A 72,089-nucleotide genomic window follows, 5' to 3' on the forward strand; every position below is an offset into this window, starting at 1 on the left:
TCGGGATTAGGGAGATCACTGCTTCAATCCACGAAGGTGGAATTGGCAAACTTTCTATCAAAATAGAGTTGAACAACTTATCCCATATGGGAATAATCACTACCCTTATCACAGAGTATAACTCACTAGGAATCCCATCCAGTCCTGTGGCCTTTTCTCTTTTTAGTTTTCCACTATATCCAAAATTTCACTACTGTTGATTTTTTGACCCAAATATTGGGATTGATCTCTAGTCAGTTTGGGGAGTTGTTTTTCTTGAAGCAAGCATTCTAGTTCTTCATTTACCGATAAATCTTCTGTGTATAACCCCTGAAAAAAGGCAAATGCATCTGTAATATTATTACTTTCTTCCACTATCCAGTCCCTCCAGCTTATCACGATTTAGCGATTTGCAAAAAAAACGCGAAATCGGCCGATCTGTTGAAATGCCGCGATATTTGGGCAAAAGCCCGCAAAATTTGCCGTTTTTGCCGTCTCCGCCGTTTCCGCCCGTTTCCGCCTTAAAATCCAGCCCCATGCGCACCCATTTTCCATTCCCCAGGATTTCGTGGCGAGAGAAGGAGCGAGAGGAGGTCGAGGACGGCTGCCGAGAGAAGGAGAAGACCACGGCGGCCGAGAGAGGGAGAAGACCAGCAAGTAGCGGCAGCGACACACACACGAAGACTCTTCCTCTTCTCCAGAGACCAGGGAAGCGGACTCGGAGCAGGAGAACAGCCGGCCGGCGAACACAGACGGGAGGTACGTCCGTCCCTGCCAGGATCCCGTTAGCAGGGAACAAGAAGCTGTTCGGAAGTCATTTCGGACCCACAGAAATACTAAAATAAAAGATTAATGTCCCCCGAGGCCCGCCGCGTCCCCCGTGTGCGGCGGCCCTCGGCGGGCCTTCGGGGGACATTAATCTTTTATTTTTAGTATTTCTGTGGGTCCGAAATGACTTCCGAACAGCTTCTTGTTCCCTGCTAACGGGATCCTGGCACCAGTCACAACATTGCATTTAAGTCAATGTAATATTATATTACACCTTCTGACTGCAGTGAATTTGGAAGTAGAATTGTGGACATGAGATGGAAAGTAATTGAGATGGGAGAATACTTTACTCTACTTCTTAAATACACAGTAAATACAGTGGCCAGTCAGAATGTTAACTGGGACAAGGATCACTTCCTCTGCCTTGGGCTTAGCTAAAGCATCAGACTGGAGGTTACCAAAACACCCTTTCAGGGACTGAAAGCAAATACATTGTTCGAGTGCCACATATGAGACAAACATTAATAACATTCAAAACACAGCTCAAAGGAAAACTTTTTATCCTCTCTCATCAGTATGTTCAGCTCTTGAGCCATCCACTGCACAGACACCTTTTTGGACGGAATACCACTCTGTAAAATTACATTTGTCTGTAGTCACTCATATATTTTGCTTGGGAAATGGCCCTTACAACGGAGGCAGAGCCAGGCATGCAGTTTTTCCACAAGCGCAACCAAGCTTGCCTTAACCATGCATATGTCTGGTTAAAGTCAGTACACAGTCTAGATGCGTGATTGGGCAGGAAGGGGAAGAATCGATAACAAACGTGGACTGGTAAGTGGGGCTGGGCTGGGTTTTGGGGGTGGGGTAGTTGTTAGGGCTCTGGCATTGGGGTTGTTTATAGGGCAGAAGGATGGGTTTTTAGGGCTTGGGGCAGGGGGGGTCAGGGTAGTTTTGGGTTTGAAGGATAGGGTCGTTTTTAGGGCTTGCGGGGGGGTCAGGCTGCTTTTAGGGCAAGGGCCAGGAATTTAGGGTTCAGGGCAGGGGGGTCAGGTAGTTTTAGGTTTTAGGGATGGGTAGTTTTTAGGGCTCTGGGGGGGTCGGGTACTTTATAGGAGGTGGCTGGAGTATGATCTTCACCACACATCCCTTTATGAATCATGCCTTTAACACAAAATTGCGTGGTAAAGGCATGCGTGGTAAAGGAATGCGTTGGTTAGACACATTCATTGTTAGGATTGTAGAGGCATGTATGGTTTAGCCATGCATGCCTCTGTGATACAAACATTTTGCATCTATCATCCGCCAGAGTGCTTGCTGATAATAGTGCAGTATTTCCAGTATGAGTATGTTCTCAGTACCTGATACAAATTATTATCTTAAACTTATAAAGACAAAGCCAGACCTATTGACTTTGGCAGTTCTCGTTAAATGTCTGAGTCCTACAGCAGCCGTTATCTGGAGTCCCCCCCTCAGCCTCCTGTAATACCTGGCACAGGGTTCTCAGAATCAAGGGCCAATCTACAGGTCTCGCCGTCGGGGAGAGCCCCACTGTAATACTGGTAGAAAATAACACCTCCCAGACCTGGGCACATATCACCCAGAAAACTCTGCTCTTCAATGATAGTACAGAACAATCAATTTGAAGGTAGGATTATAGATTGGTAGAATTTTACAGTAGCTTCAGATAAGCCTTCCTACTTCTGTAGAGTTGCTTCAACCACTTTGATCTTCTTTGGCTTGCTACCTACTTTGTGCTACTGTAGCACCATATCATTTACAGGCCTTGGTCACTCCACATTTCCAGGATTGACTGAGCAAGTATTTGACTGCCAATGTATTTAAAATGTAAGCAAGATGAACTACAAGATACACTCAATTGAACTGCATGTACCATAGGGCACTGAGGGAGGACCAGTGCAACGGATCTAACAAGATAAATCACATCCTGGGAGACATAAATGAGGGATCCTTCCGAGTAGTTTGGAAGTAAGCTCTGAACGTACATGGCCAAGATTAACATGCCTTTTAACTAAAACAAATGGGCTGAATTGTAAATAAACAAAATGTACATAGCTCCATGTTGTCAAATAACACAAACAGTAAGATATCTGTGTTTGGTATTGCAAAAAACCCAAAATAAAATGCCGCTAAATTTCCGTTTTTGTGCCGCTAAATTTTCATTTTTGTGCCGCTAAATTTGCCAATCCATGCCGCTATATCCTGGGGGGTCTGACTATCTTACCTGTCTCCCCATCAATATTCTTCCTTATGAATTTTTTATTTCTTTCCAGCCTTGCCTTCCAAGCTAATAATTTCCAGCAACACTCCCCATGTATAATAGTTCTTGCTCTACTAACCTTCCCAATGTTGCATCATTTTCTCCTATATCTTACCTCTAAATTCCAATTGCAAATCCTCAAGTTTTTCTAACAACACCTTCCTTTCCTCCTCAAGTGATACCTTAGCTTTTAATGTATCCTCCACTTTCGCTATCTCCCCTTCCAACTTAGTAAATTGTGCTTTTTCTTCTCTTGCCCGATTCACTGATTAATTTGTGACAATTCCCCTAAGCCAAGCCTTATATGTGTCCCATACAAAATACAGAGGGGCAGATGTCAGATTCTGGGAAAAGTACTCCTCTGTGCTAAACTGGACCTTTTACATTATTTCTGTTGATAACAGAATCCTTCTGTTAACGGTCCAACTTCTAATACGACCGGAATTTCTTATCTCAGTTTTTAAGAGGATAGCCGTGTGATCTGAAAGATGTATAGGAAGGTGTTCTATCCCCACTACTTTCTCCACTTCTTTCCTGTCCATAAAAGATACTCTAGTCTAGAGTCGTGTCTATTCTTCTAACTATGGAAGATGTAATCCTGCTGTTTTCCTTTACTCTGCAAAAAAAATCACAAAGGTTAAACTTTTCATACATATTCATCAAATATACCCTTATGTTTGGGGATGTAATCTGGATCCATACTCAGGATCTGTCAAGTTTATTATTCAATAGTATAATAAAATCCCCGCCTAAAATAATAGGAGCCTCAAAATCTACCAGGTTAGAAAAGAGTTGACTCAATGGGGTAACATCATCAATATTTGGGCCGTATTAGCTTACTAGTGGATAGGGAGTGTGGTGGATTTTTATTTCAGCAATTATCCAACGTCCTACCTCATCAGTTCTGACCTAAACTAATCCAACCCTGATTTTGCTCTTAATAATGTGACTATACCTTTAGTACAATGCATTTGATCTGTGGTAACAAAGCTCTCTATTCATCTTTGTTTTAGGAAGAGATCCTTGCATTCTTGTCTTAAAAGGTGCATTTCCTGGAGCATGATTATTTGAGCATTGTGGTCTTTTAAATAATGTAGGATTACTTGCTGCCTCTTTTCTACCAGTAACCAATTTACATTCAAACATAGAATTGCTATAAAGATTCCTTTTTAATAATTTTTCCTAATCCCTTTTTTCTGAACTCCTCATTTAAAACATACTTCTAACTCCTGGTTGGTACTTTCCTTATATATTTTCCTTTTTTAATTGAGGACAAAATTTTTTATTTTTTTATTTTCACCCTATGCTCCCCACCACATGTGCATACTCCCATGGAAACCCTCCCAAAGATATGGTTAAGCATGTCCTCTGCCTTCTGAACTCATCTTTAGGAGTGCCAGTAACTTTTTTCCTCCTCTGTCTATCATGTATCTGTATTCCCCTGCTTTGCCTCCATTATAAATGTATCCACTTCTTCTGGATCTAAAGAATTGTACATCTTATTCCACCACATCACTTTTAAGATGGTGGGAAATCTCAGTTGAACAGAAGCTCCCAACTTCTTTAGTTCTTCCATTTAGCTTCCCAATTCCCACTACCTGTCTGCTGTTTCTTTAGAGATATCTGACCTGATCCTGAGGGTGGTCCGCTGCTCTTATGGTGCTTTCTCCGGCAGGGCTAACCCCCAAATATTTTCTTTCAAAGAGTAAGATCAGAAGTTCACCAGAATCTTTTGCAGCTTTTTACACCCTGGATGTATCTTAAAAGGGACTTTGTGTACTCGTTAGATTTCTACGTCCAGATTGGCCATTAAGGCCTCCTGTGGGAAGGAACCTCTTAATAAATTTAACACAAAGGATTTAATATTTGACCCTTTCAATCTTCTGCCACTCCCAAAATGCTGATGTTATTTCTTCTGGTGTTATTGTCTAGTTTTTCAGTAAGTGCCTTTTTTCTCTGTTTCAGACGTGCAACCTCCTGAGTGTTCCCTTTGACTTCTATGTGTAAGCCTTGCAATCCGCATTCCAGATCTTGTGTACGCTGGGTTAGACCTTCTATTTTTTCCTCCAAGCTGGAGCAAGTTACCTGAATTTCCATTCGGCTTGCCTCAGAGGTTGAAAAATGCTCTTTAGTTGCCTGGGTTCATCGGACAAGCATTTTCTGCACCATGTCTCACCCTTTAGTGGCGTTAGTGCCCAGACTCCCCCATCTCTGGTCGGGCAACACTACTGGACCCCTCCCCAGTGGCTCCTCCTGCCCCCAGATTTGGCTCTTCCATAGCCAGTCTCAAAAACCTGTTTTTTTTGGTACAGCAGGGTACATTAAGTGGAGGTCTCTCAAGTCCACACTCCTTAACTCGCACATTTGACTCCCCCTATCTTGTAAGCCGGGTTGTTTTGGGGTAACACTGCTGGCTTCCATACCTTCCTCCAAGCTTTTCTTTGAGTCAATTCTGCCATTAAATATGATCACAGTGACGGGGTAAGTTTTGTTTTTCCTTCAACAGGGAAAAGTTTGCCAACTTGGTAGATATTTATTTTGATTGGGGTTCTTTAGCCAGGAAGGTATTACCTCAGGTTTTTTTTGCTTGACTTGCAGCTTTACTGGTTTCTGCGAGCTCATTTTCTCAGTTCCACAACTTTCCTTCCTACCACCCAGGGGGGGCAGGGCAATTATGAGATCTCAATGTGCACTGATTACCCGCCCGCAACTACTCCTCTACCCTACTTATAGTATTCACTCTTGTTTGCCTCTGTCCTCCTTGAGTGATCCTCTGTAGGTTTTATGTCTCAGGCAACAACTTACCCCTGTCCTTCTCCTGGTTTACTGTCTGCTGGGTATCTGCATCCATCAGGACACCATGCGGAGGTGCGCCAGAGGTAAGCCCGTTTGCGCCCGTTCGCGCAACGGACGCGCTTAGGGCCGCTACCTCTGGCCCCTCTGGCTCCCACCGTATTACCTACTCCCGGCCTGAGCTACTTAGGCTCAGACCTTGTCAGAACAAGGCCAGTCTATCAACTACCAAGCGCATTTCCTGTGGATTGCTCAATGTTAGATCTCTTTGTAAGCACCACATGGAAATTGCCTTCCTCATTGAGTCTGAAAATCTCGATGTCCTCTTTCTCACAGAAACGTGGACTCGGGAGGACTGTGAGGTGGAACTGGGCCTAGCCTGCCCTTCAGGCTATAAAATTAGTCACACCCCTCGCCCGCTTAATCGAGGAGGGGGAATCGGGTTTATTTACAAAGATTCGCTTACTCTCTCCCAGCTAAAGATTCGTGAGGTATCAGGATTTGAACTGATGGGCTTCACAGTCAAACAGCAGGAGCTGAAACTGTGTTCCGGTGTCCTCTGCTATCGTCCTCCAGGACCAGCACCAACTATAGCACTCCTTATTGACCTGATTTATGAACTCTCTAGTTCCCACTCCAAGCTATTGATTCTTGGTGATTTCAACCTGTGGGCAGACGGCTCAAGGGATAATGCATTTTTTTCCCTCAGCCAAGCCTGCATGGACATCAAGATGGAACAGCTGGTAAATGTCACCACGCATCGGAAAGGTCATATCCTGGACTTAATATTCGCGGATCCATTATGGGTTTCAGTAGAGGATATTAAGCGCCAGTATTGGACAGACCACTTCTTGGTCATGTTTTCTCTCTGGCTGGAGGACCACACCTCACGGGAGGCCGGACTATCCCAAGCCAAACTAGAGAGACCTTGGTCCAGAATTCTTAAAACCTCCCCTCTGCCGAACATTTTAGGCAAAGACTTTAAGCTTGGTAATACAGCTGAGGAGAGCTACTCTCGCTTCTGCCAGTCCATCTCGAGTTCATTGGATAAGCTGGCACCCCTTCGGAAATCACGGGGTAGGGTGAACCGAGCCAGCCCTTGGTATACGAGCGAACTTCGCCAGCTTAAACTCGACTGCAAACGTGCAGAAAGGGCGTGGAGGAAACAATACTTAGATTCGGAGAAAATTGTGTTCCGGTCCGCCATACAAACATACAAGGCTCAGATCAAGGTGGCCAAAGCGTCCTATCTTGAATCCACCTTGAATCATGCCCCTAACAAGGCTCAGGCACTTTTTAAAATTGTCAGAGACCTCGCCCACCCCACGTGTGTGGCCAGTTCTGTCCCTTCATCGCAAGCTCTCTGTGACTCTATTGCCGAGGCCTTTGAGGAGAAAATCCGCAGAATCCTGGAGGGTCTGCAGGATCCAGTTGATTCTTCCACTGGTTTGGGAGCTCCGGAGGCGATGGCCAGTCGACCCCTGCAGGGGGTTTCTCACCTCTGTTTGGAAGCTCCGGCCTCACCTGCCAGTCGACCCCGACCAGAGGATCAGGCGCTCAACTTGGGAGCTCCGGCGATTGAGGCCAGTCGACCCCAGCTGAGTAGCTTTCCCCTCTCCCCTGTGGACCAGGTCCTCAGTCTGGAAGCTCCGGTAAGCGAGACCAGTCGACCCCAGCTGAGTAGCTCTCCTCCGCCCCCCCTGGTCCGGGCACTCAGTCTGGGAGCTCCGGCGACTGAGGCCAGTCGACCCCAGCTGAGTAGTTCTTCTCTGCCGTCCTTGGACCAGGCTTTCAGCTTGGGAGCTCTGGCATTGGAGGCCAGTCGACCCCATCTGAGTAGCTTCTCCTCGCCCCTTTCAGACCAGGCCCTCAGTCTGGGAGCTCCGGCAAGTGAGGCCAGTCGACCCCAGCTGAGTAGCCTTTCCTTGCCCTCCTTGGACCAGGCTTCCAGTTTGGGAGTTCCAGCGATTGAGGCCAGTCGACCCCAACTGAGTAGTTTTCCTCTGCCTTCCTTGGAGGAGTTTGGCAGCCTAGCCCTTACGATCTCATCTGGCTCGCCTCTTGACCCTCTTCCGCCAAAACTCTGGAGGTTGTTTCAGGAGGAACTTTTCCAGCCTCTACATTCCATCTGCTGTCAGTCGTTTGAAACAGGGATTGTACCGGGTTGTTGGAAGAAGGCAGTGGTATCCCCGCTTCTAAAAAAACCTACGCTTGACCCTGCCTGTCTTTCCAACTACCGGCCAATTTCCCTGCTTCCTTTTCCAGTTAAAATCATGGAAAAGTTGGTCACCCGCACTCTATCCGGCTTCTTAGAAGGGAACACCTGGCTGGATGAGACGCAATTTGGCTTCCGCCCAGCTCATGGGACGGAATCCGCGTTAGTGACCGTGTTAGACAATCTGCGGGCGCGAGTCGACAGTGGTCGGCGGCCTTTCTGGTGCTGCTTGACATGTCGGCATGTTCGACACGGTCAGCCATCCGACCTTGATAGCGAGGCTGGAAGAGTGTGGGGTCAAAGACAAGGCGAGGGACTGGTTAATTTCCTATCTGGATAATCATCAACAACGGGTGTCGCTCCCTCCCTTCAGTTCAGAGGAGCGGAGAGTGGGACAAGGAGTACCTCAGGGCTCAGCCATCAGCCCTATACTCTTTAATATCTACCTCCGCCCTCTAGTCCAGCTTATTAAATCGTTTGGGATCTCTGCATTTAATTATGCAGATGATACCCAGCTGGTCTTTTCACTGGAGGGACAGGATGCGGTCCCACTGGAGACTTTTCATCGGTGCATGCAGGCCACAGCGGACTGGCTCCGCTTGAACTCGTTACAGTTCAATGGTACTAAAACTGAGGTGCTGCACTGCTCCAGCAACCGAATCCCCAGGGACCTCCCAAATGACTTTTGGCCCCCGTCCTTTTCAGAGACAGTGTCAGCCACACACTCGGCGCGCAATCTGGGGGTCATCTTTGGGCCTAACTTGCAGCTGGATCTGCACGTAAACAAGACCACCTCAACGTGCATGATGCTCATCCGTATGCTGCGCAAGGTCCTACCTCTCCTCCCTGAGCAAGCCAGATCCGAAGTAGTGCGGAGTACCATCCTAAGTCGACTCGACTACTGCAACGCACTACTATTGGATGCCCCTGCAACACTACTGGGCAAGCTTCAAAGGGTACAAAATCTGGCGGCCAAACTCGCCCTCTCCCGCCCTTACTACAGCTCATCTACAGCAGCGCTTCAGGAACTCCACTGGCTGCCGGTCCATCTTCGCGTCCGCTACAAAGCAGCGTGTATTGTGTTTAGAGCTATTCATGGCTTGGGACCAATCCCGTTGCGGAGAATGTTTGCTTGGTACCTTCCACCCCGAGCTTTACGCTCCTCGTCATCCAAGCTGTTAGTAGTCCCGCGCTTCCAGAGAGTGAGGATGGGTGGCCGATCGTTCAGAGTAGCGGCGGCCAAACTCTGGAACTCCCTGCCATTATCCCTTAGGAGTCTTGAGGCTCTTTCAGCCTTTAGAAAGGCGTTGAAAACCTACCTCTTCCCGAGGATAGGCTAGCTGCTGAAGTTGCTGGATCAGGGTTCAAAGCGCCAGGATGCCCTTGGTGGTGACAGGCTGCGCTCTATAAGTATACCACAATATACACAATATACAATATGCAGGCTGCATTCAGCATGATTTTGCTCCTTACTGCTATCAGACACCTTCACCCCGCTAGCCGCCGTCTCCAGAAACTCAGCTCTCCTCTCCTGAGCACCCTCCCTGCGTATACGCCTTTGTGCTGACTCTGCCAGCTGTGTCACTGCCTCACCGTGGGAGGACGCGCTGGGCCGCCTGGAGCTCCCGAATCACTCCTGTTGCGAGAAGCCAGGTCGGCGTTCCTGGTGCCACCATCCGGCTAGGTGCTCCTCTGGAATGAGGACAGGCATGTACAAATGGCGGCATATTGAGGGCAATCCATGGGAAGAGGTAGTGCCAGCACTTCCTCTGGGTATTACTGGCAGCCATTTTGGGACTCAGACTCAGCTTAGTCCCCCCAAAAGTGAAAAGTAAAGAAAAGGGGACAGGGTAGGAATACCCATACACTCTAGGCCTGGTGCTGGCATCACTTAGGGACATTGCCTGGGCAAAATAGCATTTGTTTTTTACATTTGCGCAAAATCGCAGACAATCCGCAAACCTCTCAATTTTTTTTTTAAAAACAGGCATGGATGTTCAAGAATATTATTGCGCCATTTTGACACCCATTAGTGGTGCAGCATGATGCAGCCTTTGAAGTTAGGAACAGAATGTGAAGCATCCGTTTCCTAATTCCCACTGTAGACCAGTGTTAAATATTCTGCTCTACTGGAGTTAAAATGCCATGATGCCAAAATGTAAAACAAGTAGAAAAACACGGTTGTATCCCATGTCTGCTCTCCGCAACAGGTTCATTAGTGTCTGGGAGACTTACAGCTGTTTACGCTTTTCTGCTTAGTACATTAAGCTCCATCACCTCCAGCTCAGAGGTTGATGAAAAACAAGTGGGTGAACATACATGGTTCATCGAAGACAACAAATGAATACCTTGCATGAATGTAAACAATGCCCAGTGCTCTATCCTGTAATGTGCGGTCCTATGAGCACTGTAGGGTTTTCTCTTCTTTCTGAACAATGCACAACATGTACTTCTCTTCTGAAGTGCTGACAGAGGGAGCATGGTCCGTCTGCGTACAAAAACTTCAATGACGCATACATGGACAGTGTCTGAAAGAAAGACAGAATCACCTGTTGCTTTGTTGTGTTCAGACCCCTACAGTTTGTGAAAGGTAGGGTAGATACAGCCTTGTAGGTAAAGCTGAACTATGAAGCGATGTGTGAATCTGAGTTTCAGCTCAATGTTGTCTTTATAGGCAAATCATGTAATATCTCTGTGCCCAAAAATCACCTGAGACCTCGTTTTAGGCCCGCCCCTCCCTCTCCCACTCTGCAAACTCACATCCTGGTGCACTACTTGTTGGGGTATGAATTCCTCTTGGATGCTGAGGGTCCTTGGGGCCAAGAACCCCTACTGTTATCACACAGTGGGATTGCTGAGAACTCATCGAAGGCCCACCCCTTTTCTCCACCACTTTGGAGATGCGCCTGCAGTCCTGCTAAATACCACACTTCAGGTGTTAAACTAACGCATTTCAGTGTGGTGCTCTACATCACTGCTCTAAAATTCATTGTCACACATCATAGGCATAACACCTCACCTGTCAAGCTGTTAGCGCTGCCTACTATGCTAAACTAAAGTTGGAGTGGCTGGCAGCATGCCGTGGCATGCACACGCTGCTCAAACAGGCTTGGGGACTTTGCTGGCCGAGTTAGAGGCAGCTGGCTGCTACAATGGAATGTATGACGTTACAACGCATACATTTAGAACGCACGCCTTTACAACACATTTTTTACATCGCTACATCCGTTACAACACACTCCATTACATCGCATGACACTACATCGTATTTTTAGAAACTACCTTTACAACGCATTCCATTACATCGCATTATACCTTTACAACGCATACCATTACAACGCATACCATTACATTGCATTTAAGGTACATTTTGGATAGTATAGAGGTAAAAATTACTATTCTAACTCCAGAGGGTGCAACAGTAGGGTAAGTGTTGCTAGTGTAGGGTAAAAATTACTAATCTAACTCCAGGGGGTGCAACAGTAGGGTTAGTGTTGGATAGTGTTGGGGTAAAAATTACTATTCTAACTCCAGGGGGTGCAAAAGTAGGGTAAGTTTTGGATAGTGAAGGGGTACTATGTGTTGTAATGGCATGCGTTGTAATTCCTGTGTTGTAGTGACATGCGATGTAGTGCTATATGATGTAGTGTCATGTGTTGTAATGCCTGCGTTGTAGTGACATGCGTTGTAAAGGATGTTGCGATGTAATGATGCGTTGTAAGTGTAGTGTGCTGTAATGGTTGTGTTGTAAAGGATGTTTCCCGCTACAAAGTATCAATAAGGAAATTCCTGCCACGGCACAGCTCTGACTGACGTCACATCGAGGTAGTTCCTAATGGCTACTACAGAGACATCAGCCATTGAGTCAGGTTGGGTGATACAGTCTGTCAGAGACTTTAGACACTGCATGGGCATCACATCCTGCTAGTGCGGCCTCCGGCTGCTGTAGTTTGTGTGAGGCTGGCTAGGTGGTTGGCTGCAGCAAATGAGGACAGTGCTGCACCTCGCACTGATGTGTGGCTGCAGTAAATTTAAAATGATGACTGTCGATCTGCCACAAATTGCAGAGGGAGTTACATTGCAGCAGCCTGAACTCTGAGGAGGTGGGATGCCCGGCTGGCCTGCCACTGCGGTAAACATTAATAAACCCCGTGGCTCGCGGCCTCACAAGTGAGACAGTGCTCTGCAACCAGCCGGCCGAGTCTGTAATTACCTCTGCTTTCCAGTAGTAGAGCGCCATCAGCTGCCTGTGGTGCTGGGCATGAAGTTCTACCCTGGCCCTGGCTGTGTGTTATTTTGAATTTTCTGTTTTAATTTTAACTTTCAGCCCAACTTTGAAGAATACATTTTGGGTGAATGTTAAATTGATTAAGGTTTCAAATTCCATTTTAATTTCAATTGTTTTTAACTAGTGCAGCAATTTGTTTTTCATATGCGGTTCGATGCTGCCGGCGGGCTGTGACCAAGTCTCTGCAATTTGCTTTTCAGCATGGCAGCGCGTGATCAGCTGCCTGCAGCCAGTTGTGAAGTTCTTCCCTTGGCATCATCGCTGCTGGCTCGAGGCTGCCAGCAGGTTGTGACCAAGTGAATGCCTTAGAGCCTGAGGTGGCCTTGCTCAAAATGCCAGGGGGCGCATGCTGCTGTCTGCCACCATTCGTTTTACTTCACCTTGGACAGCCAACACCTCCAACTGTCCTTTACTTAGGCTAAGGCAGCTCATCTCTGTGCTGCAGCTACTGGCAGCTGCTGGCAGTGGCTGCAGGTCTGGGCAGGGTAGTGGTGTGTCGACAAATCTAGGGCCGCAGAATGCTTAGGCCTAATTTTGGATTGAGCAAGACTAGTTTTTGAAAAAGAAACACTGCAGCATCCCAGTTTCTGGTTATGTCTATGTGAGACTACTGCGCCTCAGCCTGAGGCTTAATGCCCAAATGGTGCCTTCAGTGTGCAAGTCAGCTGTCTGTGTGACTCTTAAGGAGGCAGTTGAAGAGACCCATGTAACTTGTTCATGCTAGGGCCTCAAATCCTTCCTGTTGGTCCCGATCCCACATAGATAGGGAGGCCCTGAAGTCCACATTCCTGCTCTGCATGCTGATTGATAGCCAGCAGCAGGTAGGTGGCCCAGTGTGGCCAAAGGCTGGCTAAGGCAATCTGTATTTTAATTGTTTTTCTGCTGGCCCACAAGGCAGCTGAGAAGGGTGTTTGTTGGGCCTCACATCCTGTTTGGGCCAGGTCACACATTTGACAGAGAGGCACTGTAGCCCATTGATGCTCTAAGCAGCATCATTAATCGTGAGGCAGGGGGCCAAGTTGGCAAAGGTGTTTTGCAGCAGCTTTTAAGATCTTCTTGGAGTTCCTTATTGCTCAAATGGGTGTAATTTCTGATATTTATATGTTTACATCGTCTTCATTGCTTGATTTTGCTGCCAGAAAGTTTCACTCATAGTCGTTGAAATGTCACTTATAATTGCACGAAATTATGAAAATGTCATCCATGTGAATCTGAACCTTTGGCAGCTATGCGCCTCCTGGCACACTATTAGTTGGGGGATGAAGTCCCTTAGCAGCTGAGGGTCGTTGGGGGCAAACTACCCCTCCTGTTACCTCCAGTAAGAACAACACAGCGAGACTGCTGAGAAGTCATCAGAACCCTACCCTCTTTCTTCACCACTCTGCTAAAGCACCGCCTGGCACACCACTGATTGGGGGATGAATTCCCCTTGGATGCTGAGGGTCTTTGGGGCCTAGAACCCCTCCTGTTACATTCAGTAAGTTCCACACAGTGGGATTGCTGAGAGGTCTTCGGAAGCCCCACCCTCATTGTCTACCATTCCGCAAACGCACCCCCTGGCACGCTACTGGTTGGTGGATGAAGTCCCCTTGGGTGCTAAGGGCCCTTGGGGATCAAGAACCCCTCCCGTTACCTCCAGTAAATCCAACACAGCTGGATTACTGAGAGTTGGCCAGAGGCCCCTCCCCTTCCTCCACCGCTCTGCAACAGCAACTACTAGTTAGAAAAACCAAAAATTTACTTAAAAAATTAAAGTTACAGGGATGTTATAGTTAGGAAATAGAATTTCAAAAACCTTAGGAATTCACTTAAAAAACAAAGGTTACAGGGACGTTATAAGTAGGCCCAGATTTCACTTGTACAAAACCCTAGAAATGCAGTAGTTATAGGGCCAGATGTACGAACCACCAATTTGCGACTAGCAATTTGCGACTCGCAAATTGCGATGTATAACAGTGTCTCAGACACTGTTAGAGATTCCTACTGGGGTCTCAAATTGCGAATTATGAATATTAATGAGGCCGTCATAATTTGCGACCCCATTAGGAATGGCTAGCACTCCCAGGGATGGTGACCTGCTGGGGTCAGCAGACCACCATCCCTGGGACCACTGCCTGCTCTTCAAAATATTTTATTACATACTCACAAAGGGGAAGGGACCACTTACTTGGAGTAGGCGGTAAACTGCAAGTGTTTCGCGGCCGCAAATGCGCTAGCAAAAGACTTGTACATGGCATGGTGACTCGCTATTAGGAAGGGACGCCCCTTCCTAATATCGGGAGTCAGAAATGCTATTTTGCGAGTCAGTGACTCACAAAATAGCATTTGTACATGCCAGTACCCTTTTTTTGCGGTCGCAAACAGGAGGATCTCCCGTATGCGACAGCAAAAAAGGGTCGTACGTCTGGCCCTAAGTTACCTAAGTTAACTATTACTTACACCCCGCAATATACTACTTATGACCTCACATATTACATCACTCATGACATGGTCAGTGACATCACTGATGACATTTAAAATGGCATCACTGATGACATCATCTAGTGTGTGTAAATGTTTTCTAAGAATTTATGAGTGTTAAACACGTATACTAAGCTTCTACACAAGTTTAATTAGTATACTAGGTGTACTACTAATGAGTAATACTAATACTACTTTTTTTCACATATAATACGTAAGTGGCTGTATGTATTCGTGTGTGAGTGGGTGTTTGAGAGACTATACAGGTGTGTGAGTGGTTGTATGGGTGTATAAGTTGGTGTGTGAGTAGCTGTGTCATGTCACTGACCATGTATTGAGTGATGTAATACATGAGGTCATAAGCAGCGCATTGCGGGGGCATAATTTATAGTTAACTCAGGTAGCTATAACTGCTGAATTTCTATGATTTTGTATGAGTGAAATCCGAGCCTAACCATAGCATCTTGTAACCTTTGGTTATTCCTTGTTTTTGTTAGATTAGTGGTCTGTAGCGATGAGGTAATTTTTTACGAAAGTCTTCTGTGAAATTCCTGTGAGAAGAAGATTATCTGTTGAATCCAGTAAGAAGTAAATTGTCTCTTGAATCTCAGCACGGAAAAAGTCAGTACGTCTCTAAGTTATTAACCCCTTCGATGCTCAGGACGGAACGGTTCCGTCATGAGGCACAGTGGAGCTGTGCTGATGACCGAACCGTTCCGTCATGAAACTATAATGATAATGATTTTTCAGCACAGGAGGGGAATATGTGTAGCAGCGATGAGGTTAAAGTGTATGCAGTATCAAGTACCTACTTTTGCAAAAAGACTATAAGGCATTTTGGAACATGGTTCTCCATTGCCCTTTCAGAGACTTTCAAAGAACAATTCAGAGACTATTTAGAAAGCAACACAGAAGGGCTTAAGAGATATTATACAACTGTTTATATTGTATGAGTTCCCTTACAACCATATAGCGAGAAGCTAGTCTACAGAGTTTAACAGGCAGTTGAAAGAGTGAATGGTGCAAGTGAATACACATTTCTGAAACAGGAAATGCATAGTTCTTAATCAATGTAGGTGTCGCAGAATACCCTATACAAGAAAAATCCCTAGATGGTAATTGGAGAAAATAAGTTACTGAGAAGGAAGTAGACCCTATCTTTCTCTCCCACTCACCTATTCTCCTCACTTTGTGCTTTGGCTGGATAATATTTGTTCCGACTGAGTATGGGTGGTGGGGATTTGGGAACCCGGATCTGCTCCTGTGGAATTCATCGGCACAGGTTAGTCTCTCCTGACATTGTCCCTAGGTATACAATGTGGGTTTTCCTTTAATAACTCACCAACAAATGTACACCAAATATAATTTTTAATGCTTTTTTGCCCTGGTGTGGTCCCTGGGGGAACCCAGCCCAAGGCCTAGGTGGTCCGGGTGTTCCTATCCTATTCCTATCCTACCCCCATTTTCTTTATGTTTACATTTTTCTTATGGGACTTCGCTGAAGTTGAGTCCCAAAATGGCTGCCAACTCTTCCTGGGTGAAGTGGTTGCAGCCAACCAGATCTCTGCACAAAACGTCTCTATTCGCTAAATATTCACAAAGTATTTGTGCATCTAGTAATACAAATTAGTTTTTCTTTAACTATCTCAAAAACTACTGAACAGATTCAAACAAAATCACAAAAAGGGCTCTTTCTGGACCACGAGCTACCTCTCTGCCAAATTTGGTATAATTCTGCCCAGCCGTTCAAGCTGTATTCGTGTTCAGAATCCCGTCGGGAATTAACATGAGAAACACACTTTTTTATACTCCTTTTTCTCAAACTTCATTAGATGTATTACCCCGAAACTTTCCATTCACAATAATACCCAGTGGCACACTTTTTTGGGAAGATTTCAGGAAGATTTGTCAATGAGCACCAAAGATATAGGCAAGTCAATAACTATTTTCCTATGGAAACTAGGTCCTAACTATAACTACCTACTGGCGGACTGCCAGTAGGATATATATATCAGTGTTTTAAGACCGAAATCTGTTAGCAAAACATTGATAATTTACCAATTCCTCTACAAATATGATAATGGATTTGCAAAGGGACACCTTCTGCTTTGTGAATGTAAAAATCATTTTGTTGAAGATTGGCTGTGGTCCATGGAACCACTGCCAACTCTTAAACCAAAAAATGGTAACTTTTCTTTTTTAAATGCAGTCCTGTTTCCTTTATAACAAAAAGAAAATGTGGCTGCATTTAAACAAAACCACCATTCCTCTGATGGCCATCAATCATAGTGAGTTGCAACTGGGTCCATTTGCATTCTGCTACCATTCCGAATTTTAAAAACCAACCTATTAGTACATTGGTCGTTTCTTACAAAATCTTTAATGATTGCAAAAAAACTAGTCGCAATTTGAGGCCAAAAAATCGTACACCTACAGCCTGATTCATCAAAGACCCGTTTTGCGAGTCTATAATAGCGATTCATAAGGAATCGCTATTACAGGCTCGCAAAACGGGATTCATGTAGGAATCGCAAAAAAAAATGCGATTCCAACATATTCCTTATTTGCGATTAGCATTCATTCCTATGGGCCAAAAGGCCCATAGGAATGAATGGGGAGTATTCCTTATTTACAATTAGCAATTAGCTAATCACAAATAAGATAGCGATTTAAAGGGTGCCAGGGGTGTCCAAAGGACACCCTGTAGCACCCCTTAAATGCAAATTTAAACAGGTGTTGCGCACACACATGTCCAAAGGACATGTGTGTGTGCAACATGCAACTTAGAAAAATGCTTTTAAAAGCATTTTTCTAAGTTTTCGCTATTTACCACGAGGTTTGACCTCGCAGTAAATAGCGGTCCGAAATAGCGATTTCGCAATTTGAAAATGGATGATGAATTGCATTTAAGGATTCTCAAATAGAGATTCCTTAAATGTAATTCCTCGCGAATTCGCTATTACCGATTTTTGCATTTGGGATGATGAATCCCAAATGCAAAAATTGCGCTCGCAAAGGGCCAGATTCTGATAATCTGGCTCTTTGCGAGCGCTATTCACCTTCATGAATCTGGCTGAAAATGATTATATAAACATATTATCACCTCCTAATATAAATCGTGATTCAGAATATTTGCGTGATACAAACTCAGGCAGGTGGTCTAGTATGTTCTGCTGTATATCCTTCAAAAATGAGAAAGTATAGGAAACTTTCTTTCTGTAGAAAATTCTGGTCTGCCTATAAACACAAGGAAAATATTAAAAGTCCGGGACCAGCTCTTGCATCTCTTTTTAGGTTATTTTTATTCATCTACGACTCAAGAAGGGGCCCTAGAATTTTGCCAATATTACCAGGTACAATTACATCCTATCTTTCACCTCTTGTCTTATACTTTTATATTCGACCTTACTCTTTTTCCTTCCAGCTTGATGTTTCTCTCGTCTTTTTTTTTCTTGTCATTTCTTGTCATTAAGTGGTGACAGTCTCGGCAATATGGATGTATACTTACGAAGACCCTTGTTGAATGCATGATGAAATGTTTCAAATAACTCCATTCGCTCAATCTTTGTCTTTCTCTTCACATAGTTATTCTCTGATTTTTATTTTTATTAACAACCAGACAACTCTGAAAACTAATATGGTGAAGCTCGCTTTCAAAATAACCCTTATAGGCAGATCAACCTGTGATTAGTATGTGTTTGAAAGACTATTTTCCTGTGTGTGAGGTTAATGGTGTCAATTTTATGGGACCTGGGTGTGCCAAAATAATTGATGCTACCTTAGCTTATAGGAGGCATGTGCGCGCCTCAGATGAGAAAAAGTATTTCTTTGCATGGGTGCTGTTTTACTGTACCTCACAAAAACAAAATGGATGATGAATTTCTGAAAAGCATAAATAAGTTATTTTTCAGTGGGTAAACATAATGGCCGTTGGCACTGTAGCAAGGCTTGGCACACTGGTTAGATTAAAGGCGTGGCAGCTCCCATTACAATATTCCGTGGGCCAAGCTCTCAATGTCAGCCTACCTTCCTCCTGTCTACCTAGTTTCCGCCTCTCTCCTCAGCCTGCATCTCTGTTCCTCCTGCCGCCTGCCTGAACAATGCCTTCAGTTGCCAATCACTGAAACTCTTCCTACTAAGTGGTGAATATATTTTTAGGACACACAATGCTCTTTTTTGCACTTCTGTCACTTCTTGTGTGCTCACGATGGTCCCTTGTCACCAAAACCACAATAAGTGACGAAACTAGCTTTATTGGGGGAACTGAGAAGGGGGCAAGTTGAAAGCAGAGTGACAGCAGGAGTGGTTGCCAAGCTGTTACAAACTATCAAGCACCAGATTAGGCACAGAGAAACTTAAGCTGCCCACACACACTGGTTGAACATTCCAAAGTTGTTCACGCGGGCAGGAGCCAGCACAACAACCATCAAAGGTACAACTGGAGGCCAAATGCCTTTTCATCCATATAGGTGGAGGCACTCGTGAACATGTATTTGACTTCAACCTATTCTTATTGCTCCGTGGCAGAAGAAAGGTGGCACGCCAGCACCATTTACAGCTCATGAATACGTATCTATGTCTACTAACATAGAACAAGCTCATCAAGGAGAAAGGAGTACTATGTATTAACGCATTGGGGTTCAAGAACACTGAAGGATGATGATTGAGGGTTGTAAACATGGCTGGATATGGGTAAAGGAGTTCTTAGGGTACATTGAAAGAAGGAGGGCTTTTATGTCTTATCGACTACATAAATAAGTCAAATATGCCTTGAAGGCTTTGGAATTCTGTGACTAATGACAGTATAGTAAATACCAACATCAGTGTGCTGCCACCCCCAGCCAAGTCAAGTGATACCCTCCAGAACATTTACATCATAGACCACTAGTACACTTCAGCGTGTATAATTGGCGAATTTGCGATATCTCCTTAAGGTTTTACCCACCACACGCTGTGTTTAAGTTATTGCGGGTGGGATTCAAAGGCACGCATTTTTGGGGACCAGCACTCATTTTTCCTCATCATATATTGACTAAGAGTAAGAAAGGGAAAAACGCACAAATGGGGAAGAAGGGAGAAGATGAAGACGAAAAACCATCCAAAAAGGAGAAAGCAGGGAACAGCAAGAGTGAAGAGGCAGACAGTGTCTGTCTGGTAGTGGATTCAAGAAGCCTGAGGTCAGGGCTTTAAGTAGGCCGGGCTCAGCCGGTACTCGCCGTTATTAAAAGCAGGTGCTGAGACGGGTCCCTATCGGGCTCTCAGTTTTTGCCCTCACCCTCAGGTGTAACTTCAAGGAGACTAGTCATAGTTCTTTCATAGTCTCATCAATTTAGGACTGAAGTATTTTCAATATGATACACAACAAAGCCATAGTTGTTGCTTATTTAGTTTATGCAACTAGCAATCATTGACAAAGCCAATAACCCTGGCTTGTTGTAGGTAGGCTTGTTGTAGGTATCATTTTACTTGTTGTATCATATCTCGATGCAATGACGGACACAGCAAAATACCAGTCGGGCGGCACACTATGCTAAGCACAGATTTTTAGCTTATGTGTTTTTAAGCCAACGCCCTTAATCGTATCAGCCACGCCCCTATGAGAGCCCCCAGTTTTTTCATCCCACTTAAAGCCCAGTCTGAGATTATTTCAACACTACGCAGTCTTGGTAATGAGCGCGCCTACGCCCAGCCGCGAGCTTTTGAGCAAAGCTTTGGACACCAGCACCCATTCTTTTACAAATTAAGCACTGACTGTCCACAACCTAACAGATCCACACCAAAATGTTAAAACTTTTGCATCTTAATTTATTAGGCCCAGTCCTTTCACATAAGGCCCATTCATTCTATTTGTCGACTTACCTTCTTTGGAAATGTTAATTAATGAATATTGCAATTTACATAGCATTTTAATACAGAATACCATCGTCTCCAAGCCCTTTGGAAGTAACCAGTGTAATGGATTCCATGTTTGTTACAGCATCTTGCCCTTCCTATTTCCCACCGATCCTGTTTCGCTACTATAAAAACATTCACTAGAATTGCTGGTGTTCGTAGGTACTATATACAATATTTGTACTTAAAATACTACCAACTCAAATAAATACACAATTGCTAATACTAACAGGTCTTTTAAACTTCTGCTCGCAGAGCAAGACGTTCTTTGTGTTCTTTGTACCTTTATCGCCCTACGTGGGAAAGGTATGCCTTGACCTTGTTCCAGTGGGAAAGGTATGCCTAGACGTGGTTCCCGTGCTCGCTAAGCCACCAGAGTCAAGCTAGCTTGGCTGATGAGGGGTGTTATACCTGAAACCGGTATCAAGATGCTTGTTTCTGGTCCAGGGAAGACCTGGCCAGGGAGTTCCGGCTGACTGTTTCCATGGGGAACAGGGTCAAGACTGATTTGCATATGGCTGGGTCTAAACTGTAATGGCTGGGCGAGCAAAAGAACACGAGGTATTTAACTTAGATCTGTGTCTGCGGGTGAATGTTTGATTAATTCAGAATTCAGTCCATCATCTTTTCTTTTTCCAGTTCTACTGTGTTCTACCTTCGAGCTTTAAAAGCCTTGGTGATCATTCACTTGGTTTTGCCCCCCCCCCCCCCCCCCCCGAGAGATGTTAGGGCTTGTTTTGCAGATTATTTTGCCACTTGACGGTAGGTTTTAATAAGCTGGTTGACTATAACCGTGTGTTCAGTTGTCTGTGCAGGTCTCATTCTGTCAAAGCCATCTACCTAATTGAGTGAGATGGAAGCAGCCAGGACAACTCGTTTCAATGCTGCAGACCCTATTGACTTAAAGATCGGGCGCCGACATCTTGTGAGACTCAGCCCTCAGTAAACATTATTTACAGCCCTCCATTTTAACTCGTCTGTGCTGGGGCTGGATAGACACTGTGCTCTGACCCGGAAAGTGGCCATTAATCATGTCCTGCATCTTGCATACCACATTTGGGTCTGACCGCATGATCTGGGGTCTGTTTACTGTTGGGAGGCTAGGGTGCAGGACAGGTGAGAATTCTTATGTATTTGACGAAGTAAATGGCGATATGCACCATTGTCATTGCAAAAATGCATTTATGGATTTTTTGTGTTATTTCCATAAATCTGCTGTCGGGTCCATCAAAACCAGAGCTGCACTCACCCAGGTAATCTGATAAGGCTGCCTTTTAAAGGGTAATGGAGTGCTATTGAAATAGCACTCATTTTTCTGCTTGTTAAGGATTTTTTTGCTTCGCATTTGATTTTAAATTAAAATGCCTCCATGAGATGCTTTAATGGCAATCACCTTTATGCTCAATTTATGGCTCAATAATTGCTTTTCACAAGTTATTGATTCTCGCACGGGCGGTGATACCCTAGACTGCACCTTCCCCCCATGATTTCCATGCAGTGTCACTGGCAATACTGAAAATTAGCATTTTAAAGGCTGGGCTGTTTTGCAGTGTTCGGGGAGATGAGTTGCAAACCCCGTGGCGCGAATGTTTTATTGGTACCAGCCCCAAACGTACAACAGAGAACCCTCTTCTTGAAGTAAACATTATCTTGAAATGCGATTAAATGAATGCATGGAAACATTTGAAGTGATAGAGATTGCGTCTAAAGATAAGTATAATATAGTAACATCGCATAATTTTAAATTTCATGGACCTAGATGCCTGCCTGTTTATATAATCAGTGCATTGGCAACGTCTCACGGAGCAGAACATATCTGTTGTGGGTAAATAAGTAGAGGGAAGATTGGTTGAAAAGCAAGGGTGATTTCGCTGAAGGGGGTTGTGGAGGGTAGGGGTAAGCTTTGCTTCCCAGACATGGGGGAATATGGTTGGGTCATTGATGTTTTTGACTGGTATGACCGGGGGTGGGGCAGCTAGTTTATAAATTCAGCTGATTTCTGCGAGAGAAAGAAGAGAGCGGGATGGTCATTTACTACTTTGACATCATTTTTAGGGTGGGTCTGGTTGTCACTGAGAGTTATTTTCCTGGTGCAGGACTTTTCCTACCAGGGCTGCTTTCAGAACCCAATTCTTTCAATTGGCTTTTGATTACAGAACATGGTGGCTTCCTCCTTGAGGTTGTTTCGCAAGTATGCATGTTTCCAGTATGGGGTTCGAGGAGCGAGGGTGGGGTGTTTGGTTCAGAACAGATCTGTTGTACCCTCATGAGTTGGTTTCCACAGGGTGAGGGTGCTACTAGTCAACCGCTTGCTTACTTCCATTTGTGGGCTGCCAGAGTGAGTGGTGAAGTCGGTCCCAGAACATGACCTTTTCCACTGTAGCCTTGGTTCCTAGTCACAAATCTAACAAATGTGGGTGAAACACAAGATGCCTTTTGCGGAATAGAGCTGCAAGACGAAAAAGTCATCTTATTCATATTTTTCTGTGCCCATTTTCTTTAATACAAGTAACTGATGGGGGTGCGAGACAATGATTGAAGCAATAGGCAGAGACAGTCACAAAAGTCAAACTGTGGATGAAGAACAGTTAATAATGGTTTCCTAATCCCATTTTACAGTATTATGACATGCCTACACTGGTGCAATGAGATAATTGACTTCGGTATAGGAGGAATACACCGGTCTAGCAATAGAACTGTTGAGGTTTCTTTCATAAATAAAAGCGACGTAATGAACATTTGCAGAAAATTCTAGGCTTTAACTTTTTTTTACTAATGGGCAACACAACGTCACCAAAAAGGATCATATATATTTCCAATATAAATCCTTATTGTAAGCAATTTGATTATTATTTAGGGTGGGTGACTATCTGCCTCAAGGAATAATTTCAACCCTCGTGAGGTGAAGCCTCAAAGTAATTAAATTAACATGAGCTATGGCACAGAACAGATAGATTTATTTTAGAGCAATGTGTAACTTATTTATGCACTACTGAAACAGCAATAAATTCAAAAATGCAAAACAACTAAAATTGCAAACCGAATTAGACAAAGAAAGTCATATTTAATAAACAAAATGACAAAAATCCATCAGGGGAACTGAAGATATGAGTTTTTAAAGGTTTAAGGGAAAATAGTGCCAAAAAGCACAAATCACCAAGGATAGTCTATGGTTGCGGTAGACCAGGACCTAGGTGCAACTTTAGGCTGACCGGATGGGGCGCGGTTTAGATACACCAACCAGATTTGTCACAGTCAAAGATTTTACCTTCTGACTCAAGGCCTGATCTAGAGTTTGGCAGTCTGGTTACTTTGTCACAAATGTGATAAATATCCCTTCCGCCTTATTACAAGTGCCATAGGATGTCATTTCTCTCGTAATTAATCAGGCCCTTCATTTTTTAAGTCCCAATCCAACACAGGAGTAAAGTTTTGATGCTCTTCATGTCTTCAGAGGAGCCACTTGGAGACTCATAGGGTGTGAGGTAGAGGCCATGAGTAGGGTCCAGTTCAGGACTAGTTGACGCTAGTCAGCTGGATACTTCCAGGAATAGACCTCTTGTAGCTTGTTGTCTCCCCTGTAGACATACAGGATGCCAGCCAACTGACCCTTGGAGTTAACTTCTTTGTCCTGGCTACAAGGGAGAGCAGGTCTAGTCCTTCAGGGCTCCTCGTAGGTCACAGACAGCAGATTTAGCCCTCTTCCGATCTTCTGCAGGTTCAGAAAGTGTTCTGAAATGGGTGCTTGGAGGGGCCCCTTATCTGTCTAGCACTAGCTAGTGGGTGGGAATGACTCCTGGCCAAGCCTAACCAATTGGGTAAAAGTTCCTTAGGGTAACCCTACCAACTTCTGCAGCAGTTCCAGTTTTCCTTACTACAAACAGGCCCAAATTGCCATATATGCCAGGGGATTTTCAAGATAGTCACAAAAAAACCTGAGCTCTCAGGGCTGGAGGGATGTGCGGGCAGTGTACTATGGTAAACCTACAGTCCTTCTACATCTAACACTAAAATCCCATTTGAGGCAGGCACTGTACCCGCAGCAAACATAGAGATGTCACTGTATGAACATGGTGGCATTACATTTATGCAGTCCCACTTTCAAATTCCATGCACCCTAGGTTGTAAGCTACAAGGCTTACATATGGGTGACTAGCTAATATTTAAGAAGGATGTTTTTACTAGTCAAAAACTGTGTATTTCGACAGGCTGGAGTGCTTGTTTACACTGAAACAGTGAGGCTACATCAGGTAGGCCTGAAGCCATGTTTTTACTGCCATTATAGTGGATGGCTCAATAGGTCCTGCAGTCCACTAGTAGCATTTAACTTCCAGGCCCTGGGTGCACTTTCTACACAATATGCTAGGACCTTATAGGCAAGTTAACCATGCCAATTCGGAAAAACTACTTGGTTAGCAGAGGTAAACTGCATAGAGTTCTAAAGCCAGCAAAGGTGAAAAATTGGGGTAACCACACAGAAAAGGCAGATTTCCTTTGCATACCATTCTTGGGATAATGACCACTATCAAAGGCTCAGAATAACATTTTATAAAGAAGTCATAGACACCAAATCAAACATTCATTATATACATAGGGACACTAAAAACCAGTCCCAGGCCCCACTAGCTAGAAACAGAGGGATGGGTATGGTCGCGGCGTATCACATGGACTCCACCGGTAGAGAATAAGCACTCAAATGAATACCCAGAGGAACTATGCCAGCACCTTTATACCTCAGGAAGAGGGACAATTAACAGAGAGACCTACCACATAAGGGAAAATCAGGTCAAATCTGGGCATGGGGGCACTACACAGAGTCTTCTTTTCCTTCTAGGTCATTTCAACAATGTAATTTTATAATACATTGGCCTGCTTCAGTCTGGGAGAAAACTTACACCTTCTCTTTTCACTTCATGTGGAGCATTGCCGGGAAATGGAGGGAAGCTTCTAGTGGGACCACATATCCTTCCTAGCGACCTATCTCTTCTTTGATGTGGTACCTCTGACTCAGATCTGGGATTGCATGCCATCAAGGGAACTTTCCTTATTGCATAGGTCCATTATAAGAGCCTCAATCATGGCTGGGTATTGCCCCCTTAATTTATACCCTCCTAGTTTACCCATGGCATTGCAAAAGCTATAAATAGATCTTCCTGTTATACAGGGCCCTGTCTGCTTTGCTTTAATGTATGCAGATATCCTAGAGTCTGAGGGGATACAGACTTTAAATAAAGTTATGAAAAGATGGTATAAAATCAATAAGCTATCTGCTAATGTTTTTTTTTATTCATTAGCATACATTCTTCTTACTATTATAATATTTGTTATTTTTTTTATTTTGTATTTTACTTGGATTTATATATCGCAAACTTGACCCGAATCGGGTATCAGAGTGCTTTACATAGCACCAGTTGCATTACATAAGTACACACAAATTTTTAGGTCTCGCCTACGCAGCGCACAAGCGCTGCATAGGGGACCTTTAGCCATCGCTCAGGACTTTTGCCTAAACGTTTGTATGTTTTCCATTTGTTTGTATTGCAACCCGAGCACGTTTGGTGTTTCCCTTGCGGGAGTGAGCAGTGGCGCAATCTGTTTTTAATTATCTTGATTGCGCTTTCAAAACATATGGCGACGCTGCTCGCTCCTGCAAGGGAAATACCAAATGTGCACCAGTGGCAAAACAACCCAATGCAAAACATGCAAGCTTTTAAGCAAAAGTAAACGCTGTGCGTGTCTGGCCCCTGTTACAATGCAGAGACAGCTTGTTGTTTCTAATGTTCTGCCTCTTTCTGCTATCCCATGTTCCCCCTTTGAGATCCTCCTCTCCTTCCGCATTCTGCCAGCACCCTCCTACCCAATAGTCGTCCACCACCACACCACCACGTCCACCATCTCCACCATGTCCATCACCACGTCCACTATCACCACCATGTCCACCACCACCACCACCATTTCCACCACCACCATGTCCACCACCAACACGTCCACCACCACCACGTCCACCACCACCACCACGTCCACTGCCACATCCACAACCACCACCATGTCCACCACCACCACGTCCACCACCACATTCACACCACCGCAACCAAGTCCATGACCACCACATCCCCCACCACCAAGTCCAACACGTCCACCACCACCACATCTACCACCACCACATCCACCACCACCACCATGTTCACCACCATGTCCACCACATCCACCACCACCACCACGTCCATCATCATGCCCACCACCACCACCACGTCCACCACCACCATGTCCACCACCACCACCATGTCTATCATCATGTCCACCACCACCACCACGTCCACCACCACCACCATGTCCACCACCACTACCACCTTCACCACCACCACATCCACCACCACCACCACCACCACCACCATGTCCACCACATCCACCACCACCATCACGTCCATCAGCACCACCACATCCTACACCACCACCAGGTCCACCACCACCATGTCCACCTCTATCACGTCCACCTCCACCACATCCACCACCACCGCCACCACGTCCAACACTACTACCACCACCATGTCCACCACCACCACCACATCCACCACCACGCCCATCACCACTACCACCACCATGTCCACCACCACATCCACCACCACCACCATGTCCACCACCAACACCACATCCACCACCACGTCCTACACCACCACCACGTCCACCATTACCACTACCATGTTCACCACCACCAAGTCCACCACCACCACATCCACCACCACCATGTCCACCACCACCACATCCACCACCACATCCACCACCATCATGTCCACCTCTACCACGTCCACCTCCACCATGTCCACCACCACCATCAACATCCACCTCCACTACCACCACCAGCATGTCCACCACCACATCCACCTCCACTACCACCATGTCCACCACCACATCCACCACCACCACCATGTCCACCACTACGTCCACCTCATCCACCACCACCACGTCCACCACCACTACCACCACATCCACCACCACCACCACCACCATGTCCACTACTACCATGTCTACCACCACGTCCACCACCACCACCACGACATCCACCACCAACATGCCCACCACCACATACACCACCGTGTCCACCACCACCATGTCCACCACCTCCACCACCACGCCCACCACCACCACCACATCCATCACCACCACCACCACCACATCCACCACCACGTCCACCACCAGCACCACCACCACATCCACCAAAACCACCACCACATCCACCACCACCACTACCCGTGACGGGTAATGTGTCACTGGAGGGCAGGGGTAGTAGGAGTGTCAACCCCGGCTGTACATGGGACATTTAAGGATGCATTGGGTGCGAGAAGACAGTAATAGGGGCTAGAAGTATTACACCAAACCCAAGATACATTTTGGGGAGGCGCAATGTCACAGGGGCTCCTGTAAAAGCACTCACAGCATCTCTACCTCACAGTGGCATTCCTGCACGAGCCACTAAGTCAAAACAAGCATTGGTATAGCCAATAGGTCGCGCCTTTTGGACCTTTCTACATGTTTAGCCATACAACACTTGATGTTGTTGCACCAAGGATATTGTGCTGGATAACTGAACACTTATAAGGTCACAAAGGCGGGACCCATTGGCTATGCCCATGCTTGTTTTGTTAGGCACGGGGAGATTAAGTGATTTGCCCAGAATCACAGGATGGTCAGCATCATTGCCTAGACGCGACCCCAGTTCCCCAGATTTGACGTTGACCGCCCTAGCCGCTAGCCCCACTCCTCCCCCCAATATTTACATACATAAAATATATAATATAGAATGAATCGGTGATTGCAGAAATAACTTCAACATTAATTATATAGAATACTTGATTATTAAGTTAAGCAAAACACAAATTTTAGGAAGTTCAAGTACATGTTCCAAAAATGAACTATATCAAACAACGATTTTGTGATTCTTGACCATTTTACAAATCATAAAATACAAAAAAATAAAGATACAGAAACCTATTTTTTTAAATACATTTCTCCCCAACACCTTGGAATATAAAGACAATCTGGTTGGCGAGTACGAGCAGAAGTTGATTATCAGCAATAGAGAAGGATCTTTACACACTGAATTGATCGGTGAGTGTGGCATAATTTGTGTGAAGGCCTATTCACATGATTTATTATGATGTAATTTTACTGTGAATAAAAGATCGATCATGACTCATTTAGTGTTTTCAGTGATGCATGTGTTACCCAGAGTAGCTGTTACCCTGGAAATACACACTGAAAAATGAATCCTAAGAATGAGAATGGTGTGGATAATTGTATTATTAATGGAATAGTAGTTCTCACAGGGATAAAACGTTATATCTGTGAGTATATAATTTCGAAAATGCATAAGAATATTAGATTCCAAGTAGTGACAAATATAATGACATTATTTCAAGATAGTTTTGAAAGATCTTTAAATTCCAAAATATCTTTAATTGATACCTGTTGGGGCATCCCGATTTTGCATGCAGAAGTAACAGAGGGTAGAAATTTGGAAGGAGAAGGGGTCACCACAGTTGGAGTCCTTCTTTGGGGAAATATAATCAAATCCCTTTCTGTGTCGCACACTGAATTCGGCTTCCCGTTTCTAGAGAGCCTTTGCAAGTATCTTCAGCTAAGAAATAAGCTGATAGGCAATCTGGCAGTGTATAGTTCTCTATTTGGCTATATAGATTTAGAGGATATTTACAAAATGGAAAATGTGTCTGCTACTTATCCCGATCTTCTTGTATACTTAGATGAAGCTGTACTTACTATTAGCTGAGATACAGGACAAATACAGTGGCGTCCGGCACAGGTAAGAGGGGGGCGGGGCAGGATGGAAAGTCGACAGACGACGGGTTAGCTAAAATAACTTTAGAAAAAATAAAACCCCTCACCTTGCTGCATCGCCGACTCTTTACACTGTAAATATTTGTTCAGGATTTTCATTAAAAAGTTGTTTTTTGTTTTGCTAATATCTTTGGCACAGTGTTATATATCTGCAGAAAATACTCCTAAAACAATTTATATAGTTTAAGTTTGATATGACAAGTTATGGATAGATCAGTTTGCTTGAGGCAGGCAGGTAGAAGTGGGCCAGTAAAAGAGGATAAACAATGGGGCAAAAAAACAGTGCTTACTATTTTCAACTCCCATTGGAACCTTTGCTCCCCGCGACAGTAAAATCACCGACTGCATTTTTTAAAAATATTTTATTTATTAGTTTTCTGTGAACAGTACAAAATTACAACAATGCCAACAAAGGCATAGCACAAAACATCAGTATTTGCAGCATGACTCAAATTACAATAGGACATCATAGACAAATTCATAAGCTCCACCGTTAGCAATGTTGAAGGCGGTATGGCAAGCACAACATGGCATGACATTGTATAGTCACTAATATCTAGGACAGAAACAAAATATGTGACCCCACCAATAATAACATGAGCCAGACAACACTTACAAGGCAGGACAGAGAAAAGCATGTATCAGTGGTTAATTTGGAAAAAACATTAATGCTGGGGCTCTCCTCTGGAGACAGCTTGCACCAGCCCATTTCTCCTGTTAGCGCCACCTAAAACAGAACCATGTACTAACCATGAAACCCAACAAGTGGGAGAGAATGTTGGATAACAGCAACTTCGGAGCTGGAGACCCAAGTTCGAGTCTCGGGGTCGGCTCAACATCCTGGGATTCTGGAAAAATCACTTAATCTCCTGTGCCTACAAAAAATGAATGTGTCCTAAACTGGTGCTCGTGCAAAGCGCTCCAATAACTTTGGGTTGAGTTTGCGCCATAAGTGCCGGTGTTGATGATTAAGTGCTGGTGCTGAGCACAAGAAACCACCGGCGCAAATTAGGCACTGGCATGTATGAAAAAAGAAATTCACACGTCATGGGCTGGAAACCGCAGGGTGTACTTGCATATAGACATGTAGGGGATGCCAAACATATCTGAGGTGTGACGAAATCAGTAGACCCTCTGCATACAATGACATTTGTGCATTACAATACACTAGATCATTGATCCAGTCTTTAAACTTTGACAACTAGTTCACAACTGATAATCAATGTGGAGGGAATAAGAAGCTATGATCCATCCAACTGCCAAAAGTTAAATCACAAAATCAAGGGAAGAATGGATCACTTGTCCTGTAAAATCAGGGTCTTAGTAGTGTTGCAACCATATAAAAACCCTCATAAAACGTACACAGGCCAGTGGTGGTATATCTTGATTCTCCGCCTTGGTGTATCGTTACAGCATCATCATAGAGTTCTTAGGTGGTACGTATGATGTCCTCCACCCGGAGGTAGACCAACTGATTTACCAGTAGTGTCCAGAGATTTAAAAAAGGTGAGGGTGTACAAGTGCTCCAGTGCAGTGAGGTTAAAATTCCCTACATCACTGTGTGACACGAAAAACATTTTATTTAGAAAAACAGTGATGTGAGAAAGTAAAAATATATAATGGTGCGTCTGTAGACCCAGTTACCAGTCTACCACATTATAGGGTCAACATGTTTCAGCCTTCTCGTAATATCTAAAGGCTTTCGTCAGGAACAGATCGATTTAGGTGCTTTATTACAGCTCCTAATTCTAGTGATTAACTTACCACTTGTATTTGTGAATTCAGATCTGTTGTATCTGGAACTACAAGAAAAGAAATAACTAATATCAGATTCTTGTATGTATACCCTATGTATTCAGTTTAGTTACTTATTGCGTGACACTATATATTCATGATTGCTGTTAAGATCGTTTGTGCGACTATTTAAATTATTGTCTTTCGCTGTCTCAAGTCAAAATAGGCATACATTAATGGTTCTAGCGTGGGTTTGCATGCCAGGTGTCCGGGCCACAGCGAGAAAATAAATATTCCCAACTTTCAAAAGATTTATCTGGGAGGGTGCTCATTAGTCAGGAATTAAATGGACTGATCTTCTGTTAGTCCAATTAGGCAATATAAGGGGGCACTATGGGGACATCCTAAATCCCTACTTAAAAGGTGGGCCCTCAAAGGGCCCATCAAAGTTTAAAAATGAAAAATTAATTGTTTTGCCACATGCTGTCCAGAAAATTATTCTGGAATTTTCAATCGCCAACAGCCACAGACCCCCAGTAACTATGATCCAAAATCTGCAAACCAGTATAGCGACCATGAACTACAGATATCTTATATCCTTGTTGGATACCTTCCAGGAGTTTGTTGTCTCTGTGCAGAATTCAGGAGCTATGAAACCATAGGGCACATGTTGGGTCTCCTGTTGTAGTTTGCGAACCTGGTACCGAGTAGACAAAATATGTGTAAGGGTTTACCCCCTACTTTTACATTGCCTTGCTCGGCCTCGCTCCCCTTCAAGCTCCTTTTTTTTTGTTTTTTTTGCTCCTTCCTTGTCTCGCCCTGGTGTTCCCTCGAGATACAAGTGTCAAATGAAGCCATTTTGTTCAACTCACGTTGGACGAGTAGGCCGAGCACAGCATTGTGGGATGATTTTCCTTCTTGCATGCTCACGTTATAGAAACACCACATGTAGAAGAAATCAGATGATAATCCTATGCCACAATTATATTTTTGTGAAATTATCATGCATACATGGATATTCTTCTTTTTTTTTAAAGAGTTGATCGTATGTTTTCTTAAATCTACTACTAATAGATTTTCAAATCCAAGATAGCTAAGCAACTCCTTGAATTATTAATTGCATGGCATTGGAACACTCAAAACTTACAATACAAAACAGAGCAATACTTGATTTCCAGTATCAGGAACATGCTAGCTCTTGTCTAAAACCACATACCTAGAAAGAAGAAGCTTGGTTTTGGTTCATATTCTCGTTGGCTACAGCAGCGTTCCCATTCCAGGTTACTCTTGCAAAGACTATTACTGGAACTTGCCTCCATCAGCTTTTACTCAGACTCAAGATGGCGCCCATCATGTAATTCTCATCAGTGCTCTAGTTGTTTGAATTCCCTCATGCCCTGCTGTGTTTGCACGTGCTCTGGAAGCTGCGCACTTCAACCATCGTGTTGAGACAAGGAGTAATGTTCCTCTTACGCTCCTGCTCTGAGGAGATTTTGTAGCCGAATATTTCTTGGTCTTTTGACTCTGCCTTCTCTGCGGAGCGATGTGCACACCAGGGATATTCCCCTGCCTTTTCGGGAGATTAGTGTCTCATCGAAATAAGAGTTCTCAAAAGAAATGTTTTGCTTCAACCCAAACCCACAGAAGAACAGTGTTTCGTTGAATCCAGACTTCACAGATGAGGTGAATCTCTCTGAAGCTCAGGAGAAAACTTTAAATTAAACACTGTAAGACTTAATTCCTTGATGTTAATAGTTGTTTAAGAAACTTGAACTCACAAGAGAGAGGAATATTGAAGACCATATTATGGAACTCTTTCCTAGGATAAATTGCTGAGTATTTAGCAGACTTTTCCTTGTGTAATTTATACAGTCTTGCAGGATTAGTTCGGATACAGAAGTTAAGAATTCAACATTATCTTACACACAGCCTTTAGAGAGCAGCTAGCCTTTCCAGTAATTCAGGTAGATTAGAATGAATGAGCGGTGTGACTGAATTTGAAGTCAAGGCAGAATTACAGACATTGTTATGTGATATGTTCTTGTATTCCACTGCAGGTCCTGTTGTTGTCACCACAGACTGAAAAAAGAAGTTAATCCCGATAAGTGTGAAAGTGCAGGCATATTACCTGAATGTGGAGGCGGTCTCTCTTTCTTCCCAATCCCCCTTCTGCCCAGTGGGTTAGAGTGCAGGTGGTTAATCTTGTCTGGACTTGCAACTACTGAGGGGATTTGGGAAATTAGCGTATGCTCCTGTGGAAGTTAGCTCTTGGTTGGCCACCTGACATCCAGTTACGAATTGGTGTTTGGCTTTCTTTCTGAAGAGAGTAGGCCAATCCTACGCACAAAGAAGTCTTACCAACTGCCACCAAGGAAACCTGCTTTTTACAATTTGATACTGTGGGATCCATGTTAGGTCCAGTGTCAGACGACACTCCCTATTTGCTTTTGTCAAGTCTGTGGACTTGATTTAAAGTCTGTTTTTTTTTTGTCCCCTGTCTAACATTTTAAATGTAAATCATGCCCTTATGAACTTTGAAGTATAACAGGAGATTGGGAGGGATCAGATTTTGTTTTGAGGATGTGTTGGTGGTGAACTGAAACTTTTTAAAGTGTTTGGAGATGGATTTATAGGCGTAAACTCAAATCTGTAGACCCTGTGCGCCTACCAATAAGAACATGATGTCTTTCAAATTGTGCTACAGTCGGTGTTCTTTTTAAAAATATAAACAGCATTTGGAGGTTTTGATTCATGGATACGTAATATATTGTTTCACCATGTTAAAAATTCCCTATTACATAGCAACAAGAGGCATATCTAGCAAGAGCCGGTTACCTGCACATTACATAAATGGAATGATTGTTATTTTCCAGTTCTCCGCTATGGCTGACACAGCTCAACAGAAGAATCCAGGACCATCATCTGCTTCATCAAAGGAAGAAGTTGGTATTTGTAATAGAAAGAAAGTGGAACTAGAGAAGCACACACAAGTTTCCATTGCGTGGGATTTCTTCAGTCATTTCCAAGCAGAGAAGGAATTGAACATGAGGAGAGTAACCAGTAAGCTCTGATCAGAGAGGTCTCTATTCCTTGTTCCGTTTAACAATGAGACAACACCTCAAATCGAAGTATGAGCAAAAGTACTTCAAGTTCCTGGAAAAAACATAAAGCAAACACTAGTAAATAAGGGTGTTGAGTGACCCCAAAATGTCTTGGAAGAGGTACTGCAGTAAGTGGATGAGGACAATCCCTACCCGAGCATTTTTGCACTTTATTTCATGGTGTGCAAACCCAATATCTAGAAGAATTCTAACCTTGCCGGTGAGATGCTGAAAAATCATTGCAAAAAATCCATCAATAGGAATAAAATTCCTAACAGTTAGCAAGTGGTCGTTTGGTATCACAGTTGCAAGAACATGCAGCAAAGACACAAAAAAACAAAATCAAAAACGAAACCCAAAAAAACATTCAATAATTGAGTTTGTCTCTAATAATTCCTAAGCACTTCAAGGGCACCTGAGGTGGGCCAGGTGCTACAACTAACCCCTGCTACGCATGGCAAAAAGCCTTGCATAGCGGCTGTTGCCTATCCACCATGTGGTGACTGTAGGACCTTCTTGAAGGCCTGGCTCTCCAGGCAACCCATGCTCTTCACGCAAAATGACAGGTGCAGAGAGGGTGGCCCCCTGTGCTAGGTTGGGTGCAGGCACTATGGCCAACCTCCATTGTGCATAACTGAAGGCTCTTTGCACTGGGGAAGGGAATACTTTCACAGAAGTTGAATGCAGTATATCATAACAAAACAGAGGTTCATTGAAAAGAGAACATTTAAAATTAATCTATTTTTAGAACTTGTCATAAAACATGTTTAAGAAAACCTCTGAAATTCACTTAAACACAGTTAAAGTGCAGTTATGTTCTGAATTAAAACCCAAAAACCAGATATATACCAATTATGATTAGCTCCAAAATCCAAAATTGCGCAAAAGGATGCTAACCATAACACACACACTAATGCAATATGTATGACCTCACAATATTGATACTACTAAGTAAAAGCACCTAAAAGCAAGTCATCCTTAAATAACCACACTTACTCAAACTATCAAATAAAAATATATTAATTGCCCCCCCCCCATTTAGAACTTTGTAATTGCATCTTTCTCATCCAGGGTGGGCTCACGAACATTTTATTCAGGGTGCAAGTTCTGGTTTGCATGGCCTCTTTGCAAATTATGGGTTGGGGATATTATACACACACACACATCCACACTGTGGAGAGCCAAAGTGTATTGGATGTGCATCATTTTACTTTGCTCTGACTACATAAGTGATGGAGCAAACATTGTTGGCAGAATTGCTGTGTTTAATAGGCTACATGTTTTCATTCCTAGTTTACAAAAAAAAAATCTTTTAAGCTTGACTCTGCTTCACTGATGAAAGCTCTATTTTATGGATGTGTTGTCTCTTTTGGTTACTTACAAGGCAAGCCAGGTTCCCAGCCATGAGTTTGAACCCTTGCATTGTAAAGCCCTCTGATTCCTCTGGGATATGCTCCTATACACCTACATGAATTGCTCCTGACTTCTCTTTAGTAGGTAAGAATCCTCAGTACCATTTTTGCTTTTAATATAATGTCCGGGAAACCATTCATTTCTGATGTTGCATCTCTGTCCATTGCATAATGTGTTTTAAACCTTAGTCTTTACTTCGCTGGTGTGTTCATAAGTTGACTCTAACAATAGACTTTATTATCATCTTCAGCAAATTCTTTCATTTGCTTTTTACTTTAAATTGTGAGACAATGTAAAGAAATGCAACTATTAAACCATTTGAAACTATTAACATTCAATATTCACCAACATTAAAATGGTCATTATTCTAGAGTTAGAAGTGTGAATTAGAATATTTTATTAAAAATATCCCAGTGTCAATATATTACAAATTGATCACCAAATATTTACACATTTCTCCTAAAACCAGTCCTTCAATTATATAATTTGTTTATTAAATATTAAAACTTTTATTTTAACAATCATTTTTCTAAACCACAGAGTAAGTAACATTGTTTTGTAAAAGGTCAGAATTGTTTTGTAAAAGGTCAGCAAAACATGAACATATCCTCGCCCCCCCCCAACTATGCCATCTAACTATTCCAAATTCAATTTTAAACCAACAAATTTACATATTATCCTTTTTTATTACTCTGTTCTTGAAAAATGTTTGCTTCTGGCCCAGTCTGAAAGGACCACTAACGGTATTACCACTAACCTACATATCCTGTGGTACTCAACTAGAAAATAACACTCTCTCTATAATTTATCTTGAAGGGCTGTCTTTCTCATGACTAGCAAACAATGTGCTATTAAACAGCAGGTCTGATGAAGATGCCAGTTTATGTGAGTTTAAAATGATTATCAAACCTTTTCTAATACTATTTTTACACTTGACAAATGCTTTTGTTTGTAAAAAGTTATACATTGATTATACTACATTTAATGAGAAATGGTGGTATACTACATGATTTTGTGTACTATTGTGTCACACTTGTACATGGAGTCACCAATGCCACCACTACAAGTTCAATGAATTTGTGCTGCCCTCAATCACATATCTAACCACAAAATAGCTATGACTAGATATATGGTATTTTGGGTTGGAATGATTCACATATCAACATGTATTTAGCTGTTATTCTTGAGATGTGCTGGCATTGTATGGCTTACGGTTTTCTATGGGAAAACATCTATACAAATTTGTTTATACAAAAAAATGACAAATGTTTGTAGGGAAAAAGAGCATTGCAGTTACCTTCCACTTTCAATCTTAAATTCCATACCAACCTAATCATGCACAGTGAAATCAGCAGACACAGTGGTTCACATTTATGGCATTCAATTAGTATACATGTAAGGAAAACTCATGGCATATAAAACCTGATGTAAAAGTTCACAGTTCACCACGTTAGACACATTCATGGCATCATGCTTAACTATTTTTTAAATATGTTAGAGTAATATCGGATAAATCCACCACCTCTAACAAACAGTGTGTGCTACTGGATAATACCTTATCCAGGAGGATGAAGCCAATATCATTACAAGAAGCAGTTTATGAGTTATTATATAAAATGTGTTGGTCAACATGTTCTTCAACATCTTATAACATATATTTTAAAAAGGTATTAGTTGGCATGACCACCACATTTCACTGTCTTCCTTGTATGGTTTCAAAACTATTATTATATTACCTTGGCAAAACACAGTGCGGAAAGGAATCATTTTTAATTTCATTATATAGTTAACCTAATTTTCCAATCACTAAATCAGTATTTTTTTTAATGCAGTAGTCTGTCCCCTGTGGGTCCTTATCATAAGGAAGTAAGGTAACAGTTTTCCATCAGTATTCCGTGGTTGGCTAAGGTTAATACGAGTCTACAAAAGTATTTTAAAGACTCAATGGATACATCTAAAATATGCAGATGATTTCAAAGGCTGCTTACAGGAATATAAATCTCAAAACACCTTGTCATCTAGGCTTTCTTCTTGGATGAGGGTTGGCCCTTCATACTGACATATCCTTAATACCTTCGGACTCAACAGCGATGTTGTAATATCCTTGTAACAGCATTGCACTCATTATGAAATGTGCCTGCCTCCATTTAGCAAACCATCGCTATAATGGAGGCTCTGCCCTCTGACTTTTAATCATTTTATTATTTGCATTTTTCTCATTTATTTTTATTTTGTTTCCATTTGCAGTATACTTAACCTAAAGAGAAGCCTTCTAGGTTGAGTAGATACAGCTGGACTATAGTTTCTGTTTTTATTCACTCCCCCCATTCTATCTTGCTGAAGCATCACGTAACAATAGAAGCCATGCCCGTTTGTATGGTATGGTTAGGAAGGTGAGTAACCCAATATACCCTTGCGGGCTCGGGCAGAGTTTAGTAAAATATGAATTGGCCAGCAAGGGATTTCATTTATATGAGTTTGCAGCACTACTTTAGGACTTGTTGAAAAACAAACAGAGTACCCAAATCTGAGTTCAATCAGCGGCTGTTCGAAATAAAAAAGTTTCTAACAATGAGAAAACACAGGATGTTACCACACTAACATCATAACTAGAGTTAATGAATAATAAAACATGAAACCAGGATAGTCTTTTTGTCTGAGGAGTTATTATTTTTGAATTCAAAACAAAGAATAGTTCTGTACAGAAAAATCAATCAACAGTAACATAAAACAGGGTACATACAAAGATATATGTTGGATATTAAAGGTTTTGGTTGCTTTTCCTATAGTATATCCAAGAACAATTGTCCAGACTGCTAAACAAGGGGGTGACAACTTGATTTCTACTATGAATCAGGAGAAAATCAATAGTCGGTACAAATCATATGGTGCAGAATTGGACAAGGTAGGTCGACGTTTCGGTCTTATCTTGATTATTTACAAGACCATCATCAGGACGGAATATTGATATATACAAGGTTGACCCTTTATTGTTCAAAGTCACAACACTTATAGACTTAAGTGGCGGCCTCAGCTAATTTCTTTAAGAAGCAGGCAATGTGCAGACTCAGTTTTTTGGTGTCACGCACTTGTGCACACAGCAGAGTTGTGACAGACCGATTCTGGTGGTTTGTTCAAATCGCGGTTCTTTTGCCAAGTATTCACAGTTATTTGTTGTAATCGCGGGACGTCAGAAATGAACAGTCCGGAGGTATGTATGGTAGGCTTATTTGGCACAACACTAGCATGTCTGAACCCATCTAGTGGAGGATCGGCCCTCCATACTTTCATTTCTTTGATTACCTTTGCACTCAATAGTGACTTTTTAATTTCTTCCTAACAACTTTGCGCTTCTTTTGGGAGACTCCATTTGAAAAGTGGTCGCCCTATTGAAGGATCTGCCCGTAGACTTGTAATCATTTTATGCTTTGCTATTTAATTTTGTTTTCTTTTCCAGTATACCGACCTGAAATCGAGACTTCTAGGTTGAGTAGGGCACTGCGAGAAAGCAGCGGGGCGACACTCCTATGCCCACATGGCAGGGGCAGGGAGGACAGGTGATAAACATTTTGGAGGGTCCTGCTCTTAACTCATAAATGTTGAGTTGAAGGGTGATCTGCTTAAATGGAGTTTGGTGGTGGGAGTCCCTAATAGCGCCCGTCTCATGTTAAAGACTGATTCGCCGGAGCGGTAGCTCTGATGGGCTACTCCTGTCCTGGAACTTGGCTTGGTTGGGGGCATGATGAAGCAAACTTGAATTCTCTGAAATCTTTTAACTCATTCATTTTATATTTACAAGAAACTTGGGCATGTACAGATTTTATATATGCTGAATATTTCTTAATATCCTGCAAAGCAAGGAATTCCGAAAGGGGGCATGCTAGTGGGGAGTGACGATTTTACTTAAGAATACTGTGAACTGGAATCAAGGTTTTATTCATCCATCTAATTTAAGCCTTTCTTTGAAATTTACCGTCCAAGATATGAGGTTGTCCATCCTTATTCATTTTATCAAATATGTATATTCCTCCTGGTAAATCCTTTGACCACCTGGTGAGCTCATTGTTTACTTTCATTTATGATATTGGTATAGCTTAAGACTGTCCCCTGGTAATAAACGTGGGTGATTTAAATGAAAAGATTTAAACTTGCTTCATTGACCTTTGCTAATGTTAAAAAAGAAGTGTTGTTCATCCCGGCGATTAGAACAGATAAGCATGTTTTTCTTAAATTGGATAACCTTAGGAAGTATGAATTGGTGCTTCTGAATGGATGGATCCCAGATGGTGAGCCTGCCTCTTACACTTTCCATTCAACCTCCAGGCAAAGTTTACTCGATTATGTGATAGTATCCTATCAAATGTTTGAGTTTTGTTCCAAATGTACTGTGCTGCCAACCGATATGAGTGATCACAGCATAGTGGAGATGACAGTGATTTGGCTTTAACCTTCAGGTACGAGCCCCCTTGGAACCTCTTAAATGGTGAGTCTGACTTTAATAAGTCAAATTAGCATACCTTTTGGTCAGCTGGGAACATTGAGACCTTACGTTAAAAAATGCAAGATTGATGTGTTAGAATAAATTAATCTTCTTGGTGTGACCCTATATTGTGTTTTGTATCTCACATGATGGGTTTTTGTAATCTAGGCTCAAAGGAGTAAGGCCCTAAGCAACTGAAAAAGTGTAATCCAAAGCGGAAGATGCTAAAGCAAGAAATACATTTCCTGATAAGGAGACAGTATGAGTTACCTTCTACTGTAACACAACACAAAATCTATTGTTCTAATGTATTAGATCAAGATTAAAAGCACAAGAGCATAGGAGTGAGAGTGATGATAAGTGGAATACTCTGAGGGAGGCCGCTAATTCTAAGGATTTAATTAAATGCTGGTGTCTAATGGCTGAATATCGTGATTCTAGAATTTTAACACGTGCAATCCCCCATCCCTGAAAGTGTTTGGGTGGGTTACATCTGTTACATTTGTGTTCCAGCAATCCTGGGGAAGCTGACCCTATAGAGCTTAGGGTGGATGAAGAATTGTATTTACTGTATGGTGCTCCATGTCAAGCCGGGATTGTTGGTTTTTAAACATACAGGAATTTGTGGAGCAATGGGGCCCGATGAGATACCAATCTCTGCCATTAATATGGAGCCCCTAGCTTATGGAATTTTTCTTTGTCGGCTCTTTAAATATTGTAATGAACTGGAAAAATCCCTTTATCTTAGAGGGGTAGAGTCATTGTAGCGCTTTGTAAAAAAGGGCCCTAAATCGTCCCCAGCAAGTTTCAGACCATGTCACCCTTGATAACATTGCTGTCCTCGAGGGGATTTTTTAGAGATATCCTTATTCCTGCGGTATGCTGGCATATAGAGCCTTTATTGATTTCTCCACAGCGTTCAATAGAGTTGATCTTTGGATGCTGTGGAGAAATCTACTCCTTTCGGGTGTCCCTCATCACCTTCTGAATCTCATTATTGAACTTCACTCAGCTACCTGGTGTCAAGTTTTGATGGGAGGGACTCTGGGTTTATCCCAAACAGTTACAACCCCCAGCAGCTTAAAACACGGTTGCCTGTTAACTCCCCTGCTGTTTCCCACCTACATTTATGACTTTCCAGACCATTTAACTCAGGTGCAGCCGGATCCAGTGAAAATCGGTGACAATTATATTATTTGCCTGCTGTATGATGATGATGTGCCAATAATAGATGTAACCCCTATTGGCTTACAATGTCGCCTTATTACTTTGATAAAGTATTCTGAAGCCCATTTCTTGAAAATAATTTTTCAAAAGTAAAACGATGTCTTTTTCATAAGAAATGTACGAGGAAAGGGGGGAAATTCAAATCTACTTAGGGGAAGACAAAATGGAAAAGGTAGAGTTGTATCTTTACCTGGCCAAGATCTTCTATAGTAGTGGGAAAGATGTCAATCACGTAAACCATTGCTCGAATAGGGCCTTATCCCAGGCGGCAAATGCCTGTAATAGACTTAATTAAAACATGCGGAAAACGTCACTTTGGTCATGTTTTATCCTCTCAACATTAAGTTACGCTTGTAAGGTGTTGGACATAAGCTTTTGGCAATTCTTTGAGGTAATAGAAGGTTGCATCTTTCCTCAGATTTGTGATATGGATATTCTAGCAGCCCTTCACACACTTCACTTGGTGTTTGGATTATTGCCAACTTTTACCTTTGCAATGGTCACTGTTCTGAGATGGGGAATTTCGCTTCTGGGTGGAGAGGCGAGAACTTTTCATGGAGCTCTTAAGAGTCACATTTTTGTCCTTTGCAGAGTGTTTTTTTTTTAGTTCCTTTGTGGTGGCTAAAGAAACCTTTGGGGTTGATTTGTGTGTAGGCTCTTTTATGCCTAAATCCCTTTTAAAGAGTTATATTTAAATAATCCCTTTAAACCAGGAGAGAGACTTTGTTCTGTGCCAGTCAGATCAGTTGATTTGGGTAATAAGGAGAGCTATCTTGGGAATTAACCCCAACCCTTTCTAACCTGGGAACTCCCTCATGGGACAAGACAATCGATCTTATTATTGAGAATAGACTTCCTTCCCCTACGTGTTATCTCAGGCATCTGGGATAAAGTCCCAAAAAAGGAGAGATTATGTGAGTTATGTCACCTGCATATACAAGATCTCAATCATGTAATATTTGTATGTCCTGTGTTGCACTATGCACGTCATCACTTTTTAAGGCTAGTGTTTCTTAAATATAACATTCGATTACCATCGGAGGACCGTAAGTGTTTAATGTTTCTACCTAATGGAATGGTTTGAGCCAAGATCATTCCATTTTTTAGGTGTTTTTTAAATTTGGATTAATGAATTTTGCCACTTGTATTACAAGACCTCATTCATGTATTATTTGCCTGTCCTGTGTTGCATTATGCATAATGTCACTTTTTAAGGCCAGGGTCCCTTAAATATAATATTAGAACAGTATTGGAGCACATAACGTTTCCACCTAATCAAATAGCTTGCGCCGTTTCATCATATTGAAGGAGCCAGGTTCCACGTTCCCGATCTACTCTGGAACCCCATGCCGATGACTCTTTTTATCAGCATGAAAGCATGGAGGGGAGAGAATTGTTAGCCGACTGATCATTACAGCTCCAATGAACATTGTCTCTGAAGAATCACAGACTCCCAATTAGGTTTAGTTAGATTATTACAAATCCAAGAACAGTTGGACATGCAAGCACCTGAACTAATGCAAAACCAAACCTACGGATAAAGGTAAGGCGGTGCAGCATGCACAGATTATTTCGTTTTGAGGGACAGAATACAGAAAATAATGGCACAGACGTCGAGAATTCCCTTCATTAGAAATTCGTGGGATTAGAGCATTAGTCTGTCCCTGCACTATCAATAGCATGACATCTAAGTATGGGCGAATTTTGCGAATCTCGCGTTCGCGAATTTTGCGGATTTGCGAACTCGCAATCCGCAAAATCCGCGAATTCTCGCGAATTTGCGGATTTTTTTTTTTTGTTCGCACGGGTTTCTGCAAGTTCGCGAGGGTTTTGTACAATTTCGCAAATTGCGAAATTGTACAAAACGCGTGCGAACTTGCAGCAACCCGTGCAAACACAATTATATGAAGAGAAAGAAGCTCCTGGTCACAGGAACAGCACGGGGATTGCGCTCATGAAAGTCAAGGATGCAAAGGCCTCTACCCAGCATCACAGCTGATTTTCCACAGTAGATTTGGGAAGAGGCACACCTGTCCCGCCTCGAAGACGCTCATGATTGTTTTTGGGCTAATGAATGAGTCACTGATTTTGAGCGTCAACTAGTTCGAGCGACCATGCAAAGGCCGCCCTCTACCGAGCATCACAGCTGATTTTCCACGGTAGATTTGGGAAGAGGCACACCTGTCCAGCCTCGAAGACGCTCATGATTGTTTTTGGGCTAATGAATGAGTCACTGAATTTGAGCATCAACTAGTTCGAGTGACCATGTGTGTGTTACTATGCAATCGCCCTGAAGGGCGCAGGGGTCCCTTGAGTGACCTGTGTAAGGCTGTGCCTGTAACTATTTTACAATGACGCCAGCAAGCTGCCAGCGCCGTTGTAAAATAGTTACAAAGTTAGCTTGCACAGGAAGCACTTAGATAAAATAAAGCAGCACCTGCTTCGTTTTATCTAGTGGTTCCTGTGCAAGCTAACTTTGTAACTATTTTACAACGGCGCTGGCAGCTTGCTGGCGCCATTGTGAAATAGTTGCATGAGTGGGGGTTCAACTTTTGAACCCGTTACACTCGCGTATTTTTTTGGCGGATTTTGCGGGAAATCTGCAAAATTCGCGGATTGCGGATTTCCCAAAAATCCGCAAAATCCGCGAGCGTAACAGATTTCCCGCTCATGCTTAATGACATCCCTACCTAGCATTTCCCAAGGCAAGCTTCATCAAGGTGTCAGCATGTGAAATCTTCCTAAGAAGTCTTTTCATGTTTAGAAGGGTCAAGTGAATCAATCAATCAGTGTTTATAAAGTGCGCTACTCATCCTTTAGGGTTTCACTGCACTGGTCAAGTAGCATAAAGTTACAGAGCTCGTTCTAAGATGCTCTCTCTCTCTCTCTCTCAAGGCAAGGTAGAAGTTCCAGGACACTGTCCCTAGCTCTGATACATCGATCTTACATGTAGTATCCCAAGATGCATTGCAGCATCACACCATCCAGTCAAGCCACCTCCTTGCAGGTCGTTTTCCACATGACAGTAATGCTCCCTAGCCTTGGCAAGATGACCTTGATTCCCAGGCTTACTCCGATGTGAAAGTACAACAGTTCTTTATTATCAGTATCAACGTTCAATGTATCCTCTCCTCCCTAAGCCTAACTCCTAAAACAAAGACCTTATTCTAGCTAACAATGATGAATTCGTCTCCACCTGCAACAGAAATGTGAGAAAGAACAAATCCAACATACACATGAAATTCACTTATTAAACCTAATGAGACAGGTTCTAAGGGGAAAAACACAATTAAGGCCTACATACATAAATTGGTCAACTTAAGAAATGGCACAAGGCCTCATGAAATTACACATAAAATGAAACTTACTGAGCATCTCTAAATTAACACGTTACGCAAGCACATCAATTGTGTGATTACTTTTTCAGCGACTTGTACAAAGGTTGCACTTTCATGTTTTCAGCTAACCACACATAGTTGCAACATTAATTTCTTCGAATTGATATTGAAAATATCTCTAACACATCACTTTTCATGTTATTACAGTTCATGCTCTAATGGCCAAAGTTAATACAAAAAAGGATTATATGTAGGTGCGTACTACTTGTGATTATAATGCACCTCTACAAATAAAAGAGCAAAATCTGCACTCAAACAATATTTTTAGATGCTTTTAATATTGTATGAATGGGTTGAATGTTATTGTGATGTAATTTTTTTATTCTATGTTTGTATGTTGTATATTTGATATTTTGTTCGGTGGAACTCCATTGTAGTGCCATATCATAATAAATAAATCAATTGATTGAGTAGGAGATGCTGGACTCCAGTTTGTGTTTTATTTATTCCCCATATTCTATCTTCTTGACACACCATGCCATGGCAGAAACCATGGCCCCTTTGTATGTATGGAAATGTTAGGCACAATGCTATTGTGTCTGTGCAGCCAGTGTGCCATTGGAGCACAACAGGCAAACTTACCTGCATCCATCCGCACCTGAACTTTGCCTTGTACCACACATCCTGGCTCTTTCAAGTTATCTCTACAAATGGAAACAGTTTATTCAAGACAAGAGCTCCTTTTCATCAAGGATGCATGTATGTCAACTGCCCTTTGTCCTCCTTTAGAGACTACTTCTCTTCTGTTTGTCATTTGTTAGACATGTGGTTTGCTTCCTAACAATTTTTCCCAAAGTAGTTCAGACATGCACAGTGACCAAACCCCCTCTAAATTCTTGAACGCCACAAATAATACTACTTCGGTAGCTGGCAATCTAATAAATCCCAGATCTATTGTTAAACACAAGTTTGAATTGTTTGAAAGTATTGAAACTCATAAACTGGGGCTATTGTTTGTCACTGGATCATGGATGTGAAAGTCACCAGGACCCGATATAGGTGACTCAATCTGTTCTAATTACTACATTGTGTTTCAGTAGAGACTAAACAAATTTGAAGGAGGCCTTGCTATTATAGTTCCCATGATTTCAAAATGTTTCATCTGCGAACTTGACTCCCCATTATTATGAAGTGCTCATCTTACGCTTACTATTAATACTAACATGTCGCTCGCTGGCACCCTCATCTATTTTCCTCAAGATCCTAGATATAGTTTTATGCATTCTTTATCATCTCTTTTGGAACCGTTTATGCAAGCATCCAGTTTTACAATCCTTGACTAGTTGAATTGTCATTTGGAAGATAGGACAAACATGGACACTATTTCCTTAATTGATTCCCTGAAAGCCATGGGGTTCAACTTATTGATTTTGCGACACATAGTTCAGACCAAACCCTAGACTCCATCTATGCTAATCAAAATTATTTGGATATAGTCAAATCTTTGCCTCTAACCTTATCTGATTCTGTAGCAGTTTCTTCCAAATTTTCTTTTGAACCCTCCAAATAAGAGGCCTAGATAATCTTATGTTTTTCCCAAAAAACTTGCTTTTGAGCCAAAGTTGGGTATGATAAATTTAGAAAGGTCTTGAAGACAATTCCTCTTGCCTTGATGCAAATGCAGACTCCTCTGCATCCACCTTTTCAAATGGATTACATCTGCTTTGATTCCATTGGTCCCACGTGCTCTGTTAAGTATAAAAGAATGACTGCTACAGCTTCTTGATTCACTATTGAACTAAACATTGCAGGCAAATTTGCAGATAGCTAGCACAAACATGGAGAAAAAAATACAATAATGAAGCTAAAACTAGGTACAGAACTGCGATTCGGAATTACATGTTTCTAATTAAAACTTGCAAAGCAGTCTACTATATTTCAAAAACTAAAAAGTCTAAAAACCTGAAACGACATCTCTTCGCCATTGTTAGAAATCTGTCTTCTCTCACAGCAGCCATCACTACCATTGCCCCTTTGTAGTCATTGTGTAATTAGTCTGCCACCTTCTTTAACCCCTTGGATGCTCATGACAAGGTCAGCTCGTCATGAAACACGGTTGAGCTGTGCTTATGACGAGTTGACCTTGTCATGAACAGTGGTAATAATGAATCTGCAGCGCAGGACGGGAAAACCCCCTAGCAGCCAAGGTGTTAAGAAGAAAACTCAGTGCATCTATTTGGAATTTTCTCTATCCTCACTCCCAGATCCCCTACCTCTGCTTGATCGATCCCCTTCTTTCCGTTGTGATCCTTTGCTTCAGAAGTTCACACCTTTTTCTGAAACTCAAGTTTATGACCTTTTCATGACTATGAAATCAGGTCCTCCCACTTATCCATTCCCATCACAGATTCTGCTGCTCTCCCCTTCCTAGGCTCACCATTCTATATAAACTGTGTATTGAACTAGCCTCTGTTCTGTAGGCCGAGAATAAGCCTTTGAGAGTGCCTCTCTCAAAACAACACACAACTTCTGACCCCCTTAAACTATAGGTCTAGATCTCTACTGCCTATGCCCCCTACAAAATTGGATAAGGCCTTCAAACTGGAACTATCTTCATTTCTAAAACACAGAATAATATTTTAGATGTCTCTGACTCCCGGGTTCAGAGCCAATTATAGCACTAAATTGGCTCTAGTGGCTATTACTGATTACATCAGACTGACTCTGGACAAAGGTAGATCAGTGGCCCTATACTTTTGGACCTCTTTGCAGCCTTCAGCACCGTAGCTCATGTTTGTGGCCCACCTAATCGACCTTGGTATTTGTCTGAAGGCTTTGGGACTTGTCTATTCTTTTCTATCTGATATAAATCAGATGGTGTCCTGCCATCCTTTTACAACAGAGCCCTTCACCACTCAATGCAGAGCACCACAGGGATTCCCACTTAGTCACACCCTGTTTAATGTATAAATGTTTCTATAGCAGCAATAGTAAGATCCGTTGGGTTCAATATCCTATCTTATGTGGATGAATCCCAGATAGTGGTCACTTTCGCTGAAGACCTCAACACCATTTCTGTTTTTAAACACTGTATGTGCCAGGTCACTTGCAGAATGAAATCAAATTGCCTTACGCAGAATGGAGAAAAAACTGCGGTGCTTCTGTTTGGTAAGCAGTCCTCTGGCTGATCAGCATCCTGATTGCCTGAGGAATTAGGCGCCATCCTATCATCAGTGAGCACTGCCAGAAACCTAGGAGTCATCTTTGATAATAATCTTTCATTCTACATCCAGATCATTCAGGTAATTTCAGCTTGTGTTTATGTCTTGTACACGTTTAGGAAAATCTTTCCACTTACTCTGGTGGCATCTTGTAAAATGGTTGTACTGGCTTTAACTTCTTCTTTGATTGGACTACAGTAATTCCCTGTACATAGGTGCGCGTAAATCTCTATGTCAAAGGTCACAGGTGGTTCAAAACGCTGCAGCATGCATCATTTTAGACATTCCTAAACACAATTTGGTTTCACATTCTTTGAAAACCTTACAGTGGTTTCCAATACATAACAGAATGATGCTCAAGGTGCTGAGCCTTGTCGACAAAGCTCTTCATAAGACCGGAACAAGATACATCATGGACAAATTTGCTTGAAATCTTTATAATGGCGGCATCCCTAGTATTATACTTAACAGACAGGTTTTCTGATTCAATAATTCTTGTCTAGTTCAAACATCTTTAAAAATGTTCTTTCATTTTAAGACCTTACTTAGTGCCGCTTGATTACTTTCAGTATTGGCGTGGTGCTCGGACTCACTCATCTGCTATGATACGGGCCAGATGTACTATACTCTGGTTGCAAAATACAGGTCACACCTTGCGATCAGTACTTTTGTGACCAAAGTGCAATTTTGCTAAACTACCTCTGCATTAATAGGTCGGTTCTCAAATTACCGATTCCTAGTGGATTGCAAATTGACCTACTTTATGAATATTAATGATATAGGTCACTATTTGTGACCCACTAGGAGTCACTGCCATTACAGGGATAGTGTTCCGCTGGGGTCAGCATTCTACCATGTCTGTGACTGGTTTTATATAAAGCAATCTTTTTTTTTTAATGCAACCAGTTTTCTTTAAAGGAAAACGAGATTTGGCTTAAAATGTAAATTAAACTTTTCACTTAAATTTTTCAAGAGTAGGCAGTTGTTCACGGAACAACTGCCTTGAACAACTGCCTTCTTTTAAAAAAAAATTTTTTTTAACATTCTCAAAGGAGAATACAAATGCTTTATACCGCCATTTCTGTAGTCGGTAAAGTATTAATGTTTTGGACTCCGGTCACAAAAAATGAATACATACCATTCCGATTTAGAATTAGGAAAGGACGCCCTAAACCCCACACTTCCAAATACTGAATTGGAATAGGGTCGATAAAAACAAATTGCAATGTAGTAACAAGATACTGAATCACAATTATTATTTATGCATAAGAAAAAGCATTTTTGCGATCACAAACAGCCTGAATCTGTAAATCGGGCCATTTGTGACCACAAAAATGCTTCATACCTCTGACCTCAAACTCTTTACTTTTTCTTCTTTTGGTGTTTACTTTTCCTTGTATCATATTGCAAGGTGCGTCTTAAATGCATAAGTGTCACCTGTAATCTTCCAAATGGCAGGCACTTTCTTTAATTTCCAAGAATTTTTTAATTCCTTTTTACAATCAGTGCCATGCTCTTCTTCAAACAGGGAGCACAATCTAGCCTTCAAGGAGAGTATATAGATTTTAAGAGAGCATTCGGTATTTGGGACATCCTTCGGGTGTAGGAGCAAAATTATTACATAGGACTTCAGTATAAATGGTAGATTCCTGGCATTGCAGGGATGTAGAGGCAAGAAAAGCCTGTCTTGAAACCTGTTCACTAATAAAGATGTAACCACTTTCCGAAGGCTATTACACTTGCCATATATTCTGCAATTCTATTTTCCCCAAAGATGCTTTTATGACTGTTGTTTTTCCTGCCCAACTTTATGACAGCCATATACAAAGGAAAATGTCTTTGTTTTGCCAATTTTAACATGCATATTTTTTTACGTGTTTTGCTTGCAAACTCTCCACCCTCACCTATGGTACCATGGCAAGTCATGGTCCTAGTTACCTGTGATTCCCTCTCACACACACACCCTATCTTATTCATACAAAAGAAATCACACATTTTAAAGGGGGTAATAGATTAGTGACAATGGTGGTCATCATAATCTCTACCTGGTATGAATAATAACTAGTCCATGTCATAGAGCACCAGAGCATGGCAAAACAAGGATCGAGCAATGCACTCTGATTGTAATAAAAAGCACTCACTGATACAACATACTTTGTAGAACATAGAGCAACTTTACTCCCAAATGTTTTCCAGTAAAATTTGTGTTTACGGGATTTCTGAAAAATATTAAAGGCTTGATACAACTTAACTTTTGCTTTGTAACTTTTAAACAATCTTAATTCATGATTTAAATTGACCAAATTGAATAATTGATACCAAAATTCCCTTAGTTAGTGTAGAGCAAAATTTGAATTAAAAATATGATGTGTGTTTGTGATGAACTGCCCTTTTCACAAATCATTGTGGACATTTTTTCTTTCATAGGGTTCTCCTGAAAAAAAAAATCGATCTATGTTCTTAGTCTGTTAGAAATGGGGTTTCTGGTTGGCAGGGGTATGCACCCTGCCCAAGCAGGAACCACCACTACAGTCAGGGTAAGCTAGTTACACACTAAAAGATAACCTGTGCTCGTCCTCTGGTAGCTTGGTACAGAGCAGGTAGGCTTAACTAAAGAGGCAATGTCTAAAGTATTTGTATAACACACAGTCTTGGCTTAGGCTCAATATCCTGTGATCATGGGCAAATAATTTAATCTCTCTGTACCTAGGAACAGCACCTAGAGACCCTCACGAGTGATTAGACGCACTATACAAATCCGACCATTATTATTATTATTATTAATAATCAAACAATCAAGTGACTTGTAAAGCGCTACTACTTACCCATAAGGGTCTCAAAGCGCGGGGTGCTGATCCTTTGAAGACAACGGGGTTCAGTCGAAGAGTCAAGTCTTGAGGTCCTTCCTTAAATAGAAGCAGTGACTGTGATTGCCTGAGGTCAAGAGGTAGGGTGTTCCAGGTCTTTGCTGCAAGGTAGGAGAAGGATCTTCCTCCACCCGTGGTCCTGCGAATATGTGGGACGGTGGCCAGGGCCAGTTGGGCAGAGCAGATGGTGGTGAGTGGACTGAGAGATGGTGGTTGAGGTATGCAGGTCCCGCTTCATGTACGGCTGTGCAGGCATGTGCGAGGAGCTTGAAGGCGATTCTTTTGTTGACTGGGAGCCAGTGAGGGTCTCTCAGGTGGCCAGTGATGTGACTGCAGGAGGGAATACTGAAGATGAGTCTGATTGAGGCATTCTGATTGTTCTGCAGTTTGTTGAGGAGTTTTTGGGTGATGCCAGCATAGAGCGCATTGCCGTAGTCATCTGCTGCTGATGGATGTGTGGGTGACTGCCTGTCTGGACTTGTTGGTGATCCACTTGAAGATCTTTCTGAGGAGGCATAGCGTGGGGAAGCAGGATGATGAGAGGGGGGTTGATCTGGCAGTTCATGGTGAGCGTGGAGTTCAGAATAATGCCAAGGTTTCGTGTGTGGTCTGTGGGTGTGGGGGGATCCGGGATCTGTGGGCCACCAGGAGTCATCCCAGGTGGAGGGATGGAGATCAGGATGAGGACTTCGGTCTGCTCTGAGTTGAGCTTGAGGTCCTTCAGCCATGTGGCGACAGCCTTCAGCCCCTCATGGACGTTGTGCTTAGTGACTGTGGGTTCGTTGGTGAGGGAGAGGATCAGCTGGGTGTTGTTGGTGTAGAAGATGAAGTTTAGTCTGTGGTTCCTGACGATGGCTACAAGTGGGGCCATGTAGACTAAAAGTAGGGGGTAATCAGCCCTTTTTGTGGAGACAGGACATTACGTATTCAGTTGCAAGTGTCAGTTCCTCCCTCCCTTCCTGCCCAGTAAGGGCCACCAGAATGCAGATGAGTGCTTAGACACACCTAACCTTCCTGTGTTTGTGGGGGTCTAAAGGAAATGCACAAAATGAAGCTGCCACCCTTCCCAGACGAGTATTGGAGTTAGGTTGCAGGCACACAGAGCAGTAAGAGCAGAGAAAAGTCCACTTTCTAAAAGTGGTAGTTTTAAAATAGTAATGTTAAATCCAACATTACCAGTAAAAAGGATTTATCATTACCATTCCAAAGATATAAAAAATGGTCAGCTTCTCCTTTCTAATCAAGAATTATAGCCTATAAGTGTATTAAGGAATTCACAATGTTAACCTATGATATGAGTATGCCTCACAGTACTGAAAACCTTACTGTTTTTTACTACCAGGACATTCAAAACTTAAAAGTACATGTCCTACTTACACAGCGCCCTGCCCTATTGGCTACTTAGGGCCTACCTTCGGGGTGACGTGTACATAAAGGGAAGTTGAGGACTTGGCTAAGGGTTTAAATAACAAATAAAAATGGCGGTAAACTGCACACACGGGTTCTGCAGTGGCAGGCCTGAGACATGTTTAAAGGGCTAGTGGCATTGGTGGCACATTCAGTGCTGCAGACCCACTTTGCCACTGGATTCAAGATTGCCTGGCTGATGAGGGTTATGAACCGGAAACCGGTCCCAGGATGCTTGTTTCTGGTCCAGGGAAGACATGGCTTGGCAGTTCGGGCTGGACTGTTCCCACGAGGCACAGGGTCAGACTGATTTGCATATGGCCATGTCTGAACTGGGGTCGCGAAGTGAGCTAAAGAATGGTGATGGATTAAACCCAGATCAGTTGACTGGGGGCGAGTGCTTGCAATGTTGAACACACCGTCCATCATCCCATTTGGTTTTGCTAAGTTTACCCTAAGTTGGCAGGGTAAGCCCAGACGTGGGTCCCTTGCTCACTTTGCCACCTAACTCAAAATAGCCTGGCTGATGAGGGTTTCGTATGACCCGAAACCGGTCGCATCATGCTTGTTTCCGGTCCAGGAAAGACATGGCTTGGCAGTTCAGGCTAGACTGTTCCCATGAGGCATATGGTCAGACTGATTTTCATATGGCCATGTCTGAACTGGAGTGGCGGAGTGAGCTAAAGAATGGTGATGGATTAAACCCAGCTCAGTCAACTGGGGGTGAGTGCTTGCAATGTTCAACACTCCGTCCATCATCCCCTTTGGTTTTGCTTTCTTCGCCCTAAGTTGGCAGGGTATCTCCAGACGTGGGTCTCTTGCTCACTGGATTCAAGATAGCCTGGCTGATGAGGGTTATGAACCCGAAACCGGTCCCAGGATGCTTGTTTCCGGTCCAGATAAGACATGGCTTGGCAGTTCGGGCTGGACTGTTCCCATGAGGCACAGGGTCAGACCGATTTGCACATGGCCATGTCTGAACTGGGGTGGCGGAGTGAGCTAAAGAATGGTGATGGACTAAACCCATATAAGTTGACTGAGGGCGAGTGCTTGCAAAGTTCAACACTCCGTCCATCATCCCCTTTGGTTTTGCAGACCCACTAGTAGCATTTAATTTACAGGCCAGGGGCACAGGTAGTGAACTCTACTAGGGACTTACAGATAAATTAAATATCCGAATTGTGGAAATACCAATGTAACCACATTTTATACAGAGAGTACATGCACTTTAGCACTGTTTAGCAGTGGTAGAGTGCTCAGAGTCCTTAAGCCAACAAAAACAAGGTCAGAAAAAGAGGGAGGAAGGCAAAAGGTTTGAGGTGACCCTTCAGAGAGGGACATTTTCCAACAGTCTTCCACCAACTTTCGCAGGAGTACACAGTGCACAAATAATTGTAGTAGTTGATTGATAGTTTTCAGTCTCCTTTTGCTGAGAGTGGCCTTTTCTTCAGTTCAACAGGTATTTTAAAGAACAGATGGGTTTTTATCAGCCACTATTAAATCCCCAAAACATGAAGCTTATTACAGCAAGAGCCTTGCATTTAAATTTGCCTGCCTCCATAGTGTTTTCGTACTCTGCGCTGGACTCTTAGCAGAAATACATATTTCTTAATCTGTTATTTTTTTACTCCTAATTCTCTCACAAAGATTGTATTGTTCTAGCTTTTCTGTCAAGAAAATCATTTTTTAAATTGAGACATTTAGTCTGCATTTTCTTTACCTCTTTAATTTCCTGCTGGATTTGTTCCATCATGAAGATCATCTATGTTTTCAAACTTTGCCCATCTGTTGGTCACTAATGTCTATGATTTTCATCTTGATTGCTAGAAGGTGACTGGTACGGGTTCGGGATGAATAGGCAATACGTGAATTTTAGTCTTCTTAGGTTTTATTTTACCAAACAGTATATCAGAGCTTTTCTTTCCTCTGGTTACAGTTCCTCGTGGTGACCGGCTTCTCGCGGTTCTTTTAACACAGGGCTCGGCGGTTGCTGTTCGACGGCCTCTCTCGGGTGTCCGTCGAGGTGATGTCTCGTCTGGCTCCGTCTTGTCACTCGACCCAAACAGAAGGAGAAATACAATGTATGAGTCGGATGTCCAGGCGAGTTACTATTCTAAGGGGAAGGGAGTGAGGGAATAACCACCCGTGCCACACGTCTAGTAAAAGTGCCGATGTGAAGGATCAGTGCTCAGGATAGGGACACGATACCAGGGAGGTGGGGATATTGGGGTTATTCGAAGATCCCTCCTTTACGACTGACCCAGCCCTTGATTTTGTCGCGTACCTGTGTAAGCCATACACCTCCCGCGGGTGTATGGCTGGGCGATCCGCTGTGTCGGTGGCCTCCTGGCTTCTCTCCCTTCGCTTCCTCCTCTCCGCTTCTCGTCTCCACTGTCTCGAACTCCGATTTCTCGAACTCCGCCAAACTCCTCTCCTCTCCGCTCTCACTCTCCTCTCCGCTCCGCTCCCTCCGGGTGAACAAGCACACCTGTGATTCGTCGCTCCGGGTATATGACGTCTCTCCCTCTTGTCGTGACTCCTCCCACTCTTGGTTCCAGTCTGCATTAAAGGGCCAGTGATCCGTCTCCTTTTCTTGTATACCAAAATCACTGTTGGCGTTCTGTGGGGGGTATAATGAATGAGCGGTGGTATCGGACCTTTGGTTAAGCGAACTCTGTATCCACCCCTGCTGTTGTGACTGTCCCAGGTCGCTACACACCTCCCCCCCAGGACACTCACGATCGGTGAGTGGGTGACGAGATAGAAAGTCAGCACCCACGTTATCAACGCCTTTTCGGTGATGAATCGAAAATACGTAAGGCTGTAGGGATAGGAACCAGCGCAGGACCCTAGCATTATTAGCCTTGTTGCGTGCCATCCATAGTAGCGGGGCATGATCCGTAAAGAGGTCAAACCGTCGTTCTTCTAGATAGTAAGCCAGTTTGTCAATAGCCCATTTTATTGCGAGGCATTCCTTCTCAATTGTAGAATATTTTAACTCCAGAGGAAACAGTTTCCTGCTGACATACAGTATCGGATGGTCGTGACCGTCGCTACCTACTTGGGATAGCACAGCCCCGATACCGTAATCAGATGCATCCGTTTGTAATGAAAAAGGGCGAGAAAAGTCCGGGGAGGAGAGTACCGGAGTAGATGTTATAATCGACTTCAGTATTCTAAAGGCTTCCAGCATTCTTACTGAAGGATGTACTGGCGTGGATGATTTCCCGGTGTCTCTCAGAGCATCTGTAAGGGGGGTGGCTATGTCCGCAAATTGTGGAATAAACCGCCGGTAATAACCGACAAGTCCGAGGAAAGACCTCAGTTCTTTTCTAGTCGAGGGAAAAGGAGTGTCTGCAATTGCACGAACCTTCTCAATTTGCGGTTCAATCAACCCGTGGCCCAGAACATAGCCAAGATATTTCACCTTTTGAAAAGCCATTTTGCATTTATTCGCGTTAACAGTGAGTCCTGCCATCAGTACCTCGCTCAAGTGCTCTAGGTGAGTCTGCCAATCTGGACTGTAGATTACAATGTCGTCCAGATAGGCTGACGTGAACTCGGACAATCCCGCTAAAACAGTGTTCATTAGGCGTTGGAACGTCGCAGGCGCCCCATGGCGCCCAAAGGGGAGTACAGTGAACTCAAAATGCCCTTCATCTGTCGAAAACGCTGTTTTTTTGGCATCTTCGGGTCTTAGGGGAACTTGCCAATATCCCTTAGTTAAATCCAGGGTAGTGATGTATTTTGAGTTGCCCAGTTTCTCAATTAATTCATCCACTCTAGGGATGGGATAGGCGTCAAAGAGTGAGATATCATTAAGGGCACGAAAGTCCATACAAAACCTCCTGCTACCATCAGGCTTAGGGACCATGACGATGGGGCTAGACCAATCACTCTTAGAAGGTCGGATAACCCCAAGGCGAAGCATCTCGTCAATTTCAGCCTTAATAGCGGCCCTCCTTGCCTCCGGGACTCGGTATGGTCTAATTCTAATCTTTTTGTCAGGGGGGGGGGGTCACAATACAATGTTCAGCTAGGGAAGTACGCCCTGGTCGATTAGAAAAGACACTTGCGTAACGCTCTAGAGTCTGTTTCAGTTCTTTTTGTTGCCCCATAGTCAGTTCCTCATTATGGACAAGCTGTTCGCACTTAGACCCCAGAGGCGAGGCGGTATCAGTCAAGTTTACTTGGGCTGGTGGGGGACCCAACCATTTTTTCAAAAGGTTGATGTGATAAGACTGTTGTTTGTTGTGAGTGACTTGCAATTTATAACTAGTGCGACCAATCACCCCAACTACTTTATATGGACCTGTCCATGCGGCTTTGAATTTCTGAGATGAGGAGGGTAGGAGAACCAATGCCCAGTCATTGATCTGGAGCTGTCTCCACTTCTTCCCCCGGTCATACGCAACCTTCTGTCTATGTTGGCTATTCTCAAGGTGGGCCACCGCTAGGTCTCTCAATTTACCAATTTTTGACTTCAGACTCTGAGCATAGTCAAGAGTTGATGATTTTCCTCCGAGGCTTCATTAACCCAAGCATCCTTAGTCATCTCCAAAAGGGAGCGGGGTTGACGCCCGTAGAGGAGCTCAAAGGGCGATACACCCAGGCTGGATTGTCTCTGAGCCCGTATAGCGTACAACGCTAGTGGCAACATCCTGTCCCAATCAGCCCCGCTGACTTCCATCATTTTACGGAGGGTGGCCTTCAGGGTACGATTGTAACGTTCCACCAGTCCGTCCGTCTGAGGATGGTAAACAGAGGTACGGATCTAGTGGATGTGCAACATGTGGCATATCTCCTTCATTAACTTAGAAACGAACGGAGTGCCCTGGTCTGTCAGAATTTCTTTTGGAAATCCCACCCGACTAAACAGTTCGACCATCTTATCACCCACCTGTTTGGAATTAGCCGTAGATAAGGGAAATGCCTCAGGGAACCTCGTGGCATAATCGACTACGACCAATATGTGCTGGAAACCTTTTCGAGTTTTAGGCAATGGCCCAATAAGGTCCATTCCGACACGTTCGAAGGGTTTCCCAATGACTGGCAACGGTTGAAGAGGGGGGCGAGAATCAAGAGGGAGAGAGAGGACCAGAAAGCTAGTCCAGATCCCCGGTTTATATGTATCGGTATCAATAGGAGACTAGCTCTAGAATGGATTAATCTGACACGGTTATGGTAGATTAATATTAGTTATGTAGCGACTCAGTATTTTGCCGGGTGGCAATGGCACCTCTTGGGTGTCTTTTGAAAGCCCTCACCCACCAACCTAGTTGGTGGCATGCTTCATCATCGGGCCCACCCAGTGACACCTAGCGTGTCCCGGGTGTGCTTCGACGCCTGATTACAGCGGAGCAGGTATGTCACTGTGTGTGCGGTGTGAGGTGCTAAGGTAAGTGAAATTAAAACGGCTTGGCAGATGGTCCCTGGGGTGAGGATACTTTATTAAAAGGGCCTCTGCCAGCGGTTAAAAATAAGGCTGTGGGACGTTAGAGGCGGGTTACGACCTCCTACGTCCTTGAGTAGTCAACATGTTTCAGCCAGTGCCTTATATTAATCTGGCTTTCATCAGGACAATAAATATGTGTGGGTTAAAATTAGGGGTTGTGTAGTGTAGTCTATGTGTCTACACGCCCTAAAGTGTATCTAGCTGTGAGAGGGGGGATTCCCTTCTCAAGATCACCTGTACATTTAACATTGAAGACAAGTACAGGACAGACATGGGAGAAACAGAGTCACTAGAAAGTATGGGTCTTGAAATGTGACAGCCGACATAAAATGCGAAAGGTGCAGACTATGAGCGGCTCAAGTGTAATGATATTGGTGGTATCATTAATGTGGTATCGCACTAGAACTTCGTAGGTGAAGTGGTTAAAACAGCGGTAAAAAAATTTACAGTGAAAGGTGAAGAGTTGTGGCGCAAGGAACATTTCTTACGCTTTCAATGCTTGTTGATAGCTCCAAGGTTATTGAAGTGGCAGGGTGAAGCCCTAGTTGGGGGAGAGAAAGGTAGGACCATTGGGATTAGGGAACCTGTAGGAGAAAAGTGGGGAGCGCTTACCCTTGATGGTGATACTCAGCATACTCACAGGATTTCTGGCCAGCACCAGCGTGGGACCTGTTGTGCCTCCTTCGCAGAACCGGTAGAGAATGACTGCTGTGACCGGCTTTTATGCTGTCATAGATTGAGTGATTGACCCCACCTGTTGGGAGAGTAATGGTAGAAAGACTCGCGGGAGGGTCTGAATAGCACTCAGCTGTGTTAGGCATGGAGCGCGTTAGGGTCTGAATAGCACTCAGCTGCGTTAGGCATGGAGCGCGTTAGGGTCTGAATAGCACTCAGCTGCGTTAGGCATGGAGCGCGTTAGGTGTGGAGCGCTAGAGTAAGCGTCTGCAGCTGCCGGGTGCCGGGTGCGGCTGAGTATTGCGCATGCGCGGCCGAAAAGCGGCCCGCGCATGCGTGGAGAGCAAGCGCGGCCGGAATACGGCCCGCGCATGTGTCAGGAGTAGTGTTCTGGTGCGCGAATGGGAGATTATCCCTGTTCGCGCTAAGGATGAAAATTATCCTTCGTGGTGTGGCTGAGGTGGAAATTGACAGTGCACCAGTGTAACATAAACACGGGGGGACTTCTCCATGATCTACTGTTGGGGGGAGTATCTATTGGAACTGGGTGTTTTGGCAATAATGCACATAGGTGGCACATGGGTGGCACAGCTAATACTTGCTCATTGCACCAACTACTCTCAGGTGCCAGGATGGCGCAGAGGTATTAGATGGGGCCTACCTGGGGCAGGTAGAGGTCAGGGGGCGTACTGTCCTGGTTAGTGGATATTATGGCAGGTCCATTAGGATAAATGGCCTGGAGGTTTCACTGGCATCATAGGGTCAAGGAGTTCCAGGGAATTGCGTCATTGAGCCCATCAGTAGCTGTGGATAGACGATATATCCATCTTTGTTCTTTGTTCAGAAGTTTTTTGTCATTGTTGACGGGACTGACTTGTATTTGTTCAATGACTGTCCATGTAAAGTCGTTGGGGGTGTGCCCATGCGTGATGAAATGATTTGTTAGTTTACTGATGTTTTTCTTGCATCGCATGGTACTGCGATGTTCTGTGATCCTGGTTCTCACTTTGCGAGTGGTCATGCCCACATATCTGAGTCCACATCTGCAGGTTATTAAATAAATCACATTCTGTGAATTGCAGTTTGTGTGGCTCATTTGGGACCACACTTTATTTGGTTCCAGGTTCAGGGTTTTCGTGTGGGATGTTAAATGACAGACACTACAGTCATTACATGGGTAGTGTCCGGTTACTTTCGGCATTCCCCATGCACTAAGGATGGTATTGTCAGGTTTGGGTGGAGGTTTGGGCCTGGTGTTGACCAGTTGGTCTCTGAGATTATGGCACCTCTTGTAGGCGAACCTCGGGGGTTCCCATTTCCTTTGTCCAGAATTTATGATTCTCCAGTGTTTTTTTATTATTTTAGCCATCTAATGATGTGGCTAAAATAATAAAAAAACACTGGAGAATCATAAATTCTGGACAAAGGAAATGGGAACCCCCGAGGTTCGCCTACAAGAGGTGCCATAATCTCAGAGACCAACTGGTCAACACCAGGCCCAAACCTCCACCCAAACCTGACAATACCATCCACAATACCATCCTTAGTGCATGGGGAATGCCGAAAGTAACCGGACAGTACGCCCCCTGACCTCTACCTGCCCCAGGTAGGCCCCATCTAATACCTCTGCGCCATCCTGGCACCTGAGAGTAGTTGGTGCAATGAGCAAGTATTAGCTGTGCCACCCATGTGCCACCTATGTGCATTATTGCCAAAACACCCAGTTCCAATAGATACTCCCCCCAACAGTAGATCATGGAGAAGTCCCCCCGTGTTTATGTTACACTGGTGCACTGTCAATTTCCACCTCAGCCACACCACGAAGGATAATTTTCATCCTTAGCGCGAACAGGGATAATCTCCCATTCGCGCACCAGAACACTACTCCTGACACATGCGCGGGCCGTATTCCGGCCGCGCTTGCTCTCCACGCATGCGCGGGCCGCTTTTCGGCCGCGCATGCGCAATACTCAGCCGCACCCGGCACCCGGCAGCTGCAGACGCTTACTCTAGCGCTCCACACCTAACGCGCTCCATGCCTAACGCAGCTGAGTGCTATTCAGACCCTAACGCGCTCCATGCCTAACGCAGCTGAGTGCTATTCAGACCCTAACGCGCTCCATGCCTAACACAGCTGAGTGCTATTCAGACCCTCCCGCGAGTCTTTCTACCATTACTCTCCCAACAGGTGGGGTCAATCACTCAATCTATGACAGCATAAAAGCCGGTCACAGCAGTCATTCTCTACCGGTTCTGCGAAGGAGGCACAACAGGTCCCACGCTGGTGCTGGCCAGAAATCCTGTGAGTATGCTGAGTATCACCATCAAGGGTAAGCGCTCCCCACTTTTCTCCTACAGGTTCCCTAATCCCAATGGTCCTACCTTTCTCTCCCCCAACTAGGGCTTCACCCTGCCACTTCAATAACCTTGGAGCTATCAACAAGCATTGAAAGCGTAAGAAATGTTCCTTGCGCCACAACTCTTCACCTTTCACTGTAAATTTTTTTACCGCTGTTTTAACCACTTCACCTACGAAGTTCTAGTGCGATACCACATTAATGATACCACCAATATCATTACACTTGAGCCGCTCATAGTCTGCACCTTTCGCATTTTATGTCGGCTGTCACATTTCAAGACCCATACTTTCTAGTGACTCTGTTTCTCCCATGTCTGTCCTGTACTTGTCTTCAATGTTAAATGTACAGGTGATCTTGAGAAGGGAATCCCCCCCTCTCACAGCTAGATACACTTTAGGGCGTGTAGACACATAGACTACACTACACAACCCCTAATTTTAACCCACACATATTTATTGTCCTGATGAAAGCCAGATTAATATAAGGCACTGGCTGAAACATGTTGACTACTCAAGGACGTAGGAGGTCGTAACCCGCCTCTAACGTCCCACAGCCTTATTTTTAACCGCTGGCAGAGGCCCTTTTAATAAAGTATCCTCACCCCAGGGACCATCTGCCAAGCCGTTTTAATTTCACTTACCTTAGCACCTCACACCGCACACACAGTGACATACCTGCTCCGCTGTAATCAGGCGTCGAAGCACACCCGGGACACGCTAGGTGTCACTGGGTGGGCCCGATGATGAAGCATGCCACCAACTAGGTTGGTGGGTGAGGGCTTTCAAAAGACACCCAAGAGGTGCCATTGCCACCCGGCAAAATACTGAGTCGCTACATAACTAATATTAATCTACCATAACCGTGTCAGATTAATCCATTCTAGAGCTAGTCTCCTATTGATACCGATACAACGGTTGAAGAGGGACAGCCGGGGGTCTGCTCATGTTTAATCTCTGACATATCTCGCAAGTTCTACAATATGTTTCAGTGTCCTTATATATCCCGGGCCAAAAAAAAATTCTGAGGATATTTTGGGTAGTTTTTTCTGCGCCGCTATGTCCGGCAACTAGATGGCTATGCCCAAAAAAAAGGACCTGCTCTCTGAAAGACACGGGCACCAGGAGTTGAGGAGAGTCTCCCTCCTTTCCTATCCTATACAGTAACCCCTCTTGAATTACGAAGGCTGGGTATGCATTAGACTCAGCGGTTCTTTGGTGGGCCTGTTCCCACGCATTGAAAAGAGTGGTGTCACTTATTTGTGCAAATTTAAAACTCTTATCGAGAACCCAAGGGTCGGGTGAAAGAACTGCGTGTATTGTTTCACCTTGTTTCCCAGTGGACCCAAACCCCTTGGAGCCCCGATCTGTAATGTCCAATTCATCTAGCTCTTGCAGAGTAGGGGAAGCTATGCTCTCGCATATCAATTGTGCCACTCGGTCTCCTTTGTGTACTAGAAACGTTTCCGTTCCAAGGTTAAATAGGAGAACCATTACATTACCCCTGTAATCTTCGTCAATGACGCCAGCTCCTATGTCTATGAAGTGTTTCGCGGCCAGTCCGGAACGGGGAGCTATCCTGCCATAGCAGCCCGTTGGTACTGCTATTTGCAGGTCGGTTTTAATTAATGCTTTTGCTTTGGCCGGCATTTCATAGACGTATGCTCTACATAAATTATATCCGGCTGCTTTAGCCGAACCCTTGGTGGGGGAAGTTGCATATTTAGACAATTTTACAAACTTAAGAGTGACCTTCCGGAGTTGTACAGATGGGTCCCTGCCTTCCTCCCTTGTGGTGTGTATTTCCTCAAGTCTTTCTTTATGACCAGGTTCTAAGGTTTTTTTTAACATATGCAAGAAATCGGGATTATCGGTCCCAATGATTAAATCTTCAGGCAGCTTTGACATTACTCCCACCTTCACTGTGTGTGGAGTCCCTGCTGTGGGTTCTATAGCGATATTGGCTATAGGGTATAGTTTGACATCCCCGTGGACACACTTAATATTAGCAGTCCCCTTAGGAATGTATTGCTTTGTGGTTACGTATTGAGATTGTATAACAGACTGGCGGCAGCCGGAGTCTAACAATGCTAGCAGAGATTGCCCATTAACTTTCACACTTACTCGGAATGATCCGCCCAGCTCTGCCGAGTAAAGCACTGATTTAGGGAGATACCCAACTTCCATAGGTTCCTCTTCCAGTCTTTTTTTCGGACACAATTTAGCAATGTGTCCCCAATGTCCACAATCAAAACATTGCGGTCCTGATGTTCCTGGGTTCTCTGTTCTCCATGTACGAGGTCGTGTAGGTTCTCTTCCTTTAGGAAAATTTATTTCCGGTCGGATTACCATTTTTTTCTCTTTCTCCAAATCAAAGGGAAAAATTTTCGGTTGTGCTCTGGAAAATGAAGAGGCCATCTCAACTGCTTGAGCAGTGGTTAGACTATGATGTTGTCGAAGCCACTTTTGTGTGGCGTAGGGGAGTGCCTCTAGAAATTGCTCTAAATATATTCGGTCGAGTATTTCTTCTTTACTGCTAGTAGAAGGTGTAAGCCACTTATCGGCGGCCATTTTTAACCTTACAAACAAGGTTTTGGGGTTTTCTCCCACTGCGCCTCTCTCTTTGCGAAAGCGCAGACGATATGCTTCTGGATCTAAACCTAAATGGTCCAGTATAATTCTTTTTATTTCGGCGTAAGCAGTATTTCCGTTTGGATTGGCCACTTGATAAGCGGCCTGAGCCTCTCCTCTCAATAGTGGTGCTAAAAAGAAAGGCCATTTAGCTACTGGCCAGCCACAAGCTCGGGCTGCTCTTTCAAAATTTAATAAAAAAGCATCAGGATCTTCTCCGCTTCTATATTTTTGTAGAGAGATGGTTGGTGTTCCATGTGACATGGTTCTTTCCGTTGATCCACCCCTAACCACGGGGTCAACCCAAGGTTGTTCGCTTTTGTCCTCAAATACTTTTTTTATTACCTCTCTATCTGCCTGGGCGGATACCAGATGTTGCTTTAATGCCCATTCGAGTCTTTCTTGACCTTTTACGAGTTGTTCAACTACCGTTTCCATCTTTTTTCCAGAGATGGTGCCTATGCCCGCATTCTCCAACACTGTTACGGGTTCGGGATGAATAGGCAATACGTGAATTTTAGTCTTCTTAGGTTTTATTTTACCAAACAGTATATCAGAGCTTTTCTTTCCTCTGGTTACAGTTCCTCGTGGTGACCGGCTTCTCGCGGTTCTTTTAACACAGGACTCGGCGGTTGCTGTTCGACGGCCTCTCTCGGGTGTACGTCGAGGTGATGTCTCGTCTGGCTCCGTCTTGTCTCTCGACCCAAACAGAAGGAGAAATACAATGTATGAGTCGGATGTCCAGGCGAGTTATTATTCTAAGGGGAAGGGAGTGAGGGAATAACCACCCATGCCACACGTCTAGTAAAAGTGCCGATGTGAAGGATCAGTGCTCAGGATAGGGACACGATACCAGAAGGTGGGGATACTGGGGTTATTCGAAGATCCCTCCTTTACGACTTACCCAGCCCTTGATTTTGTCACGTACCTGTGTAAGCCATACACCTCCTGCGGGTGTATGGCTGGGCGATCCGCTGTGTCGGTGGCCTCCTGGCTTCTCTCCCTTTGCTTCGTCCTCTCCGCTTCTCGTCTCCGCTGTCTCGAACTCCGCTGTCTCAAACTCCGCCAAACTCCTCTCCTCTCCGCTCTCACTCTCCTCTCCGCTCCGCTCCCTCCGGGTGAACAAGCACACCTGTGATTCGTCGTTCCGGGTATATGACGTCTCTCCCTCTTGTCGTGACTCCTCCCACTCTTGGTTCCAGTCTGCATTAAAGGGCCAGTGATCCGTCTCCTTTTCTTGTATACCAAAATCACTGTTGGCGTTCTGTGGGGGGTATAATAAATGAGAGGTGGTATCGGACCTTTGGTTAAGCGAACTCTGTATCCACCCCTGCTGTTGTGACTGTCCCAGGTCGCTACAGTGACCCACTGTTGTGCTGTTTCTCTTCTTAGTCCTCAACTTTGTTTAGTTCTGCTTTGGTCTAGCTCTTTGGTTTCTTTAGGTTACTCAAAACCAAGGATGATGCTCCGTGTGAAATCTACTACACATGCTCAATTTGGTCCTTGGTGATTAAAGTGAGACGTATTGAAGTTCTTGGTTCAGCTGATTTTTCACTTTCGTATCTCTATAACAGGCGAAATTACAGGAATATTCCTTTTCAACATTATCATACATCTAAAATGGCGTCACATTGTATATGTTGGATGAAATAGGAGTCCAATTGCAGATTTTCATGATTTTGTGCTGACTAATTCAGCAAAGCAATATATCCAGGACCAACTCCTCCAGAAGTAGTCAAAGTGTCAAGAAACCTTCTACAAAACCCATGGGACCATCTTTTTGTGCATGTTTTAGGAGAGCACTGTATGCTCACAGAGAAACCACAAGTGAAAGTTTGATCATTTAGATTTCGCCATAAAGGATTTACCTGTAGCAACTTGAGTGTCGCATATTGTTTTCATGATCTGCTTTTCCTTTAGCTCTCCAGATAGAGCTGAAGTGAGCCAGACTCATGCTACAGATCACTGCCTTTATTACTGCTACATAAAAATGTTAGTGGTGGATGGGGTCTTACTAGTAAAGAAAGCAATATTTAAAGCCTGGTGGCACAAGCAAGTTGGATTGGTTTCCTTTGGGGTAGCTACCTGTTGCTCTCCATCGTATCAACAAATTTTGCAAACAGAAAAACTCTAGAATGATACCCCATGTCATCAATTCCCCCTATTAAGTTGTGTACACCGTTCACTGCAAATGACTTCAACCCAGTTTGAGCAGAGAAGTCCTCTGCCATCATTTTTGAATTTAGACTTTAAAAGGCTCCAGGATAGGGATGCCTAGGGCTCCACACCATGCTTAATGAAGATGAAGCTCAACCCCTCTGTCTTAGTGCTTTGGTTATATGCCTTAGGCAAAGCCAGGATCTTCTTCCTCCCCTTGTGAAAGTAACAGGTTTTGTTTAAGACCTATGCACTTGGTGCACTTTGACCTCTTACTACCTCACTGGATCGATAAATGCAACAAAGTCAACAAAAAACTGCACCTCCGAGCATCCGATTTAGACATTTTCATCTATTGTTATATGAGTCAGACCTTGCAGTTGAAGAGGTGGGCATGTGACACACACCTTAGTTTATTATTCCAAAAGATGGAGCACTAATCAAGAGTACTTACTTGACGCAATCTCAAATCTAGAACCAACATCTCTAATCTTGGGACAATATAGCTGCAAACATCAGGAAAATCGGAGAAATAAACTATACCCTCTTTGTGGTGGTTCAGAAAGGGAGGTTGCTGCTATCTTCCTATCCCCCGCTTTCGTCTTGTTAGAGTCGGAGGCAGCTCCCTATCTTTAAAGGCTGCTGAAGCCTGGAACTCCCAGCCATGCGTGTTACGGAGCACTCAAGACCTCAGATTGTTCAGCAAGAGATTAAAAACTCTGCTGTTCACTTAATCTGCAGTTACTTTCAGGTACCCACTGTTTTAATTTGGCTTCCGCGCCGGGACACTCCTGAGTAGCCGTGCACGTTATAAATGTTTATAACATAACATCCCTCTGTATTGCTGGTACAAGAGCACTCTTGTAACGGGCAGAAACTTCCACAGCTGAATGCTGCACCTAGACTACCTACAGAACTATTCTCCCAGGTTTTAGCATAATTTAATTTTCTATGGTGTTGTTGAAACCACATCACCAAATGACTCCGAAATGATAAATTGGAGACAGCACACATATAACCAGGAGTGCAAGGACTTCAATAGATATTAAATACAAAAAGGGGGATGAGGTATGATGTAGATATTTAAATATCTCCAGGAATAAACACAGTTGATGAGGACCGTGAATCCGAGCTTAAGTGGCTTGCTACAGCAAATAGTAAACAAATAATGGTTTTCCTAAGAAGGCTGAGGGGAAAGTCTTATGGGAAAACTCTTCTTCACAGTCTAAGAGCAAAGAAAAACTGGCAATCAAGTCAATCTATGTTGTTGCTGTCTGGGGAAACTCCTGACAGACAAAGCAACCAGGATGGATTTGAGTGAAGTGGCTGGGGCTCAGGTGTTGTCATATCAGAGGATGTGTATATATATGGTGACATCACTGGTACTTGCAATACTGCTCTGATGGTTTTAACCCACAATGTGCTCCTCCCAGTTTCCCCCACTGCCCACATGTAAGAGTCGGAAGATCTTTTGATTTGTTCTAATAACTAGAATGTTCCTGTGTGGAACCAGATGGAGCCATTTTCTCTAAACCGTGCAAGGTGTGTGCTTTCTTGGCCGCGTGGCTCATCTTGTATGGTTGCCTCTGCTGGCCATTTGTTGCGTGTGGATTTACTTATGGCTGGGAGCAGGACCACGCCAAACAACGCAGGCAACTATGCAGAGGTGTTGTGTCCCCAAGGGCATTGCCTCCTGCACCCTTTTGAGGACGCTGCAACCTTGTTGAAAGGTGGCACTGACCTGAAGACAGCGATACAAAAGGGGATGATGGACAGAGCGTTTGAGCAAATCAAACACTCACCCCCAGTCAACTGAACTGGGTTTAATCCATCACCATTCTTTAGCTCACTCAGCCACCCCAGTTCAGACATGGCCATATGCAAATCAGTCTGACCCTGTGCCTCGTGGGAACAGTCCAGCCCGAACTGCCAAGCCATGTCTTCCCTGGACCGGAAACAAGCATCCTGGGACCGGTTTCGGATTCATAATCCTCATCAGCCAGGCTATCTTGAATCCAGTGGCCAAGTGAGCAAGGGACTCACGTTTGAGCATACCCTGCCAACTTAGGGTGAACAAAGCGATACAAAATGGGATGATGGACGGAGTGTTTGAGCAAATCAAACACTCACCCCCAGTCAACTGATCTTGGTTTAATCCATCACAATTCTTTAGCTCACTCAGCCACCCCAATCCAGACATGGCCATATGCAAATCAGTCTGACCCTATGCCTCATGGGAACAGTCTAGCCTGAACTGCCAAGCCCTGTCTTTCCTGGACCGGAAACTAGCATCCTGGGACCGGTTTCGGATTCATAATCCTCATCAGCCAGGCTATCTTAAATCCAGTGGCCAAGTGAGCAAGGGACTCACGTCTGAGCATACCCTGCCAATTTAGGGTGAACAAAGCGATACAAAAGGGGATGATGGACGGAGCGTTTGAGCAAATCAGACACTCACCCCCAGTCAACTGATCTGGGTTTAATCCATCACCATTCTTTAGCTCACTCAGCCACCCCAGTTCAGACATGGCCATATGCAAATCAGTGTGACCCTGTGCCTCATGGGAACAGTCCAGCCCGGTCCTGGGAAGCTTGATTCAGGTCCAGGAAAGACATGGCTTGGCAGTTCGGGCTGGACTGTTCCCATGAGGGACAGGGTCAGACTGATTTGCATATGGCCATGTCTGAACTGGGGTGGCGGAGTGAGCTGAAGAATGGTGATGGATCAAACCCAGATCAGTTGACTGGGGGTGAGTGTTTGTATTGTCAACGCTCCGTCCATCACCACCTTTGGTTTTTCACTGACCTGAAGACGCCTTTTCTGCTTTAAAAGGAACCTTTTTGGTCACAGGTGCCCTGGAACACTGCTCAGTAAAGGAAGATGTGTGTTATTTTAGGTGGTGGAGCGTACAATTGACTCCCGTGTTCAGTTAAGTGTGCGGCGAATTACTCTGTCATCTTGTGGTTGTAGCACCACCTAGCAAGTGCCTTCACTAAGACCTCACATCCTCTTCCGACACAATAGGAAAAAAATGGAGCTATGTGATCATCGTCTATTATCACTGTATAAGGTCAAACCTTCCTTGCCCATTCCTTCTTATAAATAGCCTACTGGAAAAATGGCTTGAATTCTTTTGTTCATTTATTAAATAGATCAGTGTAATTCGATGTTCAAAGAATCCACTACAAGATTCCAAGGCAGCAAGGTTAGTGAAACTCTATAAAACCCTGGCTCATTTGATTTTGTATTTTCGTTTAACACCTCATTTCTCAAACGTACTCTAAAAGATGTATGACCCTTTTAGGTTTCATAAAAACATTTATCATATTTTGATCTTATCTTTTCTGTTGTTTTTAAGCCCAATTTTTAGACAGTGTGGTTAGAGGTAAACTGTTGAGGTTTTCACACGGAGAGTACTCGCACAATGATCTGTATACCTTGTTTAACCAGGCACAGGCCGACGTTTTTAATTGGCCTGAGGAATCTTGGGAGCAGCACTTCTGATTTGCATAAACGCCTCTATGGAGAAAAGAGCCGACTCGACAAGCATAAAGCGTGCTGTTGAACTGCATTGTTCTGACCACAGAGACGCATGTGTGAATATAAGTAGTGGCTGGCAGTCTGGGCCTTTTTGTCGAGCACAGTCAGCGCTCGCCGCTGCTGCATGCGCGCGCCCTGGGAGCACCGCCTCGCCTGTCTCCAGCCTGTAGGACCTTATTTATAACTGGAGAATAACTCCCCGCTTACCGGGCGCCTGATTCATGGACGGCTTCGCGCAGAAGGATGCCTTTGTGAGGAATGGCTTCCCTCCACAATTTACCAGGTGTACGCCTGGCAGTGGCAAATGATTTACGGCCAGCGCCGGATGATTACTGAATGGCGTCCAAAGCACTTGGCAAGGTCTCGCGAAGAAGAGACATGTAGGACGTGAAGGCGGAGGCTGCGCGCGCAGCATGTTCTCCGAGTACGTTGGCGGAAGTGCCTGGATATTTTTGATAAAACCTGGGCCCTTATTTATGAGGCCTTGCGTCAGTTTTGCGCCGCCGGTGCGTCACTTTTTGTGACGCACCAGCGGCGTACAAAATGTGCCTTGTTGCGCCATATTTAAAAAGTGACGCATCTAGTTAGATGCGTCACTTTTTAAACCCCTGCGCCACATTATACCTGCGTCAGGTATAATGTATGCAGAGGGGGCGTTCCCCCGCAAAAAGCCTCGTAATAGTGACGCAGTGAAATCTATGAGATTTCACTGCGTCACTTTTAGGATGCTGTTGCGTCAAAATCTTGCGCCTGCCTCACGGCAGGCGTAAGACTGACGCAGGCCCACATGGGGCTTTCCCATTGTGAAAGGACGCATTGCTGGAGTTGCGTCACTTTTGTGACACACTCCAGCAATGCGTCACTTTTGCGCTTACAGATGCGTCAGAAATACTGACGTATCTGTAAGTCCTTGCGACATGATGCGTCATACATTAAATATGACGCATCATTGGTGTTGCAAGGAGTGCGTAGTGAAAAGTGACGCATCGCTGTTTTCACGCAGCGATGCGTCACTTTTGATAAATGAGGCCCCTGGTCTCTTTCGTCAGAGGAAGGCTAGCTTATAGAAGAATTAACACACAAAGTAGTGTTTTTATGTCTGGCTTGACAGCATAGCTGTTGGCTAGCCCATTGTTACCAATACTTTAAAATATACACAGTGGACTGGGCGGCAGAACGGTTTATGCAGAGTGCATTTTCCCTCACCATATGCTATTGCCACTTTGGTGTCTCAGTTTGCCTCCTGTGGAGTTCTTACACTGCAATGCACGAGGGAGTATTTTACATCTCAAAAGTACACAGAACCATCAGATATAAAATTACTAGTCTTGAAAATGCATTGCAAAAAGAAAGTAATATGTGTTGTTTATTTCACTGTAGCAGGCTTTTTTAATACTTTTCTGAAACCTCAAAATGCAAGTAAGAACTATTGTAAAGATCTTGCTAACCCAGTGCTGTCATTTTTGGAAAATATGTCTTTTTGGTTCCAATAGCCACCTCTGGAGTATTAAGGGCTGAGCTGGAGAAAAGAGTGACTATGGGACAGTCTGGGCATTTTAAAGACCAAGGAGGTTAAGACCAAGGCTGTGCTCAATCAGGCACAGCACATGCAAGGCTTTAAGTGGGCTGGGTCCCATTTAGTCTCAACACCCTGTAGTAATTAAAACAGACATTGCAACGGGTCCGGTTTGGGGCCTGCATTCGTGTCCTTAATTGCACAGGCAAAACACTAGTCGATTTCTGAACAGTAAATGTTAAAAAGTTAAGCTTATCCGTAATATTCCTCTTTATATTTTACATGCTTGACATAAACTTGCAGTCAATAAGAGTGTTGTCTATTTCCAGGATGTTGTGTTTCTGTATTTTTTGTGTGTAGCATATTTATCTTGTGTAGTAAATACTTTCAACTGAGTCACCTCCAGCTACTTATAATGGGCCACAACTGAGAGATCTGGAGTTGTGGTCAAGGGCAGTGGGAGTTTATTTCAGTGTCTGATGGTGGGTCAAAAAAAAGCTCAGAATGCATGGTCATCCAATTCTTGGCCTCTCTGCAAAGGACACTGAGCAATGGTCACATATGCGCTTTGCAAGTTGCAGCTGTAATTCTGTGCAAATATGTTGTCAGAAAGAGGTAGATGTTTGTCAGAATACTGACAAGGCAAAAGGAAATATAAAATGCAGTGCATACAGAAGAGTGTGTGCACTGTGTGAGGTGGGGTGCTGTAGTAAAAGAGATACAACGATGTAGATGCAGGAGAGAATGAATAGAGTGTGCTGAAGACGGAAGAGATAAGGTGTGAGATTTGCAGGTGGAGGTTTTCAGAAAGTTGTGATGAGAAAAAGGGCGTAATAGTCGAACATACATTGCAGAATAAAGTTGGTGAAGGGAAGAACAGGCGTGATTGAAGCAGTGTGAAGATCCCTACCCCTTCCACAGATCTTATGTTTAATTCACAGTGTCAACATTTTAGAATAAAAACCTCTTTTAATATTAATTATTTACAACAAAGTCATTGTCGTTGCTCATTAATCTTAAACAGCTAAATATCATTGACAAAGCCAATAGTTGTGTCTGGTATTAGGTGTATGCCAATTGTGCAAAGTGCAGAATTTTAGTTAACGTTTAAGTCACACCATTCATTATATAGGCCACAGCCCTTTTAGGGACCCCCACTTTTTTCGACCCACTTAAAGCCCTGCATCTGACTAAGAGTATTCCACCTCTGCTGGCCTTACAAAGACTTCTGTTTGTCATAAAATCTATTGTGATGTCAAATGTGCCTCTCCAGTTGTGCCCAAGATTTAAATAAATGTACCATGCTAAGTGGGACTCATTTTTATACTGTAATTAGATTATAATGGGCACATTGTTTTGTTATTCTGTACATATATGGAGTTTTATTGATGGTTGTATGACTGTTATGGTTAATTTGAAAAAAAACGAATAAAGTTTGATG

This window comes from Lissotriton vulgaris, chromosome 5 (assembly GCF_964263255.1).
Source record: "Lissotriton vulgaris chromosome 5, aLisVul1.2, whole genome shotgun sequence".
NCBI classification, from domain to species: domain Eukaryota; kingdom Metazoa; phylum Chordata; class Amphibia; order Caudata; family Salamandridae; genus Lissotriton; species Lissotriton vulgaris.